Source organism: Salvelinus sp. IW2-2015, linkage group LG4q.1:29 (assembly GCF_002910315.2).
Source record: "Salvelinus sp. IW2-2015 linkage group LG4q.1:29, ASM291031v2, whole genome shotgun sequence".
In the NCBI taxonomy this organism is placed as follows: domain Eukaryota; kingdom Metazoa; phylum Chordata; class Actinopteri; order Salmoniformes; family Salmonidae; genus Salvelinus; species Salvelinus sp. IW2-2015.
Window position 1 is genome coordinate 51,196,414 of NC_036842.1, and position 57,841 is coordinate 51,254,254.

Sequence of the window (57,841 nt, forward strand, 5' to 3'; positions counted from 1 at the left end):
CCCAGGTACACGTGTTCCCTCCGACACATTGGTGCGGCTGGCTTCCGGTTGGGGCGCGCTGTGTTAAAGAAGCAGTGCGGCTTGGTTGGGTTGGTGCTTCGGAGGACGCATGGATTTCGACCTTCGTCTCTCCCGAGCCCGTACGGGAGTTGTAGCGATGAGACAAGATAGTAATTACTAGCGATTGGATACCACGAAAATTGGGAGAAATGGGAATAACATTTAAAAAATATATATATATATTTTTTTTCTTCTCCGTGTTCCTCAAGGCTCCGTTTAGGACCACTATTCTTTTCACTATATATTTTACCTCTTGGTGATGTCATTCGGAAACATAATGTTAACTTTCACTGCTATGCGGATGTCACACAGCTGTACATTTCGATGAAACATGGTGAGGGCTTGCTCCTACCATATCTTTACGAAACCTGGCCCCCTTGGTTAGCGCGCACTGCGCCCGGCCCGCCACAGGAGTCGCTGGAGCGCGATGAGACAAGGATATCCCTACCGGCCAAACACTCCCTAACCCGGACGACGCTATGCCAATTGTGCGTCGCCCCACGGACCTCCCGGTCGCGGCCGGCTGCGACAGAGCCTGGGCGCGAACCCAGAGACTCTGGTGGCGCAGCTAGCACTGCGATGCAGTGCCCTAGACCACTGCGCCACCCGGGAGGCGGAACACCAACATTTAAAGTTGATTTGTCAGAGAACAAACCATCCACAGAGACAAACTGATATCTTTCCGACAGATAACATCTAAACCAGGCCAGAACATGTCCGTGTAGACCAATTTGGGTTTCCAATTTCTCCAAAAGAATGTGGTGATCGATGGTATCAAAAACTAACTAGTAATAGGGGTTGCAAAATGGAAGCGGATAATTTTAGAAAGAGAGGGTCCAGATTGTCTAGCCCAGCTGATTTGTACGGGTCCAGGTTTTGCAGTTCTTTCAGAACATCTGCTATCTGGATTTGGGTGAAGGAGAAGCTGGGGAGGCAAGTAGCTGCGGGGGGTGCGGAGCTGTTGGCCGTGGTTGGGGTAGCCAGGAGGAAAGCATGGCCAGCCGTAGAGAAATGCTCATTGAAATTCTCGAAATTACTTTTAAGAGCTCAGGGACTTTCAATGTGGCACCATCATAGGATACCACCTTTGCAACAAGTCAGTTCGTCAAATTTCTGCCATGCTAAAGCTGCCCCGGTCAACTGTAAGTGCTGTTATTGTGAAGTGGAAACGTCTAGAAGCAACAACAGCTCAGCCGCYAAGTGGTTGGCCACACAAGCTCACAGAACGGGACCGCCGAGTGCTGAAGCGTGCAGCGTGTAAAAAATAATTTGTCCTCGGTTGCATTAGTTCCAAACTGTCTCTGGAAGCAACGTCAGCACAATAACTGTTCGTCGGGAGCTTCATGAAATGGGTTTCCACGGCCGAGCAGTCGCACACAAGCCTAAGATCGCCATGCGCAATGCAAAGCGCCGGCTGTAATAGTGTAAAGCTTACCGTCATTGGACTGGAGCAGTGGAAACGCGTTTTCTAGAGTGATGAATCACGCTTCACCATCTGGCAGTCCGATGGACAAATCTGGATTTGACGGATGCCAGGAGAACGCTACCTGCCTGAATGCATAGTGCCAACTGTAAAGTCTGGTGGAGGAGGAATAACAGCCTGGGGCTGATTTTCATGGTTCGGGCTAGACCCCTTAGTTTCAGTGAAGGAAAATCTTAACGCTACAGAATACAATTACATTCTAGATGATTCCGCCCTTCCAACTTCGTGGCAACAGTTTGGGGAAGGCCCTTTCTTGTCATGACAAAGCGCCTGCGCACAGAAATGGTTTYTTGAGATCGGAGTGGAAGAACTTGACTGGCCTGCACAGAGCCCTGACCTCAACCCCATCAAATACCTTTGGGAAGAATTGGAAAGCCGACTGAGAGCACGACCTCACTAATGCTCTTGTGGCTGAATGGAAGCAAGTCACKGCAGCAATGTTCCGACATCTAGTGGAAAGCATCCCAGAAGAGTGGAGGCTATTATAGCAGCAAAGGGGGGACCAACTCCATATTAATGCCAATGATTTTAAAAGGAGATATTCGAAGAGCAGGTGTTCACATACTTTTGTTCATGTAGTGTATTTTAGGTAGGAAATTCAATTAATGTAACTGAACAATACTATTAATCTCTGTATATAAACTATACGTATACCCATTCCTCACCGCGGTGCTATGATGATGTAAGGGACAATTTCACCACATAACTGCAGAATTCCACTGTTTGCTGTAGACTTGAGAGGATTGGTTAGGTGGAAGCAATATTTCCACACAGCGAATTCGAAAGCAGGATGAAGAATCACCATAATGTTAATGTCTATTCACTCCCGAGTGGCGCAGCGGTCTAAGGCACTGAATCGCGGTGCTTGAGGCATCACTACAGACASGGGTTATGTCCCAGGCTTTATCACAGCCAGCCGTGACCAGGAAACCCATGAGGCGTCGCACAATTGGCCCAGTGTCGTACGGGTTAGGGAAGGGTTGAGCCGGCCGAGATTTCCTTGTCTCATCGGGCTGAAAGCTGACTTCGGTCCCCAGCTGGACAGTTTTTCCTCCGACACATTGGTGTGGCTGGCTTCCCAGGTTAAGCGAGCAGTGTGTCAAGAAGCAGTGCGGCTTGGCAGAGTCGTGTTTCAGAGGACGCATGGTTCTAGACCTTCCCCTCTCCGTAGCGGAGCTGCAGTGATGGGACAAGACTGTAACTACCAATTTGATATATCGCAAAATTGGGGCAAAAAAGGGGTCAAAGAAAAAAAATATATATCTGTTCAATCTTCTCAGATCTACAGCAAACAGTGGTCATGATACCTTCATCCTCCTTTTACAGCAAAGTAATTTGGTTCACTCATTCACTAAACGAATCCTAGCAAGTGAAGCTCATCAGAAGAAAAGAAAATATAAGGGGTGTTCAGTTGGTTGAAAAAWATATTTTGCTACATTTTACAACAGTACATACCAAACACCATGTTTTCCCAAAATGGTGCAAATACCAGGAACTTGGAGGTTAGCTTGATTGTTGCACCAGATGGGATTTAACCAATGATTTTTGGTATCCATTACTGGGAGTTCCAGGTTAGGTACTGTTTGGTGTAACACAGAATCTTCYACTAACCTTAGCGATACTGTCGTCCTCGATTCGTGGAAAAATATAGTCTCATAAAATGTCTGTGTCCAGTTGCAGAAGGTTCATTTGAATTTAGAAAATGCCCCTTTATTAAAATAAATACATTTCTTGCTCAATGTGTACACCACCATCTTGTCTTTTTCAASTCTTCTCTCATTGAGACAGGTGGGCGTCCACCCCAAAGTGCCGCATGTCATGAGACACCTGCCTTGGCTACTAGCTACTACAAACGTTAGACATTTTCATCTTTCACGCATATATGACAAAATCCCACAATTTTGTATCTGTTTCACACACATCCATGTGGTTTTATGGAAAAAATATGAATGAGGTCCTAACATGTAAGTTAATCGTACAACATTATAAAACATTTTTAACCCAGAGGCTTATGGATTTGTCAAATAGCAGTAATGTGGGCTACCATTATCTTTATAGGTGGCGCACACTGCTAAAGCAGTGGGGAAGCAGGTAGCCTAGTGGTTAGAGCGTTGGGTCAGTAACTGCAAGATCGCTAGACCTGCCCCTGAAAAAGGCAGTTAACCCACTGTTGCTAGGCCGTCATTGTAAATAAGAATTTGTTCTTAACTGACTTGCCTAGTTAAATAAAAAATTGAAGTGGTTGACACTGCAACCATGTTTTTTAGCCTCCCTCTCTAGTCAAGCTTTTTTTCTTGAGYAAAAAAAACGATCACTGCTAGATTCAAAACGCARGTGACGAAGTGGATGAAACCACATAGCTTAGGCTACTAATGATAGCCTAGTCTCCTCGCCAGGAGAGGGRGWAATCACCCTATGGGTAMGCTCCACCATGCTTTCGCCTCCCCGGCCTYGAAGCCGAGGCTACATATGGAATTAAGGTGGTCAATTGGGTTCATCATGAATTGAAGTGTACCATAAGAAGTAATTCACCATCCGATACAGTCCCATATGCATTAGCAGGTTATAACAATGCGGACACTATCTGATGTGAATGAATGGTTATATTGTTGATTGGAGTTCCTATAGTAACCTACAGAAAAGGATCAGAGTTAGATTACTTTGTCAACGAAGTAATTCACCATCCGATACGAATACAGCCAAGTGTTTTCCAACATTTAGACTGTCGATTCGATTTGCGATAAACCTCTAATAACTGCAATACTGCCATCAGTAGGATGATGGGAGTGCAACCTATACTACTACCGTGCACTTTGTGACGCTCATCCTCGAGGCATAACGCATGTGACAAAGCAGGTGATTATAAAATTGCATATAAAGCATTGTAGTCCTACATTTAGGTGTACACGTCCATGTAATATAGCATATGCAATATGATTAGGCAATTGCAGTGTGTTTGTGTACCAAGGCTGAAAGAGGTCGCTCCTTAACTGTATTATTAATCTTCTGTCATCTGTAGGCTACGTCCCGTTTCCCACACACTAACACAATATACGTATATCCACATTTCAACTGGGAGGGAAAAACATGTGTGATTGCCACAATCACGTTTACTAGGCACTTTACAGAGAGCAATTTGACCAGTCAGTCAAATACATGMGATAGTGAACGTGCAGTTGGACTGAGGTATGAACAAATATTGGAAGTCCAAGTAAACCTGCGATTTTAATTGGCTAAAACGCATTGAGCCAGAGAAACTTTAAAATGGTTGCTTATGTTCATGGGGACAAGTATGGCCCCCGATGTCCTCAATCTGCCATGTCTGGTTTGAATGACAACCTACATGCAATTAATAACAATCTGTACTAATGGGCATCACACAACCTATTTTGTGGAGGAAATAATCTAGTTTTACTAACAAGAAAGTCAGAATACATCGAAAACCAATGTAACGGTCTTATTTTAACAAGGTGTTACACAAACAAAAGGGTCAAGGTGTTTGAGACTTCAATACAAGTTTATGATAAAATTCTGATGAAAACTTCATTATCGATCAATACAAAGTAGGGAAGAGAGTAGGCCAATCCAAATGTAAGGATTAAATAAACAAAAAAAGGTAGAAAGAATGCATTCGTCACCATTGTGTAAAACAAAGAAAGATTATCCAACATCTGACTAAAATATCAAATCAGGTACAACTTGGCAGTCTCTGGTTCCACAAAAATACATTCACAATAATTAAAAAAACACGCTGATCTACTTGAACAACCGCTTCGCCGGGGGAACAGTGTCGGGGTAGAAACACCAGGTAGAAAAGTCTGAAGCCCGGTCTTCTTGAAGTAGATTTACTTTGAAGGAAAAAAAACAGGAAACAAAAAAACAACTTCCTTTACCACAGGCGTTTGGAGCCAGAGAAAAAAAAGAACAATTGGACACAGGTTGAGGAGCAGTGGTCGTGGAGACCACCTCAGCTACGGCAGGGATTCTGATGTGCTGCAATTCAGTGTGTGTGAGATGGTGGACTCAGTAGATTCGGCCTCGGCTCCTGCCTCCCCTGCCTCCGAAGCCTCGTCCCCGGCCTCCCCTGAAGCCTCCGCGCTGCTCTGGAATCACAACAGAGGGACAACAGACAGGAGGTCAGTATAAGGACTCATCATTAGGGCCATGAGTTTTTCCGCACTGCTTGACCTGGCCAGGAAAGACTGGGCCCTAGTTTGAGTAATTTAGCATGTTTGAGGGGAGAAAACACGATGGCAATGTGGTATATCTCAAACAGCCTGTAAAAAGTAAGAAATAAATTGGGTTACATGGCCAGGGGGAAAAAAAAAACTACTGCCCAGACTCATAATGTATTAAAGCTAAAAGGCCCAGCGCAGGCATTTCTCAATATCAAATCATTTCTGGGTAACAATGAAATACCTTACTGTAATAGTTCTCCACTCAACTGGTCAAAAAGAAAGAAAAATMACTTAAAACAAAACTATTTCTCAAGCAAGAATTTTGTTTGGACTGAGGGAGTTCTATTAACCTGAGGTGCGGTGCACCGTCTATGGGCCGTGACATGAACGGGCAAAAGGGGTGACACTGCGTTTACATGGTACGAGGTAGAAGGCAAACCAGATGTCATTGTTTTCAATGAGAGCACGACGGTAAATGCGGTTGATGCTGGCGGTGAATGCCGTCAGCTGCCAAGGTAGACAGGACTCGCCCGCCAGAGTTCAAATATTTCGACGTCTTCATTAGCATTGTTTTCAACCGGATGTTGATTTTCATGGTTTTGTTTACTGAAATCACTATAGCGACGCACACCATCACGCTGGCTTGCTTTTGCCGTCATCAACTCATTCTTCCACTATGCCGACTGGTATGTACGATCATATTGTTTGCGTCCCTAGTCTAAACGCTGCATGAGGGAGGAGCGCCCTTCTCAAATCGAACAGGAATCTGCGCAGTTCGGTTATATTGTCAACAAAGCAGCATGGTGGATTGTCCAGAAACATACAGTAGCAGTCATAAGTTTGGACACACATACTCATTCAAGGGTTTTCATTTTACATTGTAGAATAATAGTGAGACATCACTACTATTAAATAACACATATGGAATCAGTAACCACAAAGTATAAATAATTAAATTAATTTTATATTTGAGATTCTTCAAATAGCCACCCTTTGCCTTGACCGCTTTGAACACTCTTGGCATTTTCTCAACCAGCTTCACCTGCAATGCTTTTCCAACAGTCTTGAAGAGTTCCCACATATGCTAAGCACTTGTTGGCTGCTTTTCCTTCACTCTGCAGTCCAACTCATCCCAAACCATCTCAATTGGGTTGAGGTCGGGTGATTATGGAGGCCAGGTCATTTGATGCAGCACTCCATCACTCTCCTTCTTGGTCAAATAGCCCTTACACAGCCTGGAGGTGTGTTGGGTCATTGTCCTGTTGAAAAACAAATGATAGTCCACTAACCGCACACAGACGGGATGATGTATCGCTGCAGAATGCTGTGGTAGCCATGCTGGTTAAGGGTGAATTGAATTCTTAATAAATCACAGACAGTGTCACAAGCAAGCACCTCCACATCTCTTCTCCACACGGGAACATGCTTACTTCACTGCGTCTCACAAAGACACATCGTTTGGAACTAAATATCTCAAATTGGACTCAAACCAAAGGAGAGATCTCCACCGGTCTAATGTCCATATTCGTGTTTCTTGGCCCAAGCAAGTATTCCTTATTTTTGTTGTCCTTTAGTAGTGGTTTCTATGCAGCATTTGACCATGAAGGCCTGATTCACACAGTCTCCTATTAACAGTTGATGTTGAGATGTGTTGTTACTTGAACTCTGAGCATTTTTTGGGGCTGCAATTTTTGAGTCTGGTAACTCTAATGAACTTATCCTCTCAGCAGCAGAGGTAACTCTGGGTCTTTCTTTTCCTGTGGCGGTCCTCATGAGAGCCAGTTTCATCATAGCGCTTGGTTTTTGAGACTGCAGTTCAAAGTTCTTGAAATTTCCGGATTGACTGACCTTCATGTCTTAAAGTAAGGGACTGTCATTTCTCTTGCTTATTTGAGCTGTTCTTGACATAATATGGACTTGGTCTTTTACCAAATAGGCTATTCTGTATACCACCACAAACTGATTGGGTTCAAACCATTGAGGAAAGAAATTCCACAAATTTAACTAAGGACAACCTCGTTTAATTGAAATGCATTCCAGGGAAAATAACCGTCATTGAAATGGTTAGTAGAATGCGAAGGATGTGAAAGCTGTATCAAAGGCAAGGCGGAATATAAGCAATGAATCTCAAATATATAAATCATATTTCGATTTGTTGTTAACAGCTTTTTTGGTTACTTACATGATTCATGGGTGTTAATTCTCATAAAATCTGATGTTTTATATTATTCTACAACATTGTAGAAAAAGTAAAATAAATAAAAACACATGGAAATGAGTAGGGTTGTCCAAACTTTTGACCGGTACTGCAGCACCATCTGCTTCTGCATAAAATACATGTTTGAATTTTCAAACTAGTTTTAATTGGGAAGGTAGTCGATCAAAGGCAATCACTTTTGCGTGTGAATCCTACTCATTACCACACGTGCTCAATCTAGTCCACGTCACTTGTTGAGACCGCTTTACCGGTGCCTTTGAATGGAGCACCTGGCTCCGTTCCAAAACAAATGCATTCCCTTTTAACATGGTGCAAACTCCTCCCACCGGGGTAATCCAGGCCAGATCATCCAATCCCCTCACTGTCTGGGAGTGGTCTGCTTGAGGGACCTAATGGGAGGGATATGTAACCTGAAATCTCTCTGGCAATAATGMCTAGTTTTGGAACTCTACTAACTCCAATAACAAATAGAGCGGTAACTTGGGTGATTTATACTTGAATAACTTATCTATTGATGGATTCTGGGTTCTGACTCCTAAAACTTGGAATAGGATTAATTATCAGGTATCCTATTGAAATATTGAGTGCTATGGGCCAGAGCTGGTATTCCCAAACTGGGGTACGCCAAATAAAAATGTGATTACATTTATTTTATTTTTTAAATCACATTTTCAAAGGATATTTTTTAAGTACTGGACAGCTTTGTAACATCAAATGGACTTTGGTAGTCGAGATGTGTTGGTGTCTGTACTGACGGCGCAAAAGACATGACAGGGATACATAGTGGAGTGGTAACGCACGTGCAAGTAGTTGCTCCCAACTCCACTTGGGTAGACTGCAGCATCCTCCGAGAGGCTCTTGCTGCCAAGGGAATGCCTGACAGCTTGAAAGACGTTTTGGACACTACAGTGAAAATTGGTTAACTTTGTTAAAGCAAGGCCCCTGAACTCTCGTGTATTTTCTGCACTATGCAATGATATGAGCAACGACCATGTAACGCTTTTACAACATACAGAAGGGCGCTGGTTATCAAGGGGCAAAGTACTGACACACTTTTTTAAATTGAGAGACGAGCTTAAAGTTCTTTACTGACCATAATTTTCACTCGTCTGACCACTTGCATGATGACGAGTTTCTCACACGACTGGCCTATCTGGGTGATGTTTCTTCTCGCCTGAATGATCTGAATCTAAGATTACAGGGACTCTCCGCAACTATATTCAATGTGTGGGACAAAATTGAGGCTATTATTAAGAAGTTGGAGCTCTTCTCTGACTGCATTAAAGGACAACACACAGGTCTTTCCATCATTGTATGATTTTTTGTGTGCAAATTAACTCAAGCTTACGGACAATGTCAAATTTGATATAGCGAAGCATCTGAGTGAGTTGGTTGAGCAATTACGCAGGTACTTTCCCAAAATGGATGACAAAAACAACTGGATTCGTTATCCCTTTCATGCCCTGCCTCCAGTCCACTTACCGATATCTGGACAAGAGAGAGCCTCATCGAAATTGCAACAAGCGGTTCTGTGAAAATTGAATTTAAAATCAGAAGCCACTGCCAGATTTCTGGATTGAGCTGCACTCAGATAATCCTGCCTTTGCAAATCGCGCTGTTAAAACACTGATGCCCTTTGCAACCACGTACCTATGTGAGAGTGGATTCTCGGCCCTCACTAGCATGAAAATGTAATCCAGGCACAGATTGTGTGTGGAAAATGACAGACTCTCTCCAATACAACCCAACATTGCAGAGTTATGTGCATCCTTTCAAGCACACCCTTCTCATTAACCTGTGGTGAGTTATTCACAATTTGATTAACAAATAAAGTTTTATATGTAATATGGCTAAATAAAGAGCAAAATTATTGATTATATTATTATTTGTGCACTGGTCCTATAAGAGCTCTTTGTCACTTTCCACGAGCCAGGTTGTGACAAACTCACTCATTCTTATGTTTAATAAATGTATCGTATAGTGTGTGTGTGGCAGGCTTACAATGATGGCAAAAAACAACATTTGAGAGTAGCACCAGGGTCAGCGCAGAGGGGGTACGCAGCAGGAGGTTGAATGTTTGAAGTGGTACGGGACTATAAAAAGTTTGGGAACCACTGGTATAGAGTGTCTACACCAGAAGTTAATGGTTATCTGTAGGAGGAAGGTTTATGGTGTGTGCAATTAAGCTTGGAATGTACTGAGTGTAGGGAAAATGATCACGTGGCAGGCACTCATATGGGTAAAGAACCGTGGATTAGTGATGAAGAGGTCAGGTCACGTTAAGGGAGAAGGAACAGTTTATTACCCGCGTCACTTCATTTCCTGCCTAGCAACAGAGACGTAGTGTTTAGAGAGGAGGAGATTCCACCCCAACTTGGGATATATATATATACACCGCCACTATTGGAAATGTGTCTTTGTCTGTTCAGCTGTTCAACCCTTTGGGATGAATAAACTTAGTTTAAGCTTTCATAGTGTCCGTCGAGTTCTTACTCTGATATTTCAAACCTAACACCATATATAGCATTCATTTTTTAAATTTTTATATCTGTATCCATATTGTCTATGAGTTTCTAGTGGATAAATCACATGGTTCAAGAGAACATTGCCTAATTAATGAAAAAAAAGCATCTCATCAACAACGGCATTATTTTCAATTAACTCTGCAACACTTTAGTAAAATAGAATGTTTTACAGCTACGCCATTCTATTGTCATTCTAAAAATCACCTTATTTGATATGTTTTCCATGTGATACAGCCCACACAGAGGGCCAGAGATAATTAGACAACTGTGATCATTGGAATTGCCCAAAAGGCCACTAAACTTAAAAGAAACTTGAGTCACCAAAATTCTAGTCATTTACTGGTCAACTTTGAAAGTTTCCAGTAATATACCCCCCCTTTGCAACCCTAGGCACAATGCAAGGTGGAAGTGAACAATATCCACCACACAKAATGGATAGAAACAGTAGGCACCAAACATGTTTACAGTTCAGTAARTGACTCATACCCAGAGTGATTAAGTTACACCAAGTGCAGTCGACTAAGGTAGGTGAGACCAAACAAGAAAACCCAGATACAATGTCRGTGCAACGTTCTACTGTTTAACATGCTACCCAAGTGCCACCCTCACCGTTGGTGAAGTTGCCAATGGTGGCGCTGTACTTGCCGCTGGGGGGGTTGTATATCTGCCGCGCGTTCCTTCGGGGCAGTGGGGGGGACAGCAGCTTTTTCATGGTACTGCCTGTGCCCATCTCCTCCCCGGATGGGCGCTTCAGACTGTGATGGGCACAGAAGGCAAAGGTCACAGGGTTACATAGAGGTCAGTTGGGGGTTATAACGCTAACACTACTGTTGCGCTTGCAGTCTTGTCTGACTAGGTGCTTGTACTGAGAAGTTGCTAGTTTCCTTACATTGATGTGGCCAGGTCAGTTCAACCACAAATTAACATTAAAAGGGACATTGTACTCAAACATCAACTTTTGTCAGATGTTTCCCCCACACCATCCACAAAATCTGGACACTACATTGTACTCATAACTTTCCTTTCTTTTAGATTGCGGCATAGAGATGGATTTACATAAGATGGCCTGGGATGTAAACTCATCGACTACTTTCGAGGTCTGAACATTCTGGATTTTAGAGTGTAAGGTTAATAACACTCCATCAGAAACCAGGTATTCTCGGTCACCAGGTAACCCGTGACAACATGAGAGGCTTACGTTACAGCCTCAGCCTTCTGGACAGGCCTCCAGGACAGAGTGACCGTGCTCTTGTACGACGGTGGGTTGTGGAAGAGATCCTGCAGAGAAAGGGGAACAGTAAGGATAACGTAAGAGACGCAACTAGCTACGTAGGGCCGGGACCCAGTGTCTCTCAGGGGTCGGAACCCAGTGTCTCTCAGGGGTCGGAACCCAGTGTCTCTCAGGGGTCGGAACCCAGTGTCTCTCAGGGGTCGGAACCCAGTGTCTCTCAGGGGTCGGAACCCAGTGTCTCTCAGGGGTCGGAACCCAGTGTTGTAACACATTGAATATGAACGTCTCACCTTGATCAGAACGTTGATGTTGTTAGTGATCTTCAGAGCCACCACTTTGATCTTGTTCTAAGAGGGACGACAACAAAACTATTGCACTAGAACGGAAGGAACGCACGGTTAACAAGGTCTACAGAGACCTGATTAAATCCGCGCGATTCTTTGCGGCTTGTGCGATACCGTCAAGAGGAAACAAAGCAAGTTCTCGCTCAGAGCCAAAACAGCCGGTGAGACGATACATACCTCGTCGGTCTTCAGTGCATCTCCCGTCTTGCCTTGAAGGGCTACTCGCAGCTGGCGAATGTATACCTGCAACCCTCTGGCAAAGTACTGTAACCTGAAGGTGGGAGAGAAGACAAAGTAGGGTTAAAGTGACTGAAGAAACAAGATGACTAACATTACTGGCATCCAGACTCTACAGTGGAGACCAGGGCCTAAAATTTACTTTTTGGTCCACCAGACACTGTGGCAGGTAGATTACATACAATTACCAGCCAAAATATTTTACCCCCACAATTACATTAAAAATAAAACACATGATCATGCTTTGTAATGTTTCTAAAACAAGAAATGTATTAGTAAGAAGTAATGCGGAATATTGCTCAATTTCATTTCATTTTTTGTGACCCGAGTTTTGGTCAAAATAGAGAAACCGTTCAGCTAGCCCTTGAAGGGCGGGAGGTTACCGTGGTAACGGGGCTYAGATTTGGGATCTGAATAGGCTAGGGCGTCTATTCGCCACCAGTTGAAGCAGCAGAATCAAGCTAATGTTGAAAAACAGCAGCTTGTGAACAAAAAGTTAAATTGCCAAGAAACTCAAGGACAAAGTCTCACTTTTAAGTAGGGCTGACCCCATTTAGTCGACAGGCTGTTGGTCGACCGAGATTTCTTCAGTCGAGCAGTAGCAACAAAAAAAATATAATCTATAAATACATTTAATCGCATGGTGTATAAGACACCTGTCTGATTTACGCCTGTCTGAGTGGACAGATCCACTGTGGAGGCTAAGACATGTCCTATTAAAAATTGTATATAGTTATGGTGCAACACTAATCAAAATGATATTTAACAAATGCGCCTTCTCCCTCGTTGGATAGCGGTCGCTGTCCGCGGTTCTGAATCGCATCAGTGTGCTGCTGAATTGCCACCGTTTCCCAGACCATGTTGCTACGTGCATAACAGAAAGGTTAAACCAGCATATTGGTGTTGAGCACAATGCCACGGAGGAAGCAGCAGAATGAGGTGAGAAAACAGCCCTTGCCTTGTCTAAGACAAGTGAGGAGAGGAACCCAACGTAACTAGGTCTATAATCAATAGCCTAACTGTTAAACGGGCCTGGCTTCGTAGATCATCGATATGTCTACAGAAAGAAGACAGATCCTGCATATGTTGCCTGTTTGCGTGTTTGTATAGCCTACTGATTCCGTGAGCACCAAGCCTCGCGCAACATGTCAACTAAACAARTGTTTTTCATATTTGCTTAAAGACTTTACACTTTTGTTAGAACAGCCTCGAAGGTATTATTGATTATTTTTTTTAATTGACCCTATTTAATGCAACCCTTGCTGTTAATAGATTGCAAAGCAGCATACAACTGACCCAAACGTTTGGAAATGATAACTGTCATCCATAGCGTTAAAATGCATCTCAAGTGCAATTGCACTGTTCAGCTCACATCTGAAAGCTGGGGGGGGTATTTAGGACATACTGCGGATCGCTAAAATATCCAAACGTTTATGATCACACTTCCTCAACTCAAACATTACGGCGACACTATAGGAAAGAAAGGTTTAGAAACTTGGGAACCAAGCTCGAGTTATCAGTGTGACCCTACCACACAGACATGTTGATATACTATCGTCACGSCTAAAATAAAAACCTCCAGGCTTTAGTCATAAGTCAATTTATTGGGGGCAAAAATAATTACAGGGGGCAGTTTGGGGGAAAAAATAATCCTGTCCAAATCGTCATTCTGGAGTAGTCCCGTGCAAATAGGTCATGCGCATGCGATGCATACATTCATCACGTAAAGAGAGCAAGGGTTGAGGGAATAGGGAATGTTTTTCCTAAACAAATTAGGGATTTCGGTAAAATAACTTTTACGTCAGAAATGGCTGTAAATATGTTGCAGATTCACCCACACAGACAGCGCGATAAACACTGATGATCTGTAGCCTCCCTCTACCTGATCTTGAAGTCTTTGAGGCGCTCTGCATTGATCTTGTCGATGAGGAAGTCGGGCAGCTTCTTGCCCAGCTGGTGGAAGCTGAAGAGTAGACACTCCACGTAGCTGAACTGCAGCTTGGGTTCCTCGCTCATCGTGTTCTCGCCGTTCTCGCCTTCCGCCTCTGGGGGAAGTGGCATGAACTCCTAGACAAAGGGAGGAAGGGGTTGATCAGTTCGTCGTTTACCAGCCAGGACAACACGGACCGCAGCGAACATTGGCCGGGCACACCAGAGCACCTCATGGATGTTGACAAACAGTGGCGATTCAACATGGAGGATCTTCAATAAAACAAAAAAGAAAATGACGCTCAATGTTCTGTCGTAAGATGCGATAGGACGGCCGCTCGTTGGCACGGTCCGTRTTGGCCATTAGCCTTTWACCAGTCTAAAACCAAATGAACATGTCCTGGTCAACTCCTAACCACTATCCCTCGATASTGACATCTGAAGGTACTAGAGGGGTACACAGTATGGTGAAAGCACACTGAAGTTCATTAGAAGGCTGAGCTAGGCTGTTACTTACCAGCAGCTTCTCAAACAGCATGAGGAGGTTGGCCTCCACCTTTTCCATGTCCCCACAGAACAGACTCATCTCAGCAAGCAGCTTTAGCACCTGCACACACACCACATGTCAATGACAATGCTATTATCCTGGCATGTTGGCGCCAACATGGAGGACTGGTTGCCTGAACTCTGTATGGTTGGTACAGGGGAGGGRGGTAACTGACCTCCTGCTGAATGTCCAGCTCTGCCACGGGACTGGTCAGGGTGCTGAGGTTGGGCAGGACATGGTCACAGAAGTAGGTCACAAAGCGGGAAGAATGGACATTTTTCTGGAAGGGTAAAAAAGTTTACGTCTCAGAAGAAAACAAGTTCTAAGGGGTGGAGGGGGGTTATCTACTTGATGTGGTTGGTCAAATCAGTTCAGAACCTTGACCAACAAACATGCAGAAATAGGAAAGAAGTAACAATGGGACGTAATGGCACAAACAAACGCAGGGTTCTTATTACAAGAGTAATTAGCCATTTGCAAAAAATTGACAGTACGTGTGTTTGGTGATACCGTGCGTGTGTTGTGAGTGTGAGATTGCAGTTTCCTCAGTTGGTAAAAGTGTGGAGCTAGCAATGCCAAGGTCATGGGTTCAAGTCCTACAGGGGGCACACAAAATTGTTTGCACTCACTAAGTCCCGAAGTGAAGTATATTATTATGACTTGGCCTGTGTGTGTGTGTGTGTGTTATAACACACAGAGAAAAGACGGGCAGGGCCTGGCTTGTGTGATATAATGTGTGTATGCATCACTCACCGAGAAGAGGGGCAGTGCCTGGCGCGTGCACTGCAGCAAACGGTCCACAGTGTCGGGGTCGGCGGGGTTCAGCGCCTGCTCCAGGAAGGCCTGCTCCACCACCAGCTCCACCAGCTGCTGCCMCCCGTTCACCGTCTGCAGGCCCTTCAGCGCCATCAGGATGCGCATCAGCAGCACAAACTCCTCCCCTGTCACATCCTCCAGCACCTGGGGTTGGAGGGGGAAGGGTTCAGAGGTCAACGTAGGACAGAGGGCTGAGAAGTTCAGTGGGCACAAAGCAAAAACGACTAAAAACGACTAAAACGGGGAGGGACTACATGGAATCATCCAATCAGAAAGTAAGTCTCGCTTGCAAGACATTTGCTACGTTGTGCCCTAATGAACATGATCAAGGAYTCAATGTTAGGCAGACCAGTTACAAATACATCCAACACACAACTATATTACAGATCCTTCCTACGGAGATCTTCTATTCAGTTTGCCAACAATAGTAATAAAAACACATCTACTTCATCCTATTTCAGRCCTTTCACAAATTGCTCTACTAACCAGCCCCCAGCATGGAGTGTATCACTCCAGGTGATTCACTTTGATAGCTGTACCAAAGCAGAGATATGGAACAGACCTTCTTTGTCTCTGTGAACACATAGTCCTCCACCTCCTTGGTCATGGTGTCCTCAGGCAGTGTCTTCAGCTTGATGGAGAGGAACTTGATGGCCCTCTCCCTCACTATGTCCTCCCCCTGCAGGATCTGAGAGAAGAGGCCTCGCAGGGTAGCTGAGGCAAAGCGGAGATACAGGTTGGCTAGACAATGTACTTAGAGGCTATACAGAACTTGTGCCTTGGGAGGGGGATCTTGAGCCAAAGGGGGAATAGAAGRATGTTATGCTCACGTCAACAAACTACATCTTCTAACTCCAATCCAATGCCCATTTCCCCCCTTCTTTTGGGATTGAGGCCTGCCAAATCTCTTAAAGCGTTATGCGAGGTTCTACACAACAGATCACGTGGAATAAAGCCAGCAGCAGGTATGAAAACATCTGAGAAACAGTTCTCTCTTCYGCGAGTCTTGCATGAATACATGAAAATCAGCCACATTATCCTGCCTGTTCACCCGTGAAGTTGTCCGTCTTCTCACAATTGAAAGCCAATTCAAGCACGAGAGAAAAGAGACGCTTACCCTTTGCGTCCATCTTGAAGATCGAGACCAGCGCTGCGTTCACTTGACTGAATTCGGCCGAATCATCTGTAAGCACCAACGTAGAAGAGAGTATAACAATTGGTCCATCACTGTCACAGAGAGTACATATCTTCCATTGACACAAACTACACCATAGCATACATAATGTCCACTCCCACCATAACATACATAATGTCCCATTAGGGGGATGGAATGTAGGAGCATCATAGCAGAGGGGTTGACCCAGGAGTGGCAACGTGAGTGGGAGAGAGAGGAGAGGGGGAGGCAGTTTCTCTCTATCCAGAAGTCTGTGAGGAAGGTCAGTAGGTATTGGGGAGTAACAGGGGGACGGGGTTCTGTTGTGAAGGCTGAGGTTGGGCTATTGTGGATTGGGAAGTGTGTTATTGGTAGAGACTAGAGGTCGACCGATTAATCAGAATGGCCGATTAATTAGGGCCGATTTCAAGTTTTCATAACAATSGTAAAACGGTATTTTTGGACKCCCCCKCRTTTTTTACACCTTTATTTAACTAGGCAAGTCAGTTAAGAACACATTCTTATTTTCAATGACGGCCAAGGAACGGTGGGTTAACTGCCTTGTTCAGGGGCAGAACGACAYATTATTACCTCGTCAGCTCGGTGATTCAATCTTGCAACCTTACAGTTAACTAGTCCAATGCTCTAACCACCTGCTTTACATTGCACTCCACGAGGAGCTTGCCTGTTATGCGAATGCAGTAAGAAGCCAAGGTAAGCTGCTAGCTAGCATTAAACTTATCTTCTAAAAAACAATTAATCAATCAATCATAATCACTAGTTAACTACACACGGTTGATCATATTACTAGTTTATCTAGCGTGTCCTGGGTTGCATATAATCGATGCGCTGCGCATTTCCGAAAAAGGACTGTTGTTGCTCCAACGTGTACCTAACCATAAACATCAATGCCTTTATTAAAATCAATACACAGAAGTATATATTTTTTAAACCTGCATATTTAGCTAAAAGAAATCCAGGTGAAATTGTGTCACTTCTCTTGCGTTCATTGCACGCAGAGTCAGGGTATATGCAACAGCTTGGGCCGCATGGCTCGTTGCGAACTAATTTGCCAGAATTTTACGTAATTATGACACAACATTGAAGGTTGTGCAATGTAACAGGAATATTTAGACTTATGGATAGGAATATTTAGACTTATGGATGCCACCCGTTAGATAAAATACGGAACGTTTCCGTATTTCACTGAAAGAATAAACGTTTTGTTTTCGAGATGATAGTTTCCGGATTTGACCATATTAATGACCTAAGGCTCGTATTTCTGTGTGTTATTATGTTATAATTAAGTCTATGATTTGATAGAGCAGTCTGACTGAGCGATGGTAGGCACCGGCAGGCTCGTAAGCATTCATTCAAACAGCACTTTTGTGCGTTTTGCCAGCAGCTCTCCGCAATGCTTCAAGCATTGAGCTGTTTATGACTTCAAGCCTATCAACTCCCGAGATTAGGCTGGTGTAACCYATGTGAAATGTCTAGCTAGTTAGCGGGGTGCGCGCTAATAGCGTTTCAAACGTCACTCGCTCTGAGACTTGGAGTAGTTGTTCCCCTTGCTCTGCATGGGTAACGCTGCTTCGAGGGTGGCTGTTGTCGATGTGTTCCTGGTTCGAGCCCAGTTAGGAGCGAGGAGAGGGACGGAAGCTATACTGTWACACTGGCAATACTAAAGTGCCTATAAGAACATCCAATCGTCAAAGGTTAATGAAATACAAATGGTATAGAGAGAAATAGTCRTATAATTCCTATAATAACTACAACTTCTTACCTGGGAATATTGAAGACTCACGTTAAAAGGAACCACCAGCTTTCATATGTTCTCATGTTCTGAGCAAGGAACTTAAAATTAAAACGCTAGCTTTTTTTTCAAATTTTTTTTTTACATGGCACATATTGCACTTTTACTTTCTTCTCCAACACTTTGTTTTTGCATTATTTAAACCAAATTGAACATGTTTCATTATTTATTTGAGGCTAAATTGATTTTGATGTATTATATTATGTTAAAATAAGTGTTCATTCAGTATTGTTGTAATTGTCCTTATTACAACAACAAAAAATATTCGGTCAATTAATCAGTATCGGCAATTTTGTGTCCTCCAATAATCGGTATCGGCGTTGAAAAATCGCAATCGGTCGACCTCTAGTAGAGACTGTGAAGCATGTCCTGTTATATTGCTGAGGYTAGGAGGACATTTTTCTGTGAGCTGGCCAAGTTGGGTGTAACCAAATGTTCGCTTGTAACAGTTTTGGGTTCAAATGACAGGCAGAGTGAAATAKCAAGGAAGTTGTGGTTTCTCCATTCCATCGGCCTGCATCTACGGGTGTGAGACTATTAGATAATGGAATGTGTCATTTGAACGCCAACCTGAGAAAGGCAGCAATACGGAACGCAGCGTATTTCCCGGGAAACGTACAAGAAGTAGTAGTCTAGGTGGGTTAGCTCAAGAGTACTGTACCGGTCTGGAGAAGCTGGGTGAGGATATCTGCTACCCTGACGATGTTCTCCCCGGCTGCGAAACGGGGGAGCTCTTTGATGGCCTGCCTCCGAATCTACAGGAGGAAGGAAGAAGAAAAACTAACAGGTGAAAAATAGTGTGACTACTCCGACCAGGCATTATACAAGTACACTTCTACATTGATTGATTTCTCAAATCTAACTTGTTTTTTTATGTTTCAAGTGTGTATAGTGGTATATGCATGTTATATTTTGTCAACTCCATTGTGCACAATGGTATTTTCCAAATGGAAATTATAGTACCACTGACAAAATCCTTACCGAGACATCTTCATCCTCACAAAGGTCAAGCTGAGCATTGATTGCAGCATCTGCCAGCTCTGGGAAACTGCTGAAGAATTTGGGAATGAACTGTGCAGCCAAGCGCTTCTCCTTGGGACCCCCCTTCACCCCATCAAGGATCACCTGATAGGCATATTTGTGCTGGAGAAGAGATGGAAACAAATTGATACATTCACAAGTTTGTAATGCATGACARCACTGTCCAACATGAATTTCAAGAGCTTCCAGTGATTTGGTCAAAAGTGTTGAGTAGAGGACTAGAAAACAGAGTTCTGCCAAACAAGCATGCAATGTTTGAAGCCAATGGCATAATAGTTAGCTAGTTGCCAGCAATAGTAACTAGCGCTGGATGTTGGTGGCATTTTAATTGAGAGGGACGAACTCGTGGTAATGGCTGGAGCGGAATGGTATCAAATACATCGAAAACACATGGTTTCCATGCGTTTGAGGCCATGCCATTCGCTCCGGCAATTATTATAAGCCGTCCTCCCCTCAGRTGCTTCCTGAGCCAGTTAGCCTTTGAGTTTTACATTGTAAATCTTACCAACATGACAAGTTGCCAGTCATGGCTTAAGTACCTTTTCGGCAGCAGCTGTGCGTGGGAATCAACATCAACTCATATTGGCCAGCTACAGTACTTAGTTAGCTATCACCTAAAACCGTCGTTAAAGTTGTTCGCACATAACTAACTACTGTAGCTAGCGTAGTTCCATGACCGAGCTAGCTTGCAAGCTAAACTAAAAACGCCGGGAAACGTTAACTGAAATGAAGCAGGATTAACGTTAGCTAACGTTACCTAGCTAGTTAGGCCTCTTTTAGCTAGTTAGCAAGCTAACAATTGTTAGCATGTCCAGACAATGCGGGCTATGTAGCCAATACGTTGGCGTAACTTTCACATTAACTTCCACTGCTGATATACTTGATATGAAAAGGTACCTATTCTGTAAGATATTTCAATTAGCTAGCCAGTCATCTGATGCTTACCTGGCTCAGGTCCTCTGGCTTAGCATCGGCAAGGATCCCATAGTTACGATACAGCTCCTCGATAGTGACCGCCATCAGCGTGCGTCGGACTGCTTGTTGTCGAAATGAGAACGCCACCAACAATATTCCACAGATATGACTTTCAATTCGCCACCTTTAGTATAGAATTTCTCCAAACATAAGCAACACTACGTTCTGGTAGTACTGWGTATTGGAAAAGGGGATGGGGAGAGGAAATTTCTAGTAAGCTCGCTGTGWACGAAACCCCGCTGTCCGTTCCTTTACTTCCAAAATTAACATCAGGAAGAACYTTAATGCGCATGGGCCCGCTTCAAACAACATCCACGTTCTGCAATGTTAATCTTCATCATATTCCCTAAAATACTGTTGTTTACATTTTACGAGTGCCGAGTGAAGTAATCAATTTGATAGCAAACACATATCCTATACATAAAGTAGGGATACTGGCCCGTTCATTTACTTAATTATTTATTGGCACAGCTTCTTTTTTATTTTATTTAACCAGGCAAGTCAGTTAAGAACAAATTATTTTTTACAATGATGGCCTAGTAACAGGGCAGAACGACAGATTTTCTACCTTGTCAGCTCTGGGATTTGATCTAGCAGCCTTTCGGTTGCTGGCCCAACGCTCTAACCACTAGGCTACCTGCCACCCCAATAACTAATATACTGGCCCAACGCTCTAACCACTAGGCTACCTGCCACCCCAATAACTAATATACTGCTGTCCTTAATAACTAATATACTCTCTGAACAACTCAAGCACTAACCACAAATCCATGCCATGCAAAATCAACCGGAAGGTAGGTCAATGCCATAGAAAGACACATACTAGTGTGGTTTTTGAATACCTGTAGAGGGGTACATAATTTATTACCGAGCATAATAATCCAGACCACATTATTTGACTCATGATAAGGGCACTCATGGCTGATATGTCACCTTTGGCTTCCACATCTTGAGCACTGGTGGCTCCAGTCATTCATTTGTACTGGAGGAAAACCTCCATTGTTGCCTCGTCCATTATACAATAGTTTGGTTGTAGTAGCCATTGCATTCCCAGCAACCTTCGGTGTGCTGCAAGGGTCCAGACGTCTCACTTACTAAAACCAATTAAACAAACTCCTGTAGTCCACAACTCAATTCAGCAAGACAGCAGGACATCACAGGAATCGGATTCCAGCTCCAAACTGAAACCCGTCGCATATCCTAAACAAAAAGACTTAAGTGTTATTTTTAACAGTAACTCGATACCCTTTTCACAATATTGAGCCAAACTGATCAAAGCCGAGCTGTACTGGGCTGGCCTGGTTATGCATCCACCGTAGTTMCTGAAACCATGCTGGAAAGGACAACACGGTTCGAGTCGGCCTTATAGTTTGAATCAGGCATAAAAGTGTACTGCTCATCTATATACTATCACGTCATGGTTTGACAACAGAATGGGCAGATATTAGGCTACCTGTCTCCACTCTGGACGCCCATGGGAATGCAATAGTTGAGCTCCAGCCGGGCGATGTTTCCGAGTCGCAGCACAATTCCCGCTCCGTAAGACCAGCGGATACACTCTGCCAGTTTCCTCAGGTGTGCTTGAGGCCCGTCACCTACAGGAAAACACAGCCTGAGTAAACCTTGAGCAGTGGTTCCCAAACTTTTTCACTCAGGCTCCCCTTCCAGCATTGAGGAACTTTCCCCCCCCCGCGCCACGTCTATTTCTATGGGCACAAGCACTGTTCTTGACGCAACCTGTTCACATCCCTCTTGTTGGCAGAGAGAACATTTTGCAGGTTTAAAGCTCATTTCCCACAATTCTACACATTTTGTCATGAGGTGCAMAAAATATTTTGKGGTTTAAAAGCGAATTGTCTTGCAATTCTATCCATGTCTAATGTGTATTCATGTGATATGAGTGACTCAAACATTACTACACAATCTATGGGCTAAAAAAAACATTTTGATCTGGACATTTCTGACAAGTTATAAGTAGCTCTCTAAGGTATGCAATGACTGACATGACCAGAGAACAACTGATGATGCACTACCCAATCTCGAAATTGCACATTGTGCATTCTACTGCGACAACTTTTAAGAGTAGGTTGAAAGCCGAGCTGAGTTGCCCTAGGGAGCGCGCCCCACAGTATGGGAACCACAAAGCTAGAGTACTGAAAAGCATAGATGATTCTCTTTCCCTGTATAAAGTCGCAGAATAGACCATTGTGCAATGAACTTCCATTTCTAGCAAGCGGGGAAGTTAGCTATCACCATAGTGACCACAAAGCTCATCACTAAGCTAAGGACCCTGGGACTATACACCTCCCTCTGCAACTGGATCCTGGACTTRCTGACGGACCGCCCCCAGGTGGTAAGGGTAGGCAACAACACATCTGCCACGCTGATCCTCAACACTGGGGCCCCTCAGGGGTGCGTGCTTAGTCCCCTCCTGTACTTCCTATTCACCCACGACTGTGTGTGACTATAGGAAAAGGAGGAACAAACAGGCCACTATTAACATCAATGGGACTGAAGTGGAGCAGGTCGAGAGTTTCAAGTTCCTTGGTGTCTACATCACCAACAAACTATCATGGTCCAAACACACCAAGACAGTCGTGAAGAGGGCACAACAACACCTTTTCCCCCTCAGTTGACTGAAAAGATTTGGCATGAGTCCCCATATCCTCAAAGAGTTCTACAGCTGCACCATCGAGAGCATCCTGACCGGTTGCATCACCACCTGGTATMGCAACTGCTCGGTCTCTGACCGGAAGGCGCTACAGAGGGTAGTGCGTACGGCCCAGTACATCACTGGGGCCAAGCTTCCTGACATCCAGGACCTATATACTAGGCGGTGCCAGAGGAAGGAAAGTGGTACCAGAGCACCAAGTCTAGGACCAAAAGGTTCCTTAACAGCTTCTACCCCCAAGCCATAAGACTGCTGAACAACTAAACTAATCAAATGGCCACCCGGACTATTTACAGCTACTCGCTGTTTACTATCTATGCATAMTCACTTTACAAATTACCTCGATTAACCTGTACCCCTGGACATTGACTCGGGTACCCCCTGAATAATGCCTCTTTATTGTTATGTACATTTGTGTTACTTTTAGATTAATTTTTTGGGAAATATTTTATTAACTCTTTCTTGAACTGCATTGTTGGTTAAGGGCTTAATTAAGTAAGTAAGTAATAATTTCACGGTAAGGTCTACACCTGTTGTATTTGGCGCATGTGACAAATAACATTTGATTTGCTTATTAAAAAAATGCTGCTTATTACTAGGTGGTGCCACTCCTTCCAATATAATGCTGATTGAGTCCTGCATTTCTCATACTGATGTATTTGTACAACATTGATTGTGGGGTGAATTACATCTTTAAACACCCACCATAGTTGAGGTTACACAGGTTCCCGGCATTGAGGAAGAAGTGGATCCTGAAGAGGTCTCCGAATCCCCCTTTGCCTAGATGGAAGGGCAGCGGACTATACAGGTGGACGGCTCCAGCCCAATACACCTCACCTCCCAGGTAGTCACCTGTCATACCAACAATAAAACCACACATGTGATGTGAGAATGTAACCTAAATCGGACTTTATTGAAATGGATAACATCTCACCTTCACTCTGAGGGCCGATGCTGTACATACTGAAGCCCCTGACGCTAGTAGGACCACCGAGATAGAACCTAAGAGACGAATAGGTCAGAAATCTAATCAAATTGTATTTGTCACATGCTTCGTCAACAACAGGTGTAGACTAACAATGAAATGCTTACTTACGGGCCCTTCCCACAATGCAAAGAGGGGAAAAAAGTGAAATAATAGAAAAATAATAACCCAAGGAATAAATAAACAATGAGTAATGATAACTTGGCTARATARACGGGGTACCAGTACCGGTTGATGTGCAGGGGTATGAGGTAACAGGATAGATAAGAAACAGTAACAGCAGTGTACGTGATGAGTCAAAAGAGTTAGTGCAAAATGGGTCAATGCAGATAGTTAAATAGTTAACCAATAGCTACTTGGACAAACAATTTTTCAGTCTTATGGCTTGMGGGTAGAAGCTGTTCAGGGTCCTGTTGGTTCCAAGACTTGGTGCATCGGTGCCGCTTGCCGGGCGCTAGAAGAGAGAACAGTCTATGACTTGGGTGGCTGGAGTCTGACAATTCTTAGGGCCTTCCTCTGACACTGCCTAGTATAGAGGTCCTGGATGGCAGGGAGCTCGGCCCCAGTGATGAACTGGGCCGTACGCACTACCCTCTGTAGCGCCTTGCGGTCGGGTGCCGAGCAGTTGCAGGTAGAAAACCATTGAAGGGTCAAGAAACAACATGGTATACAGATAACGTGGGAGGCCACATTAAAATCGTCTCGCGGGCCATGTTTGACACCTGCCGTGGAAATTCATACTGACAGAGACTTTGTCATTTCCTCAAACAATCGTCTATATTTAATATCGATTAATTATTGCAATAATGAAACTAGTCAACCGAGTAGCCTAACCTTTGCGCAAATGCAGAGTACTATACAGTGCTGTGAAAAAATATTTGCCCCCTTGCCGATTTCTTATTTTTTTGCACATTTGTCACACTTAAATGTTTCAGATCATCAAATAAATTTAAATATTACACAAAGATAACCCAAGTAAACACAAAATGCATTTTTTAAGTGATGATTTTATTTATTAAGGGAAAAAATCTATCCGAACCTTCATGGCCCTATGTGACAAAGTAATTGCCCCCCCTCCCCCTTGTTAAATCATGAATTTACTGTGGTTGATCACATTTTTTGGAAAGCTGAGTTCAATTTCACTAGGCACACCCAGGCCTGATTACTGCCAGACCTGTTGAATCAAGAAATCACTTAAATAGAACCTGTCTGACAAGGTGAAGTAGCCAAAAGATCTCAAAAAGCAAGACATCATGCCGCGATCCAAAGAAATTCAGGAACAGATGAGAAACAAAGTTATTGACATCTATCAGTCTGGAAAGGGTTACAAAGCCATTTCTAAAGCTTTGGGACTCCAGCGAACCACTGTGAGAGACATTATCCACAAATGGAGAGAATTTGGAACAGTAGTGAACCTTCACAGGAGCGGCCGGGCTACCAAAATTACCCTAAGGGCGCAGCGACGACTCATCCAAGAGGTCACTAAAGAACCCACAACAACATCAGGTCAGTGTTCATGACTCAAACCATAAGAAAGAGACTGGGCAAAAATGGCATCCATGGCAAGTTCCAAGGCGAAAACCACTGCTGACCAAAAAGAACATAAAGGCTCATTTCACTTTTGGCAAAAAACATCTTGATGATCCCCAAGACTTTTGAGAAAATATTCTGTGGACTGACGAGACAAAAGTTGAACTTTTTGGAAGGTGTGCGTCCCGTTACATCTGGCATAAAAGTAACACAGCATTTCAGAAAAATAACATCATTCCAACAGTCAAATGTGGTGGTAGTGTGATGTTCTGGGGCTGCTTTGCTGCTTCAGGACCTGGACGACTTGCTGTGGTTGATGGAACCATGAATTCTGCTCTCTACCATAAAATCCTGAAGAAGAATATCCAGCCATCCGTTCATGACCTCAAGCTGAAGCGCACTTGGGTTCTGCAGCAGGACAATGATCCAAAACACACCAGCAAGTCCACCTCTGAATTGGCTTTAAAAAAATAAAATTAAGGTTTTGGAGTGGCCTAGTCAAAGTCTGGACTTGAATCCGATTGAGATGCTGTGGCGTGACCTTAAAGGTGGTTCATGCTCGAAAACCCTCCAATGTGGCTGAACTAAAACAATTCTGCAAAGAAGAGTGGGACAAAATTCCTCCACAGCGATGTGAAAAACTCATTGCCAGTTATCGCAAACGCTTGATTGCTGTTGTTGCTGCTGAGGGTGGTACAACCAGTTATTAGGTTTAGGGGGCAAATACTTTTTCACATAGGGCCATGAAGGTTTGGATAGCTTTTTCCCCTTAATAAATAAAATCATCACTTAAGAACAGCATTTTGTGTATACTTGGGTTATCTTTGTGTAATATTTAAATTTGTTTGATGATCTAAAACATTTAAGTGTGACAAATGTGCAAAAAAACAAGAAATCAGGAAGGGGGCAAATACTTTTTCACCGCACTGTATATAGCTGACACTAACAATGCTGGGTCATGGATGGTTCCACCCCCTTCATGCAGATTGGGGGCATCATAAGCCACTCTGGGTTCATCCGGTCGTTATCTGCACAGGGTGGCTGTCTTAACCCCGCCCTGGCTTAGTTCCCCAGATGCAAGAATGATTTTGAGACAATGAGGGATTGTTCTACTCCTAAGCTATCCCTAGTAAAACACATTCTTGTCTTTGCAACGCAGTCTTTAACTCATTTGTCAGCTCAAGTCATCTCTAGTGACCATTCGCCCAGATTAGCTGCAGGGAACTAGAGCGGAGACCATAAAAACACAGCATTAGCAGGACAGAAATGTCTTCCTATTCGTTACGTATTAATTGCTAACTATTAATATCAAACAAATCAGGTAAACACATCGTTTTTCTCACACACCCCAGCTTTTCAGTGACGGCATTGTGGAATAGAGAGTATTGTCTTACCTGTCAGCAATGCAAGTTGGCTTATCTCCAATGGGCAGGAGGCATCCCCCCCAGAGAGATGCAGACAGGACCTGGAAGATAGAGGAAGAGGTCTCAACAAAAGTGCTCTCCTACTTGCTCTTTTTCCCCCAACCTGACCACAACCATTTTTCAACCCTCCATCAACAAGCTGTTGGTTAGAACTTGTGTTTACTGTAAAGGTGATTATTACTATTCCAAACTTTAGATCCATGTGTGTAACTCAAGTTCACACACAAATMTCTTCCTGATAAATAAAAACAATTCAGGTTCTCACCGAGTCCCAGAAGAGACGTCTGTTAAACTGGATCTCAAAGTCCTCCTTCAGGAAGCTGGCATCTCCTCCAGTGTATCCTGCCAACTCCTGCAAAACCACAACGATGCATCGCCTGAATGTGTTGTCGGTTCAAAATGGTTTGGGAAATGGTTTAAATAGGAAATCATTACTGGCTGCAACACCGGGTCAGGTAATGTAAACCTACACACCTGGTTGATCTTCAGCAAGGCACCCCTCCTGGGAAGYATTGCCGAGTTTCTGGTGTCGATGACCATGGAGTGCTGTGATTGCAAAGGAGAAGAGACATATTGATGAAAAGTATTGTCTCAAATGTCTCAGTGGGTCGAATCCTAACTTGAGATTTTGACAACATCAATGCAAGATTTACACAGAAACCCAAATTAAGTATACAGATCTGAAAATAGAATTTGAGTCCAAATGTATCATCACGATTAGGCAAGACTGCCTTCTCATCTTGTGCACCAGAGGCATGGTATGGTCTACAATCCATGCTTAATCTAGATATGTTAAGTGTCACTGAATTAATTAAACATTTTGATGGGAGACTCTGTTACAGAGGAGTGTAAATCCTTTTTTAAAGGCTGGATCATGTTGTTGAATTGTTTGTATTGTTGTATGTTTTTAATTCTGTAATGTATTGATTGTTGCTGCCTTCTTGGCCAGGTCTCCCTTGAAAAAGAGACACTGGGTCTCAATGGGCTTTTCCTGATTAAAAATATATATTTTAATGTTTTATCCCTGGTACTAAAGGTAGTTGTGTGGGGACTGTGAAGCGGAACTGAAGTCCCGGTACCGAGAGTGATGACTTGAGGGAGTGGCCGCTCTCCTCCCGGACTGCAAACGATGCGGTACGCTCCAGACAGCCCAGCTCTCGCCACACACCCTCCCACTTCAGGGTGTGGTTTGTCTTCCAGAGAGGGAACTGTTTGCATACAAAAAAGAAAGGGAGAAACCCGAGAGGATCAAGCATTTGCAAAAGCATTACCAGTAGGATGAAATTGAATAGAAAAATAGCAGAGAAATTCRATTCTACTCATATTAGTTAGCATAACAGCAAAAATAAACCAATCACCTTGGTTATTTCACACAGAGTCCAGAGGTAACACAGAGCACAGGAGTATACCAAATGAGAACTTGTACAATAATGATAGATTAATGGAAAATTATCTTTACACTGAATTCTGTGGAGACGCCGCGATCAGTCTCTCTCAGCGAGCTCCATGGAAATTGGCCTGCAACTTTGTACAAGTTGACAGCGAAACTGCAACAGCCAGAGAAAGTCAATTAGATTGATACCAAACAAAAAGAGCTCAGGGAAATGCAGAATAAACAACAACACAATTCACTGTTTTTGAAGCATTGCTAATAATGGAATTAGCAGCTTTGTTTATCTCATACTTGCGCTCAAAGTGGCCAGGTTGGGGCTTGAAGAACGACAGCCCATAGGAAGTCTCTTTGGTGCCGTAGGAGACCTGGAAAGTGAGCTTTTCTGCAGAACCGAAGACATTGGGCAGCTTGAGACCAAGAACCTAAAGTAGGAGGCAGTAAAAACAGAGGATGGTACCTCAATTGCACTTGTAATCACCACCATGGCTCAAACTAAATGAATCTTTCCTCAATTCCTGGTATCCGCTCTCCTCGCTTCCTTCTCAAAAGGCATTGGAGAAGGTCCTAGGGGAGGGATCTTGGACCTTCTCCTCCAGTACGGTTGAGAAGGAGGCGAGGCGATAGGACGTGAGGAATGAATTGAAACAATGCATTGAACAGAGCCCATCACTCAGGAGTTCTCACCATGCAGCCTTCGTTATTTCCAACCATGGTGTTATAGCTACCAGTCATGCGTCTCAGCTCAGTCACATCAAACGTCACATCTAGCCCATTAGGCAGAGCATCCACCCCTGAAAGGAAGTATTGTTGTTGTTGTGAGTGCTTTACCTACTTTCCCATTCATTTTAGTCCCTTCCAAAGTAACATACTACATTTTGGACAAGATACTGTCGTCAGAATAGATCCCCTTTCTAACCACAGTACCTCGTGAGGTATCGATGACAACCTCCACTTGTCTGAAGATACCGAGACGCAGGAGCTTTTGTCTGGCTTCGTGGGCTCTCCTCATGACCTAGAACAAACAGTAAACAAAGTCAATCCTACTTTTGCTACAGTCTCTATACAGACTCCACACGTGAATAAACATGGTCTGTACTGTACTGATAGAATCACTCACATCAATCAAGTTCTTGGCACGGAAGACATCAGCAATCTCGTATGTTAAGCAATCCTCCTTGGTTCTTCCGAGACCATCTATGTGTACACGCTGGACTATGACCTACAGGACAAATATATAAAATGTGTTATAATCAGCAGTGACAGCCAACAATTAAAAAGGTAACTTTTACATTCAACCACACAGAAATTCTTATGGATTAAGTCACAACTTGAGTCAATGCGGTTTTCATTCAGGACTGAGTGACCAAAAAAAACATACAGCTTTGTTTTCAAGGACCTCTTGTTTTGACTCCTGCTCCATATCTGGCCTCTCAATGTCATCTGCATGAAACCCCAGCTCGGGTCCCTGCATTGGCAGAGGATCAAGACTCTGCAACAAAACAGATTTAGTGATGAATACGATGACTTATCAGGCTATATCTTGAATATTAAAGCTATCTGTACAAAACTCATTAGCTGAACAGGTAATTAGGTGGATGTAGTGTTTTGGTCATTATGATAAGGTACTAGTTAATCTCAATATTTGTATTTTTATTTATTATGGAGTAGCGGCCCTCAAGCCACTACTCTACTACCATATACAGTTGAAGTGGGAAGTTTACATACACCTTAGCCAAATACATTTAAACTCAGTTTTTCACAATTCCTGACATTTAATCCTAGTAAAAATGCCCTGTCCACCACTTTATTTTAAGAATGTGAAATGTCAGAATAATAGAAGAGAGAATTATTTATTTCAGCTTTTATTTCTTTCATCACATTCCAAATGGGTCAGAAGTTTACATACACTTAATTAGTATTTGGTAGCATTGCCTTTTAATTGTTTAACTTGGGTCAAACATTTCGGGTAGCCTTCCACAAGCTTCCCACAATAAGTTGGGTGAATTTTGGCCCATTCCTCCTGATAGAGCTGGTGTAACTGAGTCAGGTTTGTAGGCCTCCTTGCTTGCACACGCTTTTCAGTTCTGCCCACAAATGTTCTATAGGATTGAGGTCAGGGCTTTGTCATGGCCACTCCAATACCTTGACTTTGATGTCCTTAAGCCATTTTGCCACAACTTTGGAAGTATGCTTGGGGTCATTGTCCATTTGGAAGACCCATTTGCAACCAAGCTTTAACTTCCTGACTTATGTCGCTTCAATATATCCACATAATGTTCCATCATCATGATGGATCTATTTTGTGAAGTGCACCAGTCCCTCCTGCAACAAAGCACCCCCACAACATGATGCTGCCACCCCCGTTCTTCACGGTTGGGATGGTGCTCTTCGGCTTGCAAGCCTCCCCCTTTTTCCTCCAAACATAACGATGGTCATTATGGCCAAACAGTTCCATTTTTGTTTCATCAGACCAGAGGACATTTCTCCAAAAAGTACGATCTTTGTCCCCATCTGCAGTTGCAAACCGTAGTCTGGATTTTTTGTGGCAGTTTTGGAGCAGTGGCTTCTTCCTTGCTGACCGGCCTTTCAGGTTATGTCGATATAGGACTCGTTTTACTGTGGATATAGATACTTTAGTACCCGTTTCCTACAGCATCTTCACAAGGTCCTTTGCTGTTGTTATGGGATTGATTTGCATTTTTCGCACCAAAGTATGTTCATCTCTAGGAAACAGAACGTCTCCTTCCTGAGTGGTATGACGGCTGCGTGGTCCCATGGTGTTTATACTTGCGTATTATTGTTTGTACAGATGAACGTGGTACCTTCAGGCGTTTGGAAATTGCTCCCAAGGATGAACCAGACTTGTGGAGATCTACATGTTTTTTTTCTGAGGTCTTGGCTGATATCTTTTGATTTTCTCATGTCAAGCAAAGAGACACTGCGTCTGAAGGTAGGCCTTGAAATACATCCACAGGTACACCTCCAAGTGACTCAAATGATGTCAATRAGCCTATCAGAAGCTTCTATAGCCATTACATAATTTTCTGGAATTTTCCAAGCTTTTTAAAGGCACAGTCAACTTAGTGTATGTAAACTTCTGACCCACTGGAATTGTGATACAGTGAATTATAAGTTAAATAATCTGTCTGTAAACAATTGTTGGAAAAATTACTTGTGTCATGCACAAAGTAGATGTGCAAGTCCTAACCGACTTGCCAAAACTATAGTTTGTTAACAAGAAATTTGTGGAGTGGTTGAAAAACGAATTTTAATGACTCCAACCTAAGTGTATGTAAACTTCCGACTTCAACTGTATCTACAACACAAAATCCATGTGTGCGTGTGTGTATAGTGGGTATGTTATCATGTGTGTCTGTCTCTTCACAGTGCCCGCTGTTCCATCAAGTGTATTTGTATGTTTTTTTAAATCAGATTTTACTGCTTGCATGTGTTACTTGATGTGGAATAGAGTTCCATGTGGTCGTGGCTTTACTAGTACTGTGCGCCTCCCATAGTCTGTTCTGGACTTGGGGACTGTGAAGAGACCTCTGGTGGAATGTCTTGTGGGGTATGCATTACATGAGGGTCTGAGCTGTGTGCTAATAGTTTAAACAGACAGCACAGTGCATTCAACATGTCAATACTTCTGACATAAACAAGTAGTGATGAAGTCTAGCTCTACTTTGAGCCTGGAGAGATTGACATGCATATTAACGTTAGCTCTCCGTGTACATATGCAAGGACCAGTCGTGCTGACCTGTTCGGTTCTTTCCTTCCCTCTTTGTGGCACCTGACCACAAGACTGGTATTTACAAGACACATTCTTCAAAATGTCATTAGTTTAATTTACTGGACATTTTCAGCTTGTGGTTAAGCATCTAATAGTGTAAATGGTTAATGCACCCCCATGCATATGATGTGTCCTCACTATTTCAGATCAGTGGCTGTAGTGAGCGCGATACACGAGCAACGTTCACCAATGTTGTTGTTGCAATTATGCAACACTGTTAATTTCCTTCACTTACAAGGACAAGGTATGGACAGTTCGTGTTTCTGGAGTTTAGCTAGCTGCCATAGTTGGCAAGCAGTCCAACTGGACCCCTTTCGTTTTGCGTGCTGACTACGCTAGCTATTCCGGTTACTGTACTCAGAGGTCATGCGTTCACCCTTTGCATTTTAAGCAGTTATCCTTACCCTCGCGTGGACGGTGCCCATGATTAAGTCTTGAATGTAACGCACTTCAAATGTTGGTGTTTGTTTTAAGAAATGAAGGGACATTTAATTCACACTCGGCTCAAGAGATATGTGGCTTCGTGGACGCCATGACACCACCAACACCACGCCCCCTCATCCACCCTGGGGGTGTTCAAGATGTCAACGTTTCACAATATATTGCAGAACAAAATAAATTGCAAACAGTCGCTTACTGTAAACACAAAACAATAGTGTACACATAAAACCTCTTGATAGCCAGTAAAATGAATATTTTCAAAACTGAAGCTTTGCTTAGTTAACATATAATAACATGTACTTGGATTTGMGTAGGACTTTTGGAACGGGTGCATGCCCATTTATGTATGGTGGACAAGCCGAGACAACTTGCATTCAAGACTGTGACAATACTGGGTCCAGACAACACACATCTYACTATAACTAATCCAATTTGACCATTACTTTCATTATTATGAATAGTTCATATAGCCATCATAAACATATCAGTCACATATCAGTCACTCAGAGTGATGGGACAGAGATCTCCAATTTTATTTAGATATAAACGTTGCTGAGCTTCTCTGTAAGCCCTCCTTCCTGTAAATAAATATAGAAAAAATGACAAAGATAATCACATCACACAGTGTCTCACAATAACAAACATTTTATCTACTGAATGAATATTTGGCTTATGTTTGACTTAAAAGAGATCCATAGATCTTACGCCTCTCTCTTGAAGGTTTCGTGAGATATCTTGTCCTTGGCCACACCTTCAGGACACTCATTAAACTTCTCAATCCCCAAAGTGGTTAGTGCTGTGAAACAGAATCATACATAGTATGTTGAATGAGTGTTTCCTTGGGAGTGATGGAGAGGCATAAACATTAGGTTGTGGTATAGTATTATTAGACTTATAGGCTTAGACTTATATAGGCTGAATCCTCTGTATTCCCTTGGTATGCCCCCTACTTGTTTTTGATGCACTTATCTGATACAGTCCAATCCCCTCCATATTGTTTCTCGGCCATTGCCTCGCACATGATCAAATGGCCAATTTCTGACTCACCCTCCTTGTACTGAAAAAAAGTGATGTGCCCTTGGTTGTTAGGATCCAAGATGCCCAAAACGGCATCCAGGTTTGTGTCATTGAACAGGCTTGGGCAATCCAGTGACCGCATTTTGGATGCTCTCAGTTGTTCAAGCTGTGTGATCAGGAACTCGTTTGGTCTCTCTGTAGTAGAAACAGCACAGATGATGGGGGAAAAGACATGTCATGTGTAGGTAGGCTATGTCATAGGAATGATCCTCCTGTTTTGCAGTAGATCACACATTGCCTCTGTACCGGTACCCCCTGTATATGGCCTCGCTATTGTTATTTTACTGCTGCTGTTTAATTATTTGTTACTTTTATTTTCTATTTTTTACTTTTTACTTCTCAAAGCATTGTTGGTTAATGGCTTGTAAGTAAGCATTTCACGGTAAGGTCTACTACACCTGTTGTATTCGGCCCATGTGACAAATACAACTTGATTTGACTTTAACCCGACCTTATATCTCAACCATTCTCTTTTGCAAACTAGTGTGAAACAGATCATGAAAAACAACACTATAGTATAAGAAAGAATACAAAACACGAGATTTGGGGGGGATTTAAATGACTAATGTTGCCAAAGAGGATGCTAGTGAGGAGTTTATTATGACGGCCCTCTTTCCTAACGTTAGTCAATCAGTCAGTGTAGTTAGCGTTAGCACATCAGGCTAGCTTACGTTTTACTTCAACCACCAAACAAGATGGGAAGAAAATGTTAACAAATAATGAAAAATAAGTCTAACCTGGTCTGTAAAAGAAGAGCATGCTTGTTAAATTATCCATGAGTTCGATAATTTTGTGTTTTCTAAGATAATCTGCAGCCTCTTGCTCTCTTGGTGTCGCCATTCTTCTGAAAAGTATATGTAGCTAGCTACATTGGTTGCTATGGATACGCCAAATCGTCTGGCGCTGTCTGCGAGAATGGTCTGCTGTGCGCTCCTCCTCGTCTAGCGCTCTGAATGATCAAAATCAGAATGATAACTATAAGAATAATTTAAGTTTATTCATTAATAAATAATGACTCAGATTTTGATATATATTTTGTTGTTGTTGCGTGTGGACCCAACATAAAAGTCTATTAAAAGCATAAACACAATAAACATTTTATTCACATCTGTTGATTTAAAACCCAATGAACATTTCATACATACAGTATCTGACATACTCATACTAGTCTGCGCAGAATCTACATGAGTGATCCATCAAAAGACATGGTTAAAACTTGAGCTCACTTTGCTATGGCTCTCACATCAAGAACAGCAAAGAGGTGTCTGCTCTGGAAGTTGTCCTATACTCTAGACCTCATGAGTTCTCCATGACAATAGGTTCGATAAACACAATTGTAGGCTCCTGACCTAAATGTAAATAAGAATTTGTTATTAACTAACTTGCCTAGTTAAATAAAGGTTCCATTTTTTTTATAGTCTGAGGAGCCTGAAGCTCCATCCAGCCATGTGAACACATCATTGCCTGGAGCAACTTTGAATAGCATTGCACACGTCAACTTATACCACATTCGTTTCAAAACAAATGTGATACACACAGGTACATCCAATTTTTCTTATTCACATTTGTCCCTATGTGGTTTTTAAACATGTGCAATATGTACAAGGATTGCTCTAGTTAGATACTGTACAAAAATTTAATCAGTCTATGGAAAGGGTCACTGTCTTTGGGCAGCAACGGCAGCAGCCTCTTCTCTGGCTTTAAATCCCAGCAGTTCAGTCCTCAATTCGCCAGGTTTGGGAGGGATTTCTGGAATAGTCTGGCAAAGGGAAATAAAAAGGTGCATGCATTACATTGGAGTATCAGCAACATTATAAGCAATGCATTTATGATCTTATGAGCAAGTACGCAAAACACAAGACAATGTGGACCCTTCATTTTACGATACATGTGGTCATATAATGAAAAAGCAAAATGGGGAAGGATAGGAGTTTGTTTCCATGCTTACCAGATCGGGTCTGTAGTACTGATGGACAACCTCTGCTCCGACAAACATAGATAGTACACTGGCACCAAACATCCTCAGGTACCGAGGCCAAGACACACCAGCTGGCATCTTCACATCAGCCAAGAGGACCAATCAGTTACCTATACGGGGGAGAGACAGACAGTGGTATAGTGATAGTCATTAGCATGAAGCTGGAAAATTTTGATTGGTTCCAGGTGGGTGGGCGTTGTGCTAACCCTAACATCATTATTGTATCGAATAATCAACACAACATGCTAAGGAGTTGTAGTAGGGTACATTCATGACTTTCAATAATCACAGCCACAAGAAACACATAGTTTACATGTTAAACCCAGATTTTCTGACATTACATGGCACATCATCAGGGATCCATTGCCATACTGCTACAGTAGTTCTAGGTCTCCAAAATCTCTTATATCTCAATCCTTAGCTAGCTATGTCACTTAGCATATGTAACGTTACCTAGCTAGCTAAGTAGCTAGCAAGCTAGTAGTAGATATTTTGTCTTTGCTCCATAGTCATACCACCTAAAATAAACACTTGCACTCAGCTATTAACATTACCTTGCTCTATTCTGAAACAGACAAAAGGCGGGTTTGAAAAACGGTCGTTATCCAACAGAAATCTATTTATCATTGAAGCACATCGGCAGGTCACTTAACGTGGCAGGTCACTTAACGTAACAGCTCTGCTAACACAGCCTTCTTCTTCTTCTTTTTTAGAATGTTATGTTACCTGTGTGGGTAATATTGGCGCGCTACTGCCACCTATCGCGTTCCATTTTCGAGAGATGGAATCTTTAGTTGTGAAATTCTGAAACTACTTTTTCATTCTGGTCAAAAGCGTAATGTACCTACATTATGTAGATAAGCTACATTTAAATATAATGGGTTAATGGCACAAAAGCCAAGTTGATGTGAGCCCAGCTCCATACTCCAAACCAGTAGGTGGCGACAATGCAAATACTTTTGCTAAGCAAAAGCCAACAAACTGAAGACAGATCCCCCCAATGTTCCTAAATGGTCTTTGTTTTGGGTGCATTGATCGCCCTCATTCGGTGCATTTGCTGAAAAGGGAATTGTAAACATATGTATAACAGGTATGTCTCTACACAACATATTTTATTAGTTACGCTAGCACGTTTATATACCCTCCTCGCAATTTTCCAGAAAGCTTTTTTTAGTATAGTAGACTGTGTAGCTAGAATGAATGTTGGTTGTCCGTAGCCCTTCCTACCACCAGACGTCTTTGTGGTGCTATGATAACAATCCGTTTGCCAAATCTAAAGACCTACAGCTTGTCAATACTCCTACTGTGGTAACTTACAGCGTAAAGGCATATCATTGTAGCTAACAGCAACATGAATATTAATTTATTTAAGTAAATCCTCGTAAAGATGGAAGAAAAGCAGTATACGTCACTGACGGTTCCTACGGATTATCTCCAACAGTGGTGAGTTGTCCTCCAAATGCATTGGTGTTGGAGGGTTTGCTTAAAATAAAATTGTTGTGGAGTGTCAGTGCAGTCTATATCAAAATACATATATGAAATAAATAACTGACAAAACAGTTACTATTGTCGAGGCCTACACTAGGCTATGCTTAATTGTCATCACAAACACATTCAGGAAAAGCATGCTTCTTATTGCAACACTACTTTTAAAATGAAGAAGCAATAATGGTCCTGTATAGACTGACAAGACAGGCGGGAATTCAGAAAAACAGACCGACAAAACAAAGACATCTCTACATGGTACATGATCAAATGCAAGAGTTGCAAAGAAAAAACGGTCATTGGAAGTGTATATGCAAAGTTACTCTGTTGATGCAGAGTATGAGGCAACGTGTCATTGATAGGCCATTGAGATTTAACTAAAGTAATTCTAGACCTTAAAAAATGTGCTTCATTAAAACATGGTCATTAATAGCACACATCCATATCAAATGATTGGGCCATAAGTTTTTTTTTTTTCTGACCAGGAAACGACATGTCAAACCAATGTGTGTGTGAAACATGTATTCTTTGAAGGCCGCTATCATTGATGTAAACTCATTCTGAGATCCTAGGAGCCTGAACAATTCCTCTATGGGCCCTCCCATCGTTGGTGCGTCATTTGTTTGTCATCAGTTTRGTCTCATCTCGGGACAAATCCCATGAAAACAAGAAGATAGTGTCACCCCAGTCTGCCTCTTGTCCTGTTGTCTTCTCGACCTGTAGGTACCAGTCCACCCAGCAGCACCCCCAAGCTCAACATGTGATGCAGTACCATAACACAGGTCATATGGGCCATTACATGGAGGGATCCAGAGAGGACCTGGTCATGACAGAGCTGTCGGTCCACCAGGAGCTCCCAGTCCACCAAGAGCTGGACTTCCATCATGACTTCCTCGGCCATCAAGAGCCAATTGTCCAACATCATCAGCCTGTGGATACATCACAAGGTACGTGATTACTGCCCCTCCCCCTACTTAGCCATGCAATCTACCATGTTTGCTTGGTAAATATTTGTACAGCTCGATTTGCCACTCTGTGCTCTCTTTCCTCCACATACCGTAAACACATTTTCCCCAGTCCCCATCTCCCTGGTATTAACATGAATTCACCCATCCTTGTGCAGTGCTGTTCCTGTAATCAATTGGTCAATCAATTGGTCAATCAATTCAATTATATTTGTCTAGCACCATTCACAGAATCAGTGGGAATGTTTGAGATCACTGATCTAGAAATCACCTTGCTTCCCAGATAGGCACTCATTATGTGATCAAGATAAGTGATTCTGCACCTCGCCTCAAACAGATTCCCGTCAAACGTGTTCATTTTCTTTCTTTTAGCTCCAATGCCAGGGAAGAGAAAGAGAGGTAGGCCTCCCAAACAGAAGCCGGGGGAGGGCCAACCGCAGGAGGAACACGATCAGGCAGAAGCTCTGAAGAAAGCCAAAAGGACCCTTAACCGCTTCAATGGCATGTCAGTGGATGAGGTCATGGCCAAAACCCTGCCAGACATTATTGACCACAACCTCGACATTTTGATAGTGAGTTTTAACGTCATTCAATGGGTGACATTTTCGGAGTGGGAATGTCGAGTAGGACTTTTGATGTGAAGTTTGGCTACATTTTGTTTTATCTGCCCCCTAATGATAGCCCGTGGATCAAACGCAAATGCTAATTAGATTAAAGCTATGAATTATGTGTAAATCTCAAAAATTACTTATTTAAAAAAAAATCTCTAGCATGTTGCAATAATAAGGTATTGTATTATCCCTTTCTCAGATTGGTATCAATCCAGGACTATTGTCAGCCTACAAGGGACGACATTACCCAAACCCAGGAAATCATTTTTGTACGTTTCACTCAGTATTCTTTTTTTCTCTTCTATTTCCATATATCCAGAATACTGTAATATGACATTCTGACTGCTTGATCAGGGTCATGTTTATTGGGGCACACCGTAGAAAAACGGTGTGCAACGGAAAACAAAAGCTAGCTGTTCTTGTTGGACAAGTTCAGATAGTACCTCCCTGCTTAACTCATTTGAGACAGCTTTCTTCCGTTTCGTGCCTAGTGAGCACGATGATGAAAGTGATTGAGCTTGTTCTTGTTTCGGAACTTAGGGAAATGCCTGTTCCTCTCTGGTCTCACTGATGAGCAACTCAACCACATGCACGATCAAAACCTACCGGAGAAGTATGGCATTGGCTTTACCAACATGGTGGAGAGGACAACGCCAGGAAGCAAAGACCTCTCAAGGTGTCAAACCCTTTTCTTTTTTTTTTCAAATGTATAGTAATTGTCAAATGTATGTTATTAAACGTAACATCACAGTAATAAAACTAACTTGCATGATGTGTTTTCTCTTTTAGTTTAGAATTGTCATCATGGTTAATTYGCTGTTCATTGTCTAGGCTAACTGTTGCTATTTCTACAGCAAAGAGTTTCGTGAAGGAGGCCATCAATTGGTAGAGAAGCTGAAGAAATACAAGCCACTAATTGCAGCTTTCAATGGAAAATGTGAGAACATTTTAGAGGATATCAGTAATTATAATTGTAGTTTTTTTTTTAATGCTGTCTTTTACACTTAACTTACTATTAAAAATGATATTCATTGTATTGCTCTTCTTTGGCAGGTATTTACGAAATTTTCAGCAAAGAGATCTTTGGTGTGAAGGCAAAGAAACTCGAGTTCGGCTTACAGCCGTACACAATCCCAGAAACCAAAACGGTAAGTAGTTTTACCAAAATAGAAAGAAGTCGCAAATGTTTGTATCTTGATGTTTGTAGCCATTCTCTGATTGGCTGGTCCTACTGTTGTTTTGMGGTCTGTTCAAGAGGGTGCAGTGTTCTAGAATATTCGGATAGAAATGTATTGTGTGTAGATCAAGTTTAGTGTTTGTGAGTCATGTCGGCTCTACACATTACATTCCTACCTGCAATGTTGCGAACGTTTTCACTCATTAAATACACCCCAGGTGTGCTACTTGATGCCCTCGTCAAGCCCCCGCTGTGCCCAGTTCCCCCGCGCTCAGGACAAGGTTCACTTCTACATCAAGCTGAAGGAGCTACGGGACAAGATCAAGGGTGTGGCCCCAGTCGCCCGTGAGGTGCAAGAGACAGAGTACCACTTCGACTTGGGACTTGCCAAAGGTAACTGAATTAGTCTCCCTTTGCCACACTTCAAAGTCTCGTTCATTTGGCTATTTCAGAACGAACGTGTGAAAGCCGGATACTGAATCTCTTATACACTGCATCAGAAAGTATTCAAACCCTTTGATTTATTCCACATTTTTGTTGTTACAGGCAGTAAATGGAAATGGATTACATATATACAGTACCAGTCAAAAGTTTGGACACACCTACTCATTCCAGGGCTTTTCTTTAGCTTGACTATTTTCTACATTGTATAATAATCCACAAATAACTTTTAACAAGGCACACCTGTTAATTGAAATGCATTCCAGGTGACTACCTCATGAAGCTAGTTGAGAGAATGCCTAGTGTGCAAAGCTGTCATCAAGGCAAAGGGTGGCTACATTGAAGATTCTCAAATATAAAATACATTGATTTGTTTAACACTTTTTTTTTGTTACTACATGATTCCGTATGTGTTATTTCATAGTTTTGATGTCTTCACTATTATTCTACAAAGTAGAACATAAAGTCAAACCCTGGAATGAGTACAAACTTTTAATTGGTACTGRGTGTATATATACATTATCTACACACAATACCCCCTAATGACTAAGTGAAAACATGTTTAGACATTTTTATTGAAAACTAAATGCAGAAATGTTTTCTTACCGTAAATATTCACACCCCTGAGTCAATACATGTTAGAATCAACTTTGGCAGTCTTTCTGAGTAAGTCTCTTAATAAGAGCTTTGCACACCTGGATTGTACAATTATTTGCACATTCTTTTAAACATTTCTCAAGCTCTGTCAAGTTGGTTGTTGACCATTGCTAGACAGCCATTTTCAAGTCTTACCATAGATTTTCAAGCAGATTTAAGTCAAAACTGCAACTAAGCCACTCAGGAACATTCAATGCTGTCTTGGTAAGCAACTCCAGTGAATATTTGATCTTGTGTTTTAGGTTATTGTCCTGCTGAAACGTGAATTTGTTTCCCAGTGTCTGTTGGAAATCCGACTGAACCAGGTTTTCCTCTAGGATTTTGCCTGTGCTTTGCTCCATTCCATCTCTTTTTTTTTTATCCTGAAAAACTCCCCAGTCCTTGCCGATGACAAGCATACCCATAACATGATGCACCCACCACCATGCTTGAAAATATGAAGAGTGGTAGTCAGTGATGTGTTGTGTTGGATATGCCCCAACAGTTTAACAGTTTAGTAATATCGAACAATTCACAACAACACACACGTCTAACGTAAAAGAATGGAGTTAAGAAATACATAAATATTAGGACGATTAATGTCGGAGTGGCATTAACTAAAATACAGTAGAATACAGTATGTACATATGAAATGAGTCGAGCGTTATGTCAACATTTGACCAGTGATTCTATGTATATAGGGTAGCAGACTCTAAGGTGCAGGGTTGAGTAGCCGGGTGGTAGACGGCTATTTAACAATCTGATGGCTTTGAGATAGAAGCTGTTTTTCAGACTCTCGGTCCCAGCTTTGATATACCTGTACTGCCCTCACCATCGGTATGGTAGCGGGGTGAACAGGGCGTGGATCGTGTGGTTGATGGCCTTGATTATCTTTTTGGCCTTCCTGTGACATCAGGTGCTGTAGGTGTCTTGGAGGGCAGGCAGTGTGCCCCCGGTGATGCGTTTGGCAGACTGCACCACCCTCTGGAGAGCCCTGCGGTTGAGGTCAGCGCAGTTGCCGTACTAGGCGGTGATATAGCCCAACAGGATGCTCTCAATTGTTAATCTGTAAAAGTTTGAGGGTCTTAGCGGCCAAGCCAAATTTCTTCAGCCTCCTGAGGTTGAAGATGTGCTGTTGTGCCTTCTTTACCACACTGTCTGTGTMGGTGGACCATTTCAGATTATCGATGATGTGTATGCAGAGGAACTTGAAGCTTTTCACCTTCTCCACTGAGGTCCCGTCGATGTGGATAGGGGGGGTGCTCCCTCTGCTGTTTCCTGAAGRCCACGATCATCTCCTTTCTTTTTGTTGAGAGAGGTTATTTTCCTGGCACCACTCCGCCAGGGCCCTCACCTCCTCCCTGTAGGCTGTCTCGTCATTGTTGGTAATCAGGCCTACTACTTCTGTGTCGTCTGCAAACTTGATGATTGAGTTGGAGGCATGCGTGGTCACGCAGTCATGGGTGAACAGGGAGTACAGGAGGGGGCTGAGCATGCACCCTTGTGGGGCCCCAGTGTTGAGGATCAGCAAAGTGGAGGTGTTGTTTCCTACCTTCACTATCTGGGAGCAGCCTGTCAGGAAGTCCAGGATCCAGTTGCACAGGGCGGGGTTCAGACCTAGGGCCCTCAGCTTAATGAGCTTGGAGGGTACTATGGTGTTGAATGATGAGCAATGGTCAATGAACAGGATTCTTACATGGGTTTTACTCTTATCCACATGGGATAGGGAGGTGTGCAGTGCAATGGCAATTGCATCGTCTGTAGATCTATTGGGGCTGTATGCAAATAGAAGTTGGTCTAGGGAATAAGGTAGAGGTGACATGATCCTTAACTAGCCTCTCAAAGCACTTCATGATGACAGAAGTGAGTGCTACGGGGCAATATTAATTTAGTTCAGTTACCTTTGCTTTCTTGGGTACTGGAACAATGGTGGCCATATTGAAGCAAGTGGGGACAGCAGACTGGGATAGGGTGAGATRGAATATGTCTGTAAACACTCCAGCCAGCTGGTCTGTGCTGTCTCTGAGGACACTGCTAGGGATGCTGTCTGGGCTGGCAGCCTTGCGAGGGTTAACAAATTTAAATGTTTTACTCATGTCGGCCTGGGAGAATGAGAGCCCGCAGTCCTTGGGAGCTGTCTGCGTCGGTGGCACTGTGTTATCCTCAAAGCGGGCGAAGGAGGTGTTTAGGTTGTCCGGGAGCAAGACGTCAGTGTCCGCGACGTGGCTGATGTTCCCTCTGTAATCCGTGATTGTCTGTAGACCCTGCCACATACGTTTTGTGTCTGAGCTGTTGAATTGCGACTCCACTTTGTCTCTGTACTGACGTTTTGCCTGTTTAATTGTTTTACGGAGGGAATAACTACACTGTTTTTATTCAACCATATTGACTTGCCAAGTTAAATAAAGATAAAATAAATTCCCAGTCACCTTGCCATGGTTAAATGCAGTGGTTTGCGCTTTCAGTTTTGCGTGAATGCTGCCATCTATCCACGGTTTCTGGTTTGGGTAGGTTTTAATAGTCACAGTGAGAACAACATCTGCTATACACGTGTCAGTGTTTGCATCGATGTTATTCTCTGAACATATCCCAGTCCGCGTGATCAAAACAATCTTGAAGCATGGATTCTGATTGGTCAGYCCAGCGTTGAATAGACCTTAGTACGAGCACTTCCTGTGAGTTTCTGCCTATAGGAAGGGAGGAGCAAAATGGACTCAACTCTCAGTTATTTATTCCTGTCTGCGCAATGTACTGAGAACCCAGCTGCCTGTATGGATGGGGACAGTATATCCGGAGAGAGCCATGATTCCGTGAGAGTATGTTACAGTCCCTGATGTCTCTCTGGATGGAGGTCCTCGCCCTGAGCTCGTCTACTTTATTGTCCAGAGGCTGAAGATTAGCGAGTAATATACTCTGAAGCGGTGGATGGTGTGCACGTCTCCTGAGTCTGACTAGGAGTCCACTCCGAATACCTCTTCTCCGCCGGCGGCGTCTTGGAGCAGCCTCTGGGATAAGTTAAATTACCCTGGGGAGGTACGAACAAAGGATCCAATTCGGGAAAGTCGTCGTCTTTGTTGTATTGCTGGGGAGTTACCGCCGCTCTGATATCCAAAAGTTCTTTCCGGCTGTATGTAACAACACAAACTTCTTGGGCTAATAATGTAAGAAATAACACACAAAAATCTTGTCATCAAGTCAGTTAAGGACAAATTCTTATTTACAATGAAGGCCTACCCCCCTGGCCAAACCCTTCCCTAACCCGGATGACGCTGGGCCTATTGTGTGCTGCCCTATGGGACTCCCGATCACGGCTGGTTGTGACACAGCCTGGGAACAAACCAGGGTATGTAGTGACGCCTCTTAGACCGCTGCGCCACTCGGGAGGCCCCTTTTCACTCTGTAATTTAGGTTAGTATTGTGAAGTAACTACAATGTTGTTGATCCATCTTCAGTTTTCTCCTATCACAGCCATTAAATTCTGTAACTGTTTTAAAGTCACCATTGGCCTCGTGGTAAATTTCCCTAATCGGTTACCTTCCTTTCCGGCAACTTAAGAAGGACGCCTATCTTTGTAGTGACTGGGTGTATTGATACGCCATCCAAAGTGTAATTAATAACTTCACCATGCTCAAAGGGATATTCAATTTCTGCTTTTTTTCCCCCTTTACCATCTACCAATAGGTGCCCTTCTTTGCGAGGTATTGGAAAACCTCCCTGGTCTGTGTTTTGAAATTCGCTGCTTGACTGTGAGGGGTACAGAGATGAGGTAGTCAATTAAGTCATGTTAAACACTATTATTGCACACAGAGTGAGTCCATGCAACTTATGTGACTTGTTAAGCCAATTTTTACTCCTGAATGTATTTAGGCTTGCCATAAAAGGGGTTGAATACTTATGGACTCGAGACATATAATCTATTCATTTTTTAAATTAATTTGTAAAAAAATTCTAAAAACATAATTKCACTGACATTATGGGGTATTGTGTGTAGGCCAGTGACACAATCTCAATTCAATCCATGTTAAATTCAGGCTGTAACACAACAAAATGTGGGAAAAGTCAAGGGGTGTGAATACTTTCTYAAGACACTATATACACTGAATATAATGTCATTGATAAGTAGGGTGTCCAATCAAAGACACATTTTGAACAATGGGTAACATATGTTAATTGTGTAGATAACCCTCAAAGAAAACCAATGGTCCAAACATCAGGTCTCTATCATAAACGGTTCAAAAGTTGTTGGAGTGTTTACCCTTGTAATATGGTCAGAATTAGGGTGACTAAATCCATGGCAGTGGAAAAAGTGGTAAAAATAAAATCTGGAAAGTTGCGTCGCGTCAGCTACGCTGGATTCTGTGCAAGAATTAAAGGCGACTGGCTACCTGACAGGCTCACTTTCCCGTTGAACTCATGTTTCTTCTTGAATCTGCAGGACATAAAACAATATAGAGGTAGGATTTTGAGACATGACATGTAGTATTTTCATATTTTAGTACACATTACTCATATTAATTTTGAAATTCCTGTTCTTGTTCAAGGAATTCTCACAAAAACAAGCATATCTTTGTGACATGTCAACGGAGCATTGAGAGTTTACCAAGCTTATTTTCAAAAGCCTTTTACATTAATTCAGCTCATGTCATGCTAATTTTACTTTTTGCCACCCACGGAAACAACGACCACAAATTGTAAAATCCTCAAAAGTTATGAAAAACCTGCATGGCTATGTCAGAGCTCGGTACTTATTATCGGATCTATTATCTTACAAAGTCCAACTTTTTAGATATTATGTTAATTATATGTTAGAGAAAGATCCCACTGAACGATTCAGAACATGAATAATCATTTGTCTTGCTAAAATGTATTTTATAACATAAGGAAGTGAAATTTCATCACCAAAGCACGTTTTCACCCACTCTGGGCACAGTGGGTAGACACCCTAGCATAATGAATATGACTGATATGATAATAATCATACCCTTCATGTTACGCAAATTATATTCAATCATTTGGTGTACATGACAAACAAATGACATTCATTTATCCTTTGCAAGGCAGTTCAGAGTGTTGAAGATGAGTAACCTTGTATTTCTGGATCACTGTGCTACAGAGGATGCTAAGAGGATGGCCATCAAGGAAGAGCAGGTGGATCCTGAGTACGAGAACTGCGGTGGGGCACGCCAGGATGCAAAGCAAAGCACCAGCTACTGCAACATTTCCTCCACCAAAGAGACAGGTGAGAGTAGGTTTCTGAAGACCAGAGTGCTTGTGTTTTTTACTTTCGTTAGTTAACCCGGGCCATCTGAGGCTGATCAAAAAGTAGACCCGAAAGATGAGACAAGTTAGCATCACTAGTCATACAGGTTTTAAGTTTGTTAATCTAAAATGACATTGTTAATCTAAAATGACATATGTAATTAATATTATTCTATTTGTTTTTTTTGCTTCTTTCAGGAATGCCCAATAAGGACCAAGCTACAGCAATGAGCCACATGCCATACGACCAGTGGATGACACAGTCGTTTGCGGACCAGATACCGGACATTAGCTGTAACAGTAGCAATGTACCTCAACCTCAGTTGGGAGCAGAAACCTTTTGAAGAAGGTCCCACAAGAAGAGTCATTGGGTCATACCGTTTCTGAGGCATCATAATGCATGCGTTACACTAGAAGGAAGACTGAGGGGAAATGGCCCATCTTGACTGGACTCCCATTTTCAAATCCTCTTTAAAACACAGGCCATTTTTTTCTTAATTTTGTAACTATTTATTGCATTTCATACAGCATGTGTCCAGTGTCTTATTTTTATATTTTTAAAGAATGGAATTTTGTCGTATATCTCACTTGTGTAATTGTGCTCTGGAATTTTCAAGTTTGTTATTACCGAGATATTAAATCAGTTGTAAAACTGACACAGTTATTTTGTGTGATCGCAGAACTTATTGATGTACATTGTTCATGACTCATTAGGGCACACCGTATCAAAACGTATTGCAACGGGAAACGAAAACAAGTGTTTCTTTTGTTGAGATATTCGGATAGTTACCTCTCCGTTTGCTTCCGTTTTTTGTTTAGTGACTTCAACTGCGGAAAGCTTTGAAGAAAACAGAACAACGGGGATGAACTGAAATGTTAAGTGTTTTTTTTTTACCGTACCGTGTGCCCTAATGAACATGCCCCTAATTTTCATCTTCTGGATTCACGGCCACCTTGCCAGCAGGTCTCTCGAGGCCTTTTTGCACACACAGTTTCAGTTGCTCAAGATCAGGTGAAGGTAGCCCCAGTTTCCTCCTTGTGACTGATGATTATGGCGTTGTATCATTCATTTTAATACTGACCCATATATTTCACTTCAGCAGAGCAGCAAAGTAATTGCCAAATAAATGAAACGGACAACTTACAATTTCACATGTGAAAATGTTAATGGACCCAGAATTGAATCACGCCTTTCATTAAACAGAAATAAGCATGTCTTACCGTAACCAAAATGTTTAGGTGGAGGTGTTCATAATTTTACATGGATTGTAGCTTTATTTATTTTTTTATGTAACTAGGCAAGTCCGTTAAGGACAAATTCTTATTTACAATGATGGCCTACTGGGGAACAGTGGCCTAACTGCCTTGTTCAGGGGCAGAACGACAGATTTTTACCTTGTCAGCTCAGGGATTCGATCCAGCAACCTTTCGGTTACTGGCCCAACGCTCTAACCGCAAGGCTACCTGCAGCTGAATCAAGCTTTCCTGACACACCTGTGGTCCTCTATAGGAATAAGGACAATTCTTCTGTATACATCATGTCAATCAGTCTATAAAGTGTAGCGAGTGGCTGAATTCTACTCATGGATTATGAGTGTGTTTCAATTTACTTACTGGGTTGTATCTTTTTGAGGACGAAATCTTGCTCCCTGTAACTCAGCCTTGTTTTGAGGCTATACTTTGTTGTGTAATTGAGGATTTATATTGACCCTAAAGAAAATATAGATTATCCCATTCAAACCTTAAAGCCTGGCCTGAATGAACGCTGGACTTATCTGGTGTAGATGATGTTGGGTTTAAAATCTTCAATATTAAAACACAAATGGTAGACATGGGTAAGTTCAGTTGTTCTGACACTAATACGCTATTGTAGTACTGTTGTAATTGCATCGTTTTTTAATTTATTTCACAGCCACAAGTGGAATAGGATTGTCTTTATTCCTATAGAGGACCACAGTATGAGTCATAATACCCATAAAACCTAGCAGTCAAACAAGGAACGGGTTCTAATCGTTTTTCCACCATTCATTTTTCCCATAGGGGATTTTAGAAACACTTAAAATAAGGGATGTGTTTTGTGTAGGCTTACCCTGGCGTGACATTTTGATAACCGTGGAAATCTCTCTTGGACCACCAGGTAAAATCAATATTTACTGTATTTACCCCCCAAAATTAAACGCTAATTAGCTGTTAATGTGGCTATCATAAAGAACTACAAATGCCATGATCTAGATGAGACTGCCGAATTGAGGCAAAGGTAAGAATTTCTGGWTTACGATGTAATGTTAGCTAAACTGAGTAATTCATAAATTGGCAAAATTTCTTGAAATTGGCAATTCTTTGAAATGTCTTGTGCAAGTTTTAAATTGACACAATACCTGTTAGCAAAGGTGTCAGCTGGAGATGACAAGCAGGAACTTGCAGGGATTTGTAGTCTTGCATGATGTCTACTTTGATGCTAATTAGCATTTTTGAATCAAAGTAAATAGAGATTAATATATTGATAAAAATCACCTGGTCCGAGAGAAATTTACATTGGTTTTCAAAACGTCACACCAGGGTAAGGCTACACGAAACACAACCCTTATTTGAAGTGCTACTAAAATTCCCTATGGGAAAAATGAATGGTGGAAAAAACAATTGGAACCATTTCCATGTTTGACCGCTAGGTTTTATGGGTATTATGACACCATCGTGGGGCTCTATTGTGTAACAAATCTTTCAACACAATGCAAAACATGGCTAAAGTAGTAAAGAAACATGTTAATGCAATGTTGTTACTACACACACAAAAAATGTTATTGAGGGGTTCTTTGAGGGTGATGTGTAACCATTTTTCAGGTAGGGTGCTTAAGTGGTTTATGGTTATGTTGTCAAAGGTTGACCACCTCTTTTATCAATGTCAGTTCTGCAATCTTTGTAAGAGCATGTGACAATTAAGAGGCTACTGTGCATTTTACAGTAAATTAATGGAAGTTAGTAGCCTGTAAGTTGCTGTGAATTTTGCTTTACCTAACTGGCAACTAGCTATCAGTAGGGCTGGGCGACATGGCAAATAAATGATCACGATATATATATATTTTTTTCCATTCAATAACAATAATTATCACAATATTAATCAAATAATGTTTTTAAAGGGTAATTTCTGCTTCAGACTCAAGCCTGCCTGAAAAAAACGAATACTTTAATGTTTCTTATTTATTGTCAGAAGTAGAACTCACAAATAACATTTTAACTCCAATTTTTTTTAAAGCTGTAAACCCTTACAAGTCATGAGTAAGAAGTAATTTTTTTACAAATAATATAGTGCATGTCAATATGCATTATAACTGTTAGCCTAATGGCACATCACAGTTTATGTTGACTAGTTGTCTTGCAAGTTACAAGCAAGAAAGACAAGTCTGTCTACTGTCTCTAGCTTTAATGATAATTATCACAATTTTAATCAAATAATGTTTAAAAGGTGCATATCTGTTTCAGACTCAAGCCTGCCTGAACAAACCAAAGGCTTCAATGTTTCTTATTTATTGTCAGAAGTAGAAGAACTCACAAATTACATTAACTCCACTTTTTTTTAAAGCTATAAAACCTTAAGTTATGAACAAGAAATAGAAAAAAACAGTGCAAGTCAATATGCATTATAACTGTTTGCCTAATGGCACATCACAGTTGAAGTTGGGGTAGTTGTCTTACAGGTTACAAGCAAGAAACACAAGTCTGTCTACGGTCTCTGGCTTTAAAGCTGCCCTATGGCAGGTCACTATGTTGCCACCTGTGCTAAAAACACACTGAGGGGGAGCTGGTCGCAGGAATGCACAGGTAGCGCTTTTCCAGGTGGCTGACTTTGGGAAAGTTGTTTGGGGTGGATCTTCCACCAGTCCAGTGGATTGGTTTCACCGTCAGCATCAGGAGATTGGAGGTAGCAGCTGAGTTCCTTTTCTACCAGCTGGATTTCAGTAAGACCTGTGATGGTGGAGCACGGCTTTTTGAAAAAACTGCCCAGTGACTTTCTCTTTTTAGCTGGCAGTTGTAGTGAAGCGGCAGCAATGTCTCCCTGTGCTGGGCTTGGGTTTTCTTGTCACTCATTGGCCATCTCTGAGACAGCTCTTGCTTTTATGTGGCCCACCTTCTCCTCTTTGATGTAATGTGTTTTAAATTCGAGGGTCGACCAATGAGGCTATGTTCAGGAGGTCATCATATTTCTCATTCAGATAGTCCATGACTACCGTTTTGATGGTTTGGGTGAGCTCTGTTTCAACATCATCAGGTTTCATGACCTCTGTATTGAACAGGTGTAGTACTGGCAAGACACACTTGACATAATACTCACCAGACAGAGCATCCGTGAATTCTAGGAGTYGGGTCAATGCCTGGTTGATGGACTCAAGAACATCTATATTCGTATAGGTGGGAGKTAAGTGCCGGGTCTTCTTGTCACTGGACAAGACCTGTGAAATGGCTTTCTGCTCCAGTACTCTTTGCACCATGTTTTGACGTGATCCCCACCTGGTAGGCGACTGTCACCAACTTGTGCTGTGGTAGGTTGTGTTCTTTTTGAGCAACTGCCAGGTCTCTTCTTTTTCCACGAATAGGAAAAGGCACCTACCAGTTTCTTACACACTTCAATTGCTTGATCCACCCGTTTGTCTCTACCCACTCTCTCTAAGAGAAATCAAGAGATTTTAATGAAATGTTAAAATCACAATAATCCCTTTAGTTATGTACAAATGTAATATTTAACTTTATCAGTTGATGAAAAAAATTGCACATTCAGTTTCATCTAACCAATCACTTCAATATACACAATTGACAAAGTTACTTACCAATGGCCAAGTGCAGATGATGTCCAAAACATTACAGTCGGGTCCATTTGTTGATTTGAGCAGCCTTCACGACGTTCGCACCACTATCCGTTGTAATGCAGACTTGTCTGTCTTGACTGAGTCCCCAGGAGGCGAGAGCGTCAATGAGCCCCCCTGCTATAGCTTCACCCGTGTGGTCGTCGGGAACGTATGATGCTTGAAGGCATTTATTTCGAAGATTCCACTCTTTGTCAATATAGTGGATAGTGAGGCTAACGTAAGGCTTACGTGTTACTAGACCACATATCGTAAAATCTGTCTGTTCCTCAACGTTTTTCCGACATTCAGCGTAGAGTTTAGGCAGTGCGGTGTGAGAGAAATGTTTGCGTCCAGGGAGCACGTACCTGTGGTCAATTAAATTGATAAGCCTCTTGAAACCTTCATTTTCGACTGTGCTAATTGGTAGCATGTTCTTAGCAATGCAATGCATAATAGCATTTGTGATGTATTTTCCATGTTTGTGTAACGGATGTGAAATGGCTAGCTAGTTAGCGGTGGTGRGCGCTAATAGCCTTTCAATCGGTGACATCACTTGCTCTGAGACCTTGAAGTAGTGGTTCCCCTTGCGCGGCTTTTGTGGAGCGATGGGTAACGATGCTTCGTGGGTGACTGTTGTTGATGTGTGCAGAGGGTCCCTGGTTCGCGCCCGGGTCGGGGCGAGGGAACGGACTAAAGTTAAACTGTTACATTTGCTCGTAGGGCATAAACGCTGTCAGTGTTGACTGCTTCGGGCAAACATCCCTAGATTGGCTAGTGCTTGAGGGGCGTTTATCAATACCGTGGCTCAAACTTTCTAAAGGTCGTACCAGACTTGGTAGTACCAGACTTGGTAGTACCAGACTTGGTAGTACCAGACTTGGTAGTACCAGACTTGGTAGTACCAGACTTGGTAGCCACCTGTCTACGGCACAATTTGCACCGAACATCGCTCTGCTCTTTGTCGGACTTCAAAAAGCCAAACCACTTCCAAATAACTGAAACAGTTTAACCTTTTTTTATCAATAATTTCTTCGTTGGCTGCTCCTTCTCCATGGCTATCACTGCCACTGTTTTCGCCTACACCACTCATTTTTCGTGGTTAATAGTGGCTACTCCATCACTCGAGGTGCTAAGTGGTTTTTAGTGCGCGTATACCTCTTCACGTCCATATTGTCACTTCTCCGCACGTCCCTGCTGCGTCACAGAGGTGAAATGGACCGCTGTTCCTAATTATTCTACATCAACATATCGAACATGTATCTAAACGTTTTTATATCGTTATTGGGGTAAGTAATTACCTCGACAATTATTGATTTATCGCCCAGCCCTAGCTATCAGTGTCAAAAAGCTATCCAAATTCACTGTAACTTAATAGCCAGTAACTGCTAGTAACTTATCTGCAACTAGCTGCCATTAACTTACTGTACTTTCACTGAACTTTACTGATTACAAGATAGCTTAACATTAGCTGACAACTACAAATCATTCTTTGTGGTGAGTACACTTGACTCAGCCTCCCTCATCAGACCTCAACATTTTTGTTGAGAGCCAACTGACCTTCCTGTCACACCAACAAGTCAGTGAGCATGACAGGGATCAGCCACAGTAAGTTACTGTGAATTTTACAATAACTACTTGTAGCAAGCTGACAGTAATTTATTGAAAAATAAACATGAACTTCCTGGTGACCAACTGCCATTAAGTTACTAGAAAATGCACAGTAAACCCTCTTAACAGTGCAGCTCTTGATTGTCACAGGCTCTTACAAAGCTTGTAGAACTGGGAGTGGACAAATGAGGTGCTCAACCTTCATCAACATAACAATAAAACCACTTAAACTGGCACACACTACCACTAACGGTTGCCACAAAAACACTATATACAGTGAGGGAAAAAAGTATTTGATCCCCTGCTGATTTTGTACGTTTGCCCACTGACAAAGAAATGATCAGTCTATAATTTTAATGGTAGGTTTATTTGAACAGTGAGAGACAGAATATCAACAAAAAAATCCAGAAAAACGCATGTCAAAAATGTTATGAATTGATTTGCATTTTAATGAGGGAAATAAGTATTTGACCCCTTCTCAATCAAAAAGATTTCTGGCTCCCAGGTGTCTTTCATACAGGTAACGAACGGAGATTAGGAGCACACTCTTAAAGGGAGTGCTCCTAATCTCAGTTTCTTACCTGTATAAAAGATACCTGTCCACAGAAGCAATCAATCAATCAGATTCCTTTATTGTCCAACTCCGGTGCGCGTGTTGTACTGGCTTGCTTTTGCGAGGCACACAATATACTTTAATTTGCTGAATTCGTTTCCTACCTCCTGCCATCCATATGTTTTCCGTAGGATCCTGTATTGAAGGCCATCCTTAAGCTCCGTACACAGGGTTGTTTCAATCTGTTCGAAACTTCTGAGGAATCCTTGTATGTAGTGGAAGAACGTTGCTGCCATTTCTGAATCTTTGGTCTGCCTTAAAAAGGGACAGGCCTATTTCATCCAAATCACAAAATGACACATTGGTTTCCTTACCTTGTAAGCAGTCTATGGACAAGGTATGACAGCAATCCATGCTTCGGTTTAGTTTCCCTTGCAAAGTTTCCAAATGCATCTGTGTTACAAATCCATTCCAGATCGATATGAGCATTTTTCGCACTTCATGTTCAAATCATCTACAGTGCCTTCAGAAAGTATTCACACTCCTTGACTTTCCACATTTTGCGTTACAGCCTTAATTTAAAAGGGACTTAATGACAAAGTGGAATTATTGTATTAGAAAGTTTGACAAGTTAATTCAAAATGAAAAGCTGAAATGTCAAGTATTCAACCTCTTTGTTATGGCAAGCCTAAATAAATTCTGGAGTAAAAAATATACTTAACAAGTCACATAATAAGTTGCATGGATTCACTGTGTGCATAATAGTGTTTTAAAAGGATTTTTTTTTATGACTAACTCCTCTCTGTACCCTACACATATAATTATCTGTAAGGCCCCTCAGTCGAGCAGTGAATTTCAAACACAGATTCACCACAAAGACCAGGGAGGTTTTCCAATGCCTCGCAAAGGGGGCACCTATTGGTAGATGGGTAAAAAAAAAAAAAGGCAGACAATGAATATCCCTTTGAGCATGGTGCAGTTATAATTACATTTTGGGTGGTGTATCAATGCACCCAGTCACTACAAAGATACAGGTGTCCTCCTAACTCATTTGCAGAGAGGAAGGAATCCGCACAGGGATTTCACCATGAATCAAATGGTGACTTTAAAACAGTTACAGGCTGTAACTGGCTGTGATAGGAAAAACTGAGGATGGATTAACAACATTGTAGTTACTCCACAATACTAACCTAAATGACAGAGAGAAAAGAAAGAAGCCTGTACAGAATACAAAATATTCCAAAACATGCATTCAGTTTCAACAAGGCACTAAAGTAAAAAAAAAAACTTTTTGTCCTGAGTACAAAGTGTTATGTGCATATACAACACATTAGTGAGTACCACTCTCCTATTTTCAAGAATAGTGGTGGGTCCATTATGTTATCGGTATGCTTTATATCGTTAAGGACTGGGGAGTTTTTTTGTGTAAAAAAGTAAATGGAATGGAGCTGAGCGCAGGCAAAATCCTAGCGGAAAACCTGGTTCAGTCTGCTTACCAAGACACTGGGAGAATAATTCACCTTTCATCAGGACAATAACCCTAAAACAACAGGCCAAATCTACACTGGAGTTGCTTACCAAGAAGACAGTGAATGTTCCTTAGTGGCCAAGTTACAGTTTTGACTTAAATCTACATTAAAATCTATGGCAAGAGCTGAAAATGGTTGTCTAGCAATGATCAACAACTCATTTGACAGAGCTTGAAGAATAAATGGGCAAATGAAAGCTCTTAAGAGACTTAACCAGAAATACTCACAGCTTTACATCACTGCCAAGGGTGCTTCTACAAAATATTGACTCAGGGGTGTGAATACTTATTTAATTAGATATTTCTGTATTTCATTTTCAATAAATGTGCAAATTTTTCTAAAAAACTTTTTTTACTTTGTCATTATGTGATATTGTGTGTAGATGGATGAGAAAACAAATATTTAATCAATTTTGAATTCAGACTGTAACAACAAAAAGTCAAGGGGTATGAATATTTTTCTGAAGGAACTGTATAAGTGACTTTGTTGTGCTTCACAATTAATTTGAGATACTTTCGGTGATTTGGACATGATGCGTGAAAATGATGGGATTTGAATGGGATTGGGGTTGTTGCCACAAACTCAAAAATGTTAGCATTTGGAAACAGTGCAGGGAAATAAAACCAACACATGGATTGCTGTCATACTTTGTCCATAGACATGCTTACAGAGTAAGGAAACGAATGTGTAATTTGGGTGAATATATCCCTTTAATTTTGGTCCAAGAGGTGGGAGATGAGAGGAAGATCAAGGCTTGTATTCGAATCCAAAAACTGCATGATTTCAGTAAAATAAAATCGTTAAGATTTCAGCGAACACAAAGGTAGCACCTCATTGGAGCATTGCTGTGTGCCACAATGTGAGGCAATGGCGAATTTCAACTTGTGTTGAGCTTCAACACATTCCCCATATTAGAAGACGAAACGGAAGAGATGGATTGTAAAATCTTCTCGACATGACAAGTTCACCAGGTTTTGCAGCTGTCCTTTCTTAGTGAGGGCTTGCTTGAGCTTGAACCAGCACCGGGCACAGAAGATTAAATATTAAAAAGTTGTATATGAAATTATCCAGTTTGCAATGCAAGGTAGCTTGCTAGCTACATTAGCTAGCTACCGACCTTATTAAAAGTTGTCAATGTAGCTCGACTCCATTTTTAAAACAGTAATGTTTCTTGCACATAGGGGAAACAGAAAATGACTTAATTTGATTAAACATCGTTCACAGTCATTTGAAGGAGATCTTGCAGGCAGCAGTTGTAAGAGTGCAAAAACAGGTAGCTAGCTTGATGTTGTTGACATAGCAAGGGCAGTTGACCGGCTGGCTGAGTAGAATGCTTAAGTACAGTGTCATAATGCGTCGAAAGAGCCTATTAATTTAATATATAAACTGAATAGTTAGTGCTCTGAATGGCTGAAAGTCGTTTTATTACAGACCGCATACCATGGGTATGACAAGTATCTACTGTTCTAATTACGTCAGTAACCAGTTTATAATAGCAATAAGGCACCTCCGGGTTTGTGGTATATGGCCAATTTTACCACGGCTAAGGGCTGTATCCAGGCACTAAGAACAGCCCTTAGCCTTGGTATATTGGCTATATACCATACCCCCAATGGCCTTATTGCTTAAATATAGGCTAAGACTGTTAGGTTGAATACTATGACTCTGGATGTGGTTCGTTGTGAATAAATAACATGCAACTTTCATTTGAATGGTCAGCAACTAGAGAGATAGTAAACCAGAATTTTACATTTCCAAGTTTATTGACATATCAGCAGGGATGTAGTCCTGCCATAGTGCAGGTGAGGGGTGCTCCTCACTTTTTTCAATTTGGAGAACACACGCCGCTGGTAAAAAGTATTTCTGGAAAATTAAACAATGGTAAATTTCAAATTCTATTTAATTACCACATAAATTGCATGAAAATTATAGAATGACAATGTAAATAAATATGCAGGCAATAGCAGTTTATATGTAGGTAAATGGTGGTTTCTTCCCCATCTTCTCCCTCTGCAGAGCGCGAATGATGATAACTGTAGTGTGTGCCGAGGCCCATAGGTTGGAGATTCGCCACTTTGAGCGGCCTAATCCGACATAAGAACTGCTACAGACAGAACTCCAGGGGTTGCTAAAACTGCTGTCCTCGAAACAGTTTGTTATGGAGTTGGGCTCATGTAAGACGCACTTGAACTCACCCTACTGTTCGAGTGCTTAGCTTATGGAAACGTACTACTATTGCATATGCAGATAAACTGATCCATCACATGAACCTTATCACAGCAAAGAAGATCTAGGATCCAAATTCACCACGTGTATGCCTTGATGTTCATATAACTCTTGTGCAGTGAAGCCAGAACCATATGTGACCACTTGGTCATGGTGCCGTCCTTTCACCACCATGATTTGAAGGGCGCTCAAATCGCTTAAAAAGAATCCTCATCTGTTAGCCTGCGCCAACAGTCCTATTCATCACTTATTATTATTAAATAGAAGATTATAACTTCTCACAATGGTGCTTGTTTAGTAAAGTAGATCAAAGCTCAATCAAATCAATGTCCTTGCAAGATCACAATGTTTAATTAGTATTAAACAGAACCGAATATAATAGCATATATGCCTACTGTAGCATAGTAGGCCTATAAGTAACGCCAAAAACACCTTCGTCATTTATTTCCTCTATCTGAAAAGTAGCTTTTCTTTTCTCATGTGGCCAACACTCAAACAGCGCGTGCCACTAAGCAGGACAAAATAGGCCCACCAGAAAGGTTATAAATTGGTTACCACATACTGCTTAATTCGCTCACGAAACAGTAATACAAGAAAATCTAAATGCATATTCTCAGTACTAATTCATAATCAAATGAATGAAACGCCAACCTTGCCTGCTTGCAAGTGGA

General features: G+C 42.1%; 5 protein-coding genes across 9 annotated transcripts; 1 reads left to right on the top strand and 4 right to left on the bottom strand.

Annotated features, from left to right (window-relative positions):
- Positions 1-5,041: 5,041 nt before the first annotated feature.
- Positions 5,042-20,823, bottom strand: LOC111962108 (apoptosis inhibitor 5). Its single transcript, XM_023984939.2, has 14 exons — positions 20,521-20,823; positions 19,516-19,677; positions 19,196-19,289; positions 16,686-16,751; positions 16,131-16,282; positions 15,506-15,712; positions 14,928-15,032; positions 14,723-14,812; positions 14,159-14,343; positions 12,217-12,310; positions 11,986-12,042; positions 11,663-11,742; positions 11,074-11,219; positions 5,042-5,646 (listed from the first exon to the last, which is right to left on the bottom strand). The coding sequence occupies exons 1-14, from the start codon at positions 20,593-20,595 to the stop codon at positions 5,567-5,569; spliced, it is 1,593 nt and encodes a 530-aa protein (XP_023840707.1). The 5' UTR covers positions 20,596-20,823; the 3' UTR covers positions 5,042-5,566.
- A 555-nt stretch (positions 20,824-21,378) lies between these two features.
- LOC111962109 (sorting and assembly machinery component 50 homolog A) lies at positions 21,379-32,911 on the bottom strand. Of its 3 annotated transcripts, none has more exons than XM_023984940.1 (15): positions 32,748-32,911; positions 29,932-30,042; positions 29,671-29,772; positions 29,478-29,565; positions 29,238-29,344; positions 28,845-28,975; positions 28,620-28,707; positions 28,240-28,368; positions 27,635-27,706; positions 27,426-27,512; positions 27,131-27,201; positions 24,156-24,223; positions 23,927-24,073; positions 22,004-22,145; positions 21,379-21,750 (listed from the first exon to the last, which is right to left on the bottom strand). In XM_023984940.1, the coding sequence occupies exons 1-15, from the start codon at positions 32,829-32,831 to the stop codon at positions 21,705-21,707; spliced, it is 1,473 nt and encodes a 490-aa protein (XP_023840708.1). In that variant the 5' UTR covers positions 32,832-32,911; the 3' UTR covers positions 21,379-21,704. The 3 variants fall into 3 exon arrangements, with proteins under 3 accessions (XP_023840708.1, XP_023840709.1, XP_023840710.1); XM_023984941.2 differs by having other exon boundaries at positions 29,950-30,042; positions 32,748-32,904; XM_023984942.2 differs by lacking the exon at positions 29,932-30,042 and having other exon boundaries at positions 32,748-32,904.
- A 387-nt stretch (positions 32,912-33,298) lies between these two features.
- On the bottom strand, positions 33,299-34,810 carry efcab10 (EF-hand calcium binding domain 10). The gene is made up of 4 exons (XM_023984943.2): positions 34,599-34,810; positions 33,832-33,996; positions 33,490-33,580; positions 33,299-33,362 (listed from the first exon to the last, which is right to left on the bottom strand). Exons 1-4 carry the CDS (start codon positions 34,699-34,701, stop codon positions 33,317-33,319), a joined length of 405 nt encoding a protein of 134 aa, XP_023840711.1. The 5' UTR covers positions 34,702-34,810; the 3' UTR covers positions 33,299-33,316.
- Positions 34,811-34,946: 136 nt separating this feature from the next.
- On the bottom strand, positions 34,947-36,482 carry uqcc6 (ubiquinol-cytochrome c reductase complex assembly factor 6). The gene is made up of 3 exons (XM_023984948.2): positions 36,394-36,482; positions 35,810-35,949; positions 34,947-35,620 (listed from the first exon to the last, which is right to left on the bottom strand). The coding sequence occupies exons 2-3, from the start codon at positions 35,915-35,917 to the stop codon at positions 35,519-35,521; spliced, it is 210 nt and encodes a 69-aa protein (XP_023840716.1). The 5' UTR covers positions 35,918-35,949; positions 36,394-36,482; the 3' UTR covers positions 34,947-35,518.
- Positions 36,483-36,807: 325 nt separating this feature from the next.
- Positions 36,808-46,993, top strand: LOC111962111 (G/T mismatch-specific thymine DNA glycosylase). 3 transcript variants are annotated; one of them, XM_023984945.2, is made up of 11 exons: positions 36,808-36,929; positions 37,212-37,282; positions 38,048-38,271; positions 38,662-38,861; positions 39,100-39,169; positions 39,441-39,576; positions 39,755-39,837; positions 39,954-40,048; positions 40,296-40,470; positions 46,268-46,393; positions 46,612-46,993. In XM_023984945.2, the coding sequence occupies exons 2-11, from the start codon at positions 37,227-37,229 to the stop codon at positions 46,755-46,757; spliced, it is 1,311 nt and encodes a 436-aa protein (XP_023840713.1). In that variant the 5' UTR covers positions 36,808-36,929; positions 37,212-37,226; the 3' UTR covers positions 46,758-46,993. The 3 variants fall into 3 exon arrangements, with proteins under 3 accessions (XP_023840713.1, XP_023840715.2, XP_023840714.1); XM_023984947.2 differs by lacking the exons at positions 46,268-46,393; positions 46,612-46,993 and adding an exon at positions 44,836-44,996; XM_023984946.2 differs by lacking the exon at positions 37,212-37,282 and having other exon boundaries at positions 36,840-36,929.
- Positions 46,994-57,841: the final 10,848 nt, after the last annotated feature.

Excerpts from the sequence above, each read along its gene's own strand:
- efcab10 (XM_023984943.2), bottom strand. The coding sequence starts at position 34,701 with ATGGCGACACCAAGAGAGCAAGAGGCTGCAGATTATCTTAGAAAACAC. Across the intron at positions 33,997-34,598 it reads GCTCTTCTTTTACAGACCAG|AGAGACCAAACGAGTTCCTG; the intron begins GTTAGACTTATT and ends TTTCTACTACAG. Across the intron at positions 33,581-33,831 it reads TTTTTTTCAGTACAAGGAGG|CACTAACCACTTTGGGGATT; the intron begins GTGAGTCAGAAA and ends TCTGTTTCACAG.
- uqcc6 (XM_023984948.2), bottom strand. The coding sequence starts at position 35,917 with ATGCCAGCTGGTGTGTCTTGGCCTCGGTACCTGAGGATGTTTGGTGCC. Across the intron at positions 35,621-35,809 it reads AGTACTACAGACCCGATCTG|ACTATTCCAGAAATCCCTCC; the intron begins GTAAGCATGGAA and ends TCCCTTTGCCAG.
- LOC111962111 (XM_023984945.2), top strand. The coding sequence starts at position 37,227 with ATGGAAGAAAAGCAGTATACGTCACTGACGGTTCCTACGGATTATCTC. Across the intron at positions 38,862-39,099 it reads ACAACCTCGACATTTTGATA|ATTGGTATCAATCCAGGACT; the intron begins GTGAGTTTTAAC and ends TCCCTTTCTCAG. Across the intron at positions 39,170-39,440 it reads AAACCCAGGAAATCATTTTT|GGAAATGCCTGTTCCTCTCT; the intron begins GTACGTTTCACT and ends TTCGGAACTTAG.